Here is a 72,089-nt window from a genome sequence, read left to right as displayed (position 1 = left end):
GCAGGTTTGTATATCGCCCAGTCTCGACTCGTATTGGGGCTACACCACATCTGAATACAGCTAGAGAGCGTCTGTTAGACTTTGACATAGGAATCTGATTAAAATAAGCAACATTATATTCGTTCTTCAGCTAATTATATAGTCGTAGCTTGTTGCCTCCATTACCGTGACTGTTCACTTGACGCACTGAAATTTTCTATTCCTCATTGAAGCGTTGAAATATCTCTCGGTAGCTGCATCTACGGTATCGATACCAAACTACCACATTAACAGTTCGGACAATTCCTGATTTGAGACCAGTTTGTGGCAGAACCGTACGCAACCGCCTGACGGATCCCAACATCTGTCCCCAACGTCCAGTGACGCCCAATTTTGTTTCTACGACAGACACGTTTATCTTGATGTAAACATCATCTGAGGTTCAGAAGACAACATCGGGACAGTTTACTTTTCACATATTCCGGGTTTCGTCTGAACTGCCCGGGTGGTCGTGAAGTCAGGGTAGGGCTAGGGGGTATCAACACAAATCATCTGTGAACACAACATATATGTAAGTGGCAATTGGAATGGCGTACGCTACCGGGACAACGTCATTCGAGATTGTGTTCTACACATTGTGCAAATGCAGGGACGTTACGTCAAGTTGATGTACTGCCATGGCTGGCTGTTTCTCCAGACCTCTGCCCCGTATACCATGTTGAGATAATAATTCTAACTTTGTTGGATCAACATTGATTAACATTTGGTACAACAAGCCCAATGCTATTTTCAATCATCATGTGTCTTCCATGCAGCGCCCCTGGCTCGCCTGTATCAACACCTATGGCGCTCACGACCGAAATTGACATTGTAAAATGAGTTGATCAGATGATCAGACGCATGGCCAAATATTATGTTGTTATTTTCAATAACATAACATTTACACCAATGTTTATGAAGCACGGTTTCTTTTTTTCCGCCTGTATACTTGTTGGTTTCGTCCTAAGCAAAGGCTTACTTTGTCCTTTGTCCTTGGCAGTGATAAGGTATAACACAGAGACATACACAAAGAACATAAACGAGTGAAACTTAATTTAAATGCTACAGCAAATTGATATGTGTCTCTTAATCCCCTATAATCCACCATAACAACATTTGGGGTGAGGGCACAGTGAGATTAAACCCTCCCAAGGTTTTAAAACAATCAATGTCATGTCAAAAGTCATATCTTAGGTTACAGATACACAGGTCGAACTTGATGAAACACACATGCCACAAACTGTACAGAAAGATTTAGCAATATCTCAGATGATCCTACTCGAGATCCATTTTAACCCCCACAGATGTACACTTGAACATGAAATTGAGAAAGAGAAACAGTAGGGGAGTAGGGCCAGGCATTTGGATGTGCCTTCTTCCTTGGAAAAAAATTATTGATGACCGGATTCCTGTTAGGCAGTTTCAAATGTACTTCGACACCATTGTCAACACTATCAAGATATTCATCGAAACGCTGAGTTCCAATAAGTTCGTGTTTTAGTGTGCAGGCACTCTCTATTTCTATACAGTTTCCGATCGTCAATAAGAATATTACTCCATTCCGATTTTAATTGTTTGAATGCAATGAATGCCATTAACCATCCAAACCAACACAACCGTGTAGTAGATTACACCAACACTTTGGTCACGCGACGTAAGAAACAGCTGACCAAATCAACTCGCTACCATTATTTTGAGAGTTGTACATGTAGAGGATGCTTTTTACATCGTTTCCTTCTGGGCTTTTCAAGAGAATTATGAATTTTTGACAAGTGTTTAATATTTTGAATGATTTTAAGATAATGTGATATCATCACCAACTGAGATTTTTAAAGGCGGGTGTTGGTTGGTAGGGTGTTAAAGTGGTGTCCACCTGATAGTAGCACCTGGGTCCATCTAAACTGATGTGGACAATATCAACTAGTGTTTTACTGCCCATATTGTAATATGATTGCTTAATATTGGTTAGCATTTCATACCACTGCAGCTGGTGACCAAAGTGATACGCAATAGTCCTGCAGTGAATCATGTAGGAAACAGAAGCTCTGTAAGTCACCATGATCTCCAGTGAGGTGGTCTTACTTTGTTTGTCAGTGGTCTATAGCTTGGTTTTAATTTATACTAACTAATCTATTGAAAAAGGATTACTTTTGTTTCAGTTCAATTTGGTTTGTTTTGTACCTAACTCTTACAAGCAGAAGCCTGACTTAAAACCCGACAAAAAACTAAATGAGTAAAATCAAGAAAGCCTAATGTGAAGTTATATCTAACATCTCACAATACTCGAGCATCCTTGCCTGAAGAGGGGAGGACTGTTGAAATTGTTACAGGGTATAATCGCTAGGGGATTTTTATGTGGAAAGTTGTGTATTATGGGGAAAATTATAGTTTGAATATACGAAAACAAACCTCGGAATGAAACCGACCATCAGCGATCCTTGAAATCGAACATCTCAACAAATTGGAATATTTCTCAACTGTGGCTTTTGTCACTCTGTCATGGTTGAAAAGAGACACACACATTGTGTTTTCACTGTGTTGGGCCATTAATTATTTCTTATAATGGGAAAATGATTTCTTTGACAACTTGATTGATACTTTTTGAATAAAATAAATGACTTCTAGTTTTATAAATAGCAGAATAAATTTTGATAACTGAGATTGTTAGTGGTTGTACCCTCGAAGGGGTTTGAATTGTCATTTAGAGACCACGTCATTCAAAGTAACATTATCACTGTCACGTTTTTAATTGTAGAATGTCTGTTCGTTTAATATACGAGTAAATTTGTCAATATTCGTCAAAAGCTCAAGAGATGGAGTGAATAATGATGGGGTCCATGCATGTGGCAGAGGTACCGTCAGTACTCATATGCCTAGTATGATGGTCTAACTTTGGTTGCAGGGCGGGCTACATACCGTTTCATGGTGTATGTTTTATGTATGAGGATATCTTTTTACATTGTATCCACTGTGTTCTTAGGCGTATAAATGTGCATTACATGTATGTGTCCACTGTGTTCTCGAGAGTGTAAATGTGCATTACATGTATGTATCCACTGTGTTCTGATGCGTAGAAATATGCATTACATGTGTGTCCACTGTTCTGAAGAGTATAAATGTGCATTACATTTATGTGTCCACTGTGTTCTCGAGAGTGTAATTGTGCATTACACATGTGTATCCACTGTGTTCTGATGCGTAGAAATATGCATTACATGTGTGTCCACTGTGTTCTGATGCGTAGAAATATGCATTACATGTGTGTCCACTGTTCTGAAGAGTATAAATGTGCATTACATGTATGTGTCCACTGTGTTCACGAGAGTGTAAATGTGCATTACACATGTGTATCCACTGTGTTCTGATGCTTTTAAATATGCATTACATGTGTGTGCCCACTGTGTTCAGAAGAGTTACAGCTATCTACCAAATAAAAAGGTTGGTTCGACCCATTACAATCAATGAGACGTAAATAATTCGGAGGTCAGCATCACCAGCATGAAACGGTTGGTTTCCTTTGGCTGTTTTGTTGTTTAACGCCGCACTCAGTGATATTCCAGCTATATGTTGGCGGTCTATAAATAATCAAGTCTGGACCAGACAATCCAGTGATTAATATAATGAGCATCGATCCACGCAATTGGGATCGATGACATGCTTCAACTAAGTAAGCGAGCCTGACCACCCGGTTCCGTTAGACGCCTCTTACGACATGCATAGTCACCTTTTACCGCAAACATAGGTAGCTGGGAACCTATTCTACCCCGGATCTTCACTGGTTTGTGAAATGGGGCGAAGTGATCTTATGTTTCTTGGGTAATATGTTATTGTGTGTGTCCTTACAATGTATTTTATAGAAAGTAAAACTATCATGCCTTCATCCATGGAAATGCTAGACTTGGATACCAAAGGATGCAATGTACCTGGGTACAACCAAATGAAATCATGATGGATGTTGCATCTCAATCAAATTAACACACATGTGTTGCACCAGGAGATTAACCTACCGTATCGTCAGTTAAGTCGTTTCGAGCGTCGACTCATCACACGTAAATTTTATTTGAATCCAAATACTTTACCCTGGTAAAGGTTTCCAATTATAGGTTTCCAATTAATTTTCGTTCGAACCCATTAACTTGTGATAAAGTAAGTGAGTTAAAATTTAACATCCCAGTAATATTGCGATGACACAACAATCATAAATACATTTAGAATACATAAAACCTGTCAACAAAGGACAACTTGATTACCACAGAGTTGTATTTAAAACTAGTATGTATCCATGAAAAGGATATCCTTATACATAAAAATACATAATAAAACGGTCTGTAGACCGCCAGCAACCAAAGTTAGGCCACCATACTTGGCATATGAGGACTGACGGTACCTCTGCTACATGCATGGACCCCATCATGATTTACTCCATCTCTTGAGCTTTTGGCGATTATTGACAAATTTATTCGTATATTAAACAGATTTAGGTATCCACAGGAAGATATGTTGAAGCAAAGTCACATCTATACTGGAATTTGAAATTGACTACCGGTCGGGTACGTGCCATCAACTATTTAATTTGATGAGTGATTCCCAGTGATTCAACACAGTCATTGTCGTACGCTCATGTAAATTCGACGTCGACGGTGGACCAGTCAGGACAGGGGAAATAAATAAAGCGTAGACAAAAATATACATATCTAAGTATGACGATATCCATAGAGAAAGCACTTTAAGCAACATATTCATATAAACAATCATACGAGATTTTTCAACTGTTGGGAGCCACTGATTTGTTGTGATCATATTGCTGTCTTTATTTTTACTGCTATTTCTGACGTTCCTCGCGGGGTTGTACCTTGTTTCATCAACAGGTAGGTCTTATAATCAGGTCTAGTTTTATTTTTGATAAATCAGTTTATATTATGTTTCATCTGTAAGAGAGTGATTAGTTCATGTTCGGGTGAGGGAGAGGAGTGGCCTGGCGTGTTGTGGTTTGGTGAGGGATAAGGAACTGTGGTGTTGGGAAGGTGAGCTGGGTATTAGTTTTAGCGTGCGTGAGTTAAAATGCCACATGACATCGGCAATATTACAGCAATGTTGGGATGATAAGTAAACAGTGAGGTGGGGTGAAATTGGGTTTAACGTCCCGTCCAAGTTTATTGCACTTATATAGCGACGTGCCTGCACGTGTGTGTGTGGCTGCTTGTACTAGTCCGGACTGATGCCGATTTATAGTGCTAGCTCACTGAGATACCATGCCGCAGTTTAACATGAATACCCCACTCAGACACAGTATACCGACTCCGTGCCGACCAGTCCTTGGTTTAGCCCCTTAATGCCGAGCACCAGGCAGGGTAACAACAAGTACCAACTTGTAACGTCTTTTGGTATGACGCGGCCGGGGATCGAACCCTTGACCTTCCGCTCTCCGGGCGGACGCTCTACCACTAAGGACCTACCGGTCGATAAGTAAAGAGAGTTAATTAGTTTTAAATACTTTTTTTCAGTAGATGAGTTAGTATGAATTAAACCCCAGCCAAAGGCGACTTGCAAACAAAGTTAGACCACCTCACTGGAGATCAGCTCTATGGATATCGTCATAAACTTGAATATGTAATGCTGGGAATATAACTGACTCGTGGTTCTTCATTCTGCAAATGTGAAATTTGCAATCAACAGATTTTGTGTGCCTCTGAAAATGCCTTTGAAAATCGACTGTATTCGCACAGTTTGTCATGTTCGTTTCCTGCTCGGAAATTGGACCTGAAAATGGTTGGGCATGTTGCTCATGTGATAATATGGCCCAGTTCACCCTATCTTGGAAAGAAACATTTGGTAAACTTTCGCATGTGTCATTCGGCATAACTTATTGCTATTTTGATATCAACAAGGTTTACATTTCCTTCATATATATGCCTTGACGAAAGTTGACGATCTTCTCAAGCGAAGAATTTTCATTTGTCATATTCCGTTTAATATGACGAGAGCAAAACAATAATAAAGATCGTGAATTCTGACAGCTATGTTTCAGTAAGTGCAAAGTTCACCGGATTTGACGTCAGAGACAGGGGTAGTCTGTTGATAATCTTTCGTTACAAAACAATTACAGTCAAGTTTGAAATATTTCGTCTGTCACATACAGAATAAACTCAAATCAACATCTATTTCCTGTACCTTAACTTATGGATAATCAGCCTTTCCATCTCGAAGCAGAACATGTTTTATTTGTGTTTGCGGTTTCATTCCAGACTGGATATAAGTAGAGTCGTGTTCACCCTTCTCAAGGCGACATTCATAACGGCTGAGCATTATCAGTAAAAAAGGGACGTGAATGGGTTTAGCTTAGCACTCTCCGTTGATGCCATAATACTGTTCGAGTAAACACATAAATTTATCGCTGTGTATTCTATGAGCAAATTGTTTTTGTACCAGCGAGGCATATCACTAGACGAACGTTATTCAAAGAGAGTACAGTCTTGTGGGTAAAACATACTGTGGCGAAAGTACCTGGAGACAGGTCTATTGCAGCTGCGTTGACATGCGTTGAGTCAAACATATTGCATTAGTTATTGCAAATGAAATGACGACAGCATCGTTTATGTCATTAATGCATGTGAACAGTTTTTGCCGTGATATTTTCTTCTGCATTAAATGACACTATCATGGAAGGTGGTTATCGATGGCCGCATGGAGATCCATTTACGTGGTCTTACTTGGGTAGATGCAGCACTTCTCAACAACCCAATGACGCTTCTCGTGCACAGAACTGTCACATGTGTGACATCCGCCCACTAATGAACCAAGTAAATCGTTGGCAGGATCGGAAGGGTTCGGATGCTTACGCCTAGAGGTCGTTTATGGATGTCATTTAGGTTAACATAATATCTGCTGATGTCCCCTGTCACCATCTGTGCAAGCCTAAAACATCTGACTTGATTATATGATAACACAGAACGGTGACACAGATATGTGAGTGATCGAGGTGAGTGTAACGCGGCTGAAGACAATATTTTAGTAAGATCACGTCGTGTTGACGTAGTGTTGCAGGAAAGCCTAATGTAGGTAGGCAGGTTTACCCGTTTGGTGAAACCAACGAGCACAAATATTTTGCCCAATTCAAATGTCTGTGGCGTAATCAAGTTAAGTATTCTTTCGAACACGTGATTCATTATAATTTTTTCCTCCCGAGTCTGATTGTAGGCTCTTCTCCCGGTTCACTCCGATTATGTTTCTAGGTTTATCAGTACCAAACCCGTGCTCGAGGATTTCACCGAATTCGTAAACGTCTGAGATCTGCATCTATCAGGCTGTCCTCCCATATTAAGCTAACACGCCGCGATAAAAATAGAATACTGTTAAAAGCGGCGTTAAACCCAACTCACTCCCTCACACGGTATGAATGTGTGGCTAATCTCCTGCTCCAAACATTTTTAATTATTATATATTCCTTTAAGAATATTTGCTTGAAGGCTGTCATATTATACTAATTTCCTGTTAATATTAATTTCTGAGCAACATGAAAAGTCAATGGTCTTATAAAACCAGTAAGCGTGTGATTTCAACATTGTGTGAAGTTGAAAACAAGTTTGTCTTATCATTGATTTAAGTATAAAGGTAACAAGGTATGTCATGTAATATACTCTTTGTTCGTCTGATGAAATGGCGATGCTGACTAGAAGACGCCAAACGGCTGTTTTCAAATATTGATCAGAGCAAGACATGTACGTGTCGTGTTGAAATAGATGATGTAAAGGGAGATGTACTCAATATGCTTAAGATTTATTGATTATACTGCACAATTATCAAAATTGCATAGCATCTGTATGCATATATGCATGCCTCTTTGATCAATATCTTCCACAGAAAAGCTAAAAGCCTGATAAGAATGGCATGCCAACTATAAGCTGTCATGTTGCTATTATGGATTATGCAAGGCCGGTAGTTTTGTGGATTTATTCGATTATATTGTTTCTTGTTACATTACTCGAGATTGGTCCCATTTCTACTACAGATGAAGACCGTGCCATGCACGCAGGAAACTTCAGGCTGAGAACTGACACCAGTAGTCCCGACAACATGGAGATCACGTCAATCCTTGCATGTTCACATCGTTACCAGTGTGCGGCTGCGTGTCTGCTGGAAGACATATGCGATGGTTTTGCGTTTAACACAGCCTTGTCTAAATGTTTTTTTCTAGAGCTGAAAGAAAACAGTGCCTCAGAAAGAAATTCTGTTCGTTCAGCGATTGGTGTTAGTAAGGTGTTCATTCGCATTGGATTAGAAATTTACACATTGATTGCAATTACGTGCAGCAGTTTATGGGTAATTGTAAGATATAATTCTCGAAGATTATACAATAAATTTCGTTTGAAGATTGTTTTGATCGATGTTGCAATTGATGCAACCTCGATTATCCCGTGTATTATACATGGATCATCATTCTATAATGATTCATTCCATGGAATCATTCGCCACTATACCATTGATCTTGTTGCGTCTTATAAAACACGTCCAATCAAATTACACTGCTCACCAGTCAACAGTACTCAAATCAATTTTAGGGTTCCATGAAGTCTCAAATACAACACGACCTCCTACCCTTTGTCGCACTACCCATGAAAAGATAATTCATATAAAGCTTAAGTTCTGATTATGTTACATATACCGAGGGTTAAGTCAAACGACTGACTTATCTATTTATAAAAACACTAATTCTCAATCCATGAAATTAATTGAATCTATGTATTATGTATTGATATAAAATAGATCATTCATGCCTAGTTCAGTCGATATATAGGTCCAAAGCAAAATGATCAATGAAGTGTAGTTGACCCACAATTGACCCATACGTATCTGTACTGGTGTGTAAACATTTGTTATTCTTCTTCGAATTCCTGTGAACTCCCCGTAGTAATGTAAACATTCTATGTGTTTACATTTGTTATTATCATTCATTCAAGTGAACGCCCTGTATTAGTGAAAACATTCTTTGTGTTTACATTTTGTATTCTAATTCATTCTAATGAACACCCTCTATTAGCGTTAACACTCTATGGGTTAGCACTCGGTATTCTAATTCCTTCTAAAGAATTCCTTGTATTGGTGAAAACGTTCAAGGAGTTAACACTTGCTATTCTTATTCCTTCGAATGACGATCTTGTATTAGAGAAAACATTCTATGTGTTTACTTTGATATTCTAATTCATTCTAATGAACACCCTGTAGTAATGTAAACATTCTACGTGTTAACATTTGGTATTCTAATCCTTTCTAATGAACATCCAGTATTAGTGTTAACATTAAATGTGCTGATGTGCTGTTATTCGCTGTTATATTTTACATTTTGTCGTTGGTGTTTAACTGAAGTATTAACGATGTGGCGTAAAATGGAAGTCATTCAGTCACGAGGAAAGTTTGTATGTCCAGCAACACCTCAAACTGAATTGTTTAGTCACAGCTATATCATACTAATATGTAATACATGTTGGCTTGATGTATCTGATATGCCAATATTTTCTCATTGTTGCGCTTATATTTAATAATCTTACAATCTTACAGAAGTTTAAAACACTCGGTCTGTACATTGTGTACATGGTGACTTTGTACACAAAGACAACATGTTAGTAAGTTTGCTTGACGTCAGAGTCTGCAATATTACAATTACATCACGACGACATGTAAATACAGAGAGAAGAAGAGAATATTGTTTATTAAAGTGTCACATGTTATATACACTTCGTGATAAGATATATACAAAACAGTAAAATATAACATCCGGCCAAATATGGCCTACGAGACACTATAAAACGTATCAATCATAAACTATTCAGTTGAAATAGAATAAAAAATGTAGCACACGGACACAAACCTACGTGAAGCTACTTTTCAGCTACACGGAGGCGCGTACTTATACTTAACATACACCGCACATATACATACATCCATAGACACATATACATTAATACATACCTCATGATGAAGGAGCGGGGCACGGCCGTGGGCGGCTTCAATGAGGAGCGCACCAGTATGTCAGAATACCGGGTAACTGACTTCGTTAAGTCCTCAGTTAAAAAGTGCTTTCCCTCTTGACTCCCCCACCTCGTTGCGCCGCCCCCGCTACCCGAGTGCGTGCGTGCATGCGTGCGCACGCACGCACACACACACACACACACACACACACACACACACACACACACACACACACACACACACACACACACACACACACACACAAATCACGTCATACATACATACATACATACATACATACATACATAACAGTCATACAAGTCATACATACATACTTGGCTTAAAAATGAAATTGCCTTCTTTTAACTATGTTGTAAATTAATTTGGCTAAAAAACATTGAAGCGATTCTTCGTTAATAATAAAAATAAACTTTTCTAAACTACTCATATAATGAAATGCATTATCTACTAAAGTTGCTTCTTTAGCTAAGTTGTATCTTAAATCATTATAAAATGGACATTCTATTAAAAAGTGACATTCATTTTCAACATAATTTAAAATATTTACGATTTTTTTATCCCAGGATTGTGATCGGATTTTGGACCAATTATGAATGATAAGAGGAAGATGATGGGCCTGCATATCCTGAATTCTAAAATATAATCTAAAGCATTCAACATGCTGTGACACTTTATCTGAACACCAGCCCATGTCCCCCCTAATAGCAGTAACTGGAGCATTTTTTCTTACGTCTAAAAACGACAAGCCTTGTTTTGAATTATTTCTACTTCCTTATACTTATTCAAACCCCAAATTCCAGCACCATAAAATAGAACAGGTTCTACAAGAGCTTTATAAAGCTTGTTAAATACTTCGTAGGACATGCCACCCGCGTGTTTAAACTTTGAATACAACGCAGAAGGAGCTCTGCTAGCCAATTTACACAACACCTGGACTGTTTTGTGCATATCTAAATGCTCATTAAAAGTTAAACCAAGATATTTGTAAGAGCTTTCATAATCAATAATAGATTTGCCGCATACAAATACTCGCTCAGATCTAGCCACAGATTTGTTTCTGAAATGCATGATTTTGGTTTTGTCATTTTTGACACCATACATTTAAAACATTTAACATTTTCTGTAACGAGTCTTCGTCTTCGACTAACAAGGCTATATCATCAGCATACAACAAAACTGAAAACACAAAACTTATAATAGGTATGCCACAGTTTAACTTATCAATTTCTAACACCAAATCATTAATATAAACGGAAAATAACGTTGGCGATAACTTGCATCCTTGTTTAACGCCTAAGGGAACATTAAAAGATTCAGTGATAAAACCACTGAGCTTAACTGCACACTTTACGTCCATATATAAGGCTTGTATAGCTTGAAGCATTTTACCATGAATACTAACAGACATAAGCTTGTACCAAAGGCAACTGCGATTACCCCTATCAAACGCCTTCTTAATATCAACAAAACAGACATACGTAGATCGTTTAGAGGCTTTACAGTTATTAACAATTATATTATAAAGTGCATATAAATGATCAGTACAGTTTCTCTTAGGTCTAAAACCATTTTGCTCTTCCACAAGAATATCATTTGACTCCAACCACTTCTGTATCCTACAGTTCAGTATACACGTGTAGACTTTACAGTGTATTGATCATGATATGAGAGTAATGCCCCTGTAAGACAAAGGATCTGACGGGGTACTTTTGTCCTTAGGAATAGGAGTTATTAGTCTTGCTCCCCACTGACACGGCGACACTGAATGTACAAAACAATAATTAATAATATGGTGAAGCAAGTTAATACAATGAGGATTTCGTAGTACTTCTACCGGTATACCATCTACCCCAGCCGCTTTTCCTGTCTTCATCTGCATAACAGCAAGGTCAACTTCCTGGACTGAGACAGAGCGGTTCAAATCCGACAGATCATAATCTGCACACTCCACGGTACGGCTACGCACGCGTTCACACACAATATCATAATGAGCACGTTCAAACGCTGTATTCTCACTACCGTTATAAAGCGTGCTGTAGGAGGTTTTCCAGTGATCCAATACAGTGTCAGTCTCACAGGTCACGGACCCGTCGTGCATCAAAACCTCCATAGGGATAACGGAACTAGACTTTCTTTTTCCAGAGGTCTCTGCCGCTGTTAATGTTCTGTAAACTGATTAGCTCTTCTTGTTTCTGTAGCTGGTATGATCTTCTCGCCTTGCGGTTTGCTTTGTCAAACAGTTTTCTTGCATCTTGAAAAACGCCTTTAAGAACACGTTTACGATGAACACAACCTTTAAAAGACAACCAGCGCTTTTCCTTTACACCAACCCCATCCCATAACACTTGTAATTCATCAGTCCAGTATGGCTTTCGCCTACAATAATGCCTGTTGTTGGTGTTTTTCTCAGTAAATGTCTTCATCTTATTTAGCTTTAAGTCCATTTCTTTTTTAATGAAAGTAGTAAACTTCTCATATGCAGAGTGAGCGTCTTGACCTTGTGTTAGGGCATCGTCTATCTTCTGAACCGTATCTTGTAATTTGCGTGCAGTATGTTCATCATTCAGGAAACTGTCCGGTATATTAGCTACATTGTACCTTGGTATATCCCAGCAACCCGATAACAGCTTCATGTCGCCAGACTGAGAACCTGGTTGAATTGCAAGTAAGTCTAGCGTTACATCCAGCACAGAATGATCAGGAATACAATCACATCCCATCTGAGTAGTAAATTTCTGTCTGATATAAGATGCACGTTAAAATCTGAGGCACAATGATGTAATCTACTACAGCCCGACCCCTATGCGACACAGAAGTGAAGTTGTCGTTTCCTAGTCTACCGTTAACAACACACATATTACAGTCTATAAGAAAGTATAGAAGTAGGTACCCAGCTGCATTAACGCTCTCGTCTATCGCATTCCTTTCCCCCACACTGTCAACACCTTCGATGTAGTCGGAGTTACTACCAATGCGTGCATTAAAGTCGCCAGCGATGACAAGTTTTCCAAGATTTTTATATCCATAAACATGTTGAAGTAAAATATCAAAAAATTCTTCTGCATCATGTGACCTTGTAGAAGCGGCTGTAGGTAGATACGCTCCACACAAACATAGACGCTCGACTGTAGTATTAGAAAACAAACGCAGCCATAACACATCCTCCCGGTCTATGTCCAGTGCTTCAACTTTATATCTAGATAAAAATGATGTCTTTATAAGAACCCCAACACCGCCAGATCCACGTTTAGCCTTTGTATGCAGGTTTGTTCTATCATTACCGAACCATACATATCCATCCAGACTAATGTCCTCTTGATCCCGTAGAAATGTTTCACAGAGACATAGTATATCATAGTCAAAGTACCAAACTGCATTTTCCCTAATATGTCTATTATTTACATTCATTAGAGACCATCCACCGACGTTCCATAGACCAAGCCTGACCCCCTAGGCCCGGGAAGTTGTAGTATTTTTCTTCCTAGAAATAAATCCACTTCTGTTCACAGTATATACATTTTCCTTCCCAATGTCCTTTAGTAATGTTCTCATATTGTTGCTATGCATTCTCTCCTCCAACGTTGTACAATTTTCAATGAAAGTGTTACTTCAGAGATGATTTTGCCTTCATAAGTTCTGTTTTCTGGTCCAAAGTGTCAATAGTTGCTAACACTACTCCAGGGTATTTACCATAGGATTTCTTCCTCTAAGACTCCCGACCGCGTCATACCAAAAGACGTTAAAAGATGGTACTTGTTGTTACCCTGTCTGGCGCTCGGCATTAAGGGGCTAAAACAAGGACTGGTCGGCTAGGAGTCAGTATACTGTGTCTGAGTGGGATATTCATGTTAAACTGCGGCATGGTATCTCTGTGAGCTAGCACTATAAATCGGCCCAGTCCGGTCTAGTACAAGCAGCCACACACACACACACACACACACACACACACACACACACACACACACACACACACACACGTGCATGCACGTCGCAATATAAGTGCAATAATCGTGGATGCTACGTTAAACCCCATTTCACCTCACCTCACCTCCCCTCAGACATTCACGTCTGGTAGGTGTAAACCGTCCCTGATAAGAGCCGTTACCTTGTTAACTGTAACTTGTGGGTCCGTTACTTCGTCTGTGTGAACCTACAGATTCTTGATAACAACCGATCTCTCGATGATCCTGTCTTGAGGTTTGGATTTAGCAGCTTCTGAGAAAGTCTTTTCAAATTGTTGTAGTTTCTTTTCTATGTGGACGCGACGAACAATCATTGATATTATGAAGATTGCGAGGTTGAATTAAGTCGCCAACCCTGACCTATTGGTCACTCTATTCGCCTCTTATGAACAGCATGTGTCATTGCGGACGTATTCCGAGACCCAATTCACTATGGGGTCATACATAACAACATAGTGAACAGATGTCAAATCATGTCGCGGGATGTAAAATCGAACATGACGTCCTCATTTTCAGGAATTGCTTATTAAAGAACCGTATAATCTGGTTTGTTTCACATGACTTCAGGTGCGTGACTTCACAAAACATGTACCGAGTCATAATTAGCCGAGCAGAATGTCTTGGTTTTTGTTCATTCTTGTAATTGATACGAAAAATATACCAATAAAAATACGAATAATACGCAGTGAAATGTTCGAAATATTTTCGAAATCCAGTCCCATCCTTTCATGCCGAAGCTGAGGCTCGTCCCCGACGCATGACACGATGTTCACCTAGATGTCTCAGAATGTACCTAGGTGAGGAGATACAACACGAGTACCGGTTTCCCTCATGCATTGTTTCCATCACTTTACGACCACACGGTTCATAATCCGGTCGAACTAAGGCAGGCGGCAGTGAGACATTCATAACTTAAAAAAAAAAATTGGGAAACCCATACGCTTAGGCTGACTGGTTTGATTTTAAAATGTCAAAACTGTCACGGTCTGTTAGATGTAGGCATTTGCCATCACATTTCATGTTTTGGTTTGTTTTGTTTGTTTGTTGTTTAACGCCGCACTCAGCAATATTCCAGCTATATGACGGAGGTCTGTAAATAATCGAGTCTGGACCAGACATTTAAGTGATTGACATCATGACCATCGATCAACGCCATTGGGATCGATGACATGCATCAACCAAGTCAGCGATCGTGACCACCCGTTCCCGTTAGTCGCCTTTTCCGACAAGCATAGTCGCCTTTTACAGCAAGCATGGGTTGCTGAAGGCCTATTCTAACCCGGACTCTTCACGGGTTTCATGTTTTGGTGTATATGTCTCAGAAATCAAAACCTGTTAAATTTAGATTAATACACTTCCACACCGTTTCATGTAATGACTTTGACGAAGATACAGTTGAAATTGACGCAACAGTTCGCGAGAAGCTTTTAACATTAAATACGTTTTATTAAACCACCAACAAATCATGGACAGCCATTCGAACCCGCATGAACCTGATCAACGTCTATACCTTCCTTCACATTAGAATGTATCAGATATTACATCTATAATGGATGAGTCCTCCTTATGTGAGTATCACGTACAATATCGATAATATGAAGCTTCAGAGAATGTCCAACCAGCTTCGATGATACGAGGAAACAGGTTCCATTGGGGGAAAAAGACAAAACAACTGTGAAAACTGTGGATGTGTCACTAAAAGTCACATGATCATGACAAGCATGCCGCAAGTGATGGAACAAGAGATGTTTTCTTATTGTAAATATATGGTAGGGAAATGGTCACTCCCACAGAGGTTATCATGAACTGACCATTCAAATTCGTTGTAAAGGTTTGAATCTGTGATTGACAGATCCAGTCCTGAATATGTACCTATAGCAGGATATAAATAAGTGTTTGAATCGTCATTAAATATGCAGAGATTGTTGTCAGAAATAAAGTCTTCAAGCACTTTTCCCTTACTGTTTGTATTTGGACTTCCCCATAGAGGGTTATGCCCATTTAAATCGCCCATGATGATACAGGGCTTTGGTAACTGATCATAGAGATTCTGAAGATCAGCTTCCTGAAGAGTATTCGACGGGGTAATAAACAAGGAGCACAAAGTAAGTGCAATGTAAGTCTGACAGCCACAGATTGAAAATTTGTATTGAGTGGAACAGTGCTATGGATGATGCCTTGCTTGGTCAATATAGGGGAACCCCCAGTAGCTTTATTACCTGGAGGTGAAAACGAATGAAGGCAATTATATTAACTTAAATCAAATACATCGTTACTCTTAAGATATGTCTCTTGGAGACACAGTGCTGATGGTTTAAAGTCCTGAACTAGCAATTGTATCTCATTAAAGTGTTTCCTCAGTCCTCTGCAATTCCACTGAATCAAATGATGCGTTTGAGTCATGGCGGCAGAATAGATGACCCCACACGCGAGCATGAAGAAGATGAACTCCTAGCACTGGCCTGTGATGACGGAATTACCTCCATATCCAAAGGTCCAAAGGAGTTATAGACAGGCACCTCTGAAGGAGAGGATGTTATAAGATGTTGTCTATTTAGTTTTTTCTTTATGTCTTTGTCATATGAACATATCCTGGTTTTTAACTGGTAAAGATTGTGAATCAGTCTGTGATTCAGAAGATGATGTATTGGGCTGACAATCGGATTTGATGGGCTGAATGACAGTTGTTGTTTCTACAGGTTGATCAGAGTGAACCCATGTAAACTCAGTCTGACATTCGATTGAAGAAGTGGAAACAGAGCGACACACTACACCAGAATAAGTAATAGTTGATGGTAACTGGTTAGTAACTTGTTTTTTTGGGGCTTCCATATACGAAATATTGTTGTTGTGTTTCAGTTTCAATATCTGTGACTCAGTTTTCCATACAGGACAGAACTTTGACCAGGCTTCATGTTGGCCATCACAGTTTACGCACTTAGCATCTGCCGTACGTCCGTTGATGTCATGTTTACCACCACAACGCTGGCAAACCCCTGGGCGATTACAGGATTTGGAACCATGGCCAAACATTTGGCAAGTATAACATCAGAGTGCACTGGGGACATACATCTCCACTCCGATGTTAACATAACCAGCTTTAATTGAACGAGGAATGGTTATTCGATTAAAAGTGAAAAGGTAGGTGTTCATGGGAGCGATAACACCATCGATCTTTTTTAGTAAACTGTTTTACAGCTGTCACTGCTTGATCCTTCAACTCTATAACAATTTCTTGTTCGGACATGTCAGAAAGGCATCGAGCTCTGTCGCGAACAATGCCTCGACTGGAGTTTAGAGTCTTATGTCCTGAAACAGCAACCTCAACATTTGCTAACTGACTGATGGATAAGAGATTCAAAGATTGCTGCTTCTTCACACATTCAACAAGAATAGAACAACAACGGAGTCGAGTTACATTTTTCACTTCTCCACAAAGTTTTATGTCATGCTTTTATGAACAGAGTTTATTGAAGGCACTGCTAGGAGGTTAAAGTACTACAAAGAGATAGCCCCTTGTGTGACACGTAATTTCTATAATAATCAACGTAACTACCACCAACCAGTGTTTTAAGCCAACTCATGATCATTGCCGAGCATTTTGTAATATTGGGTAATGTTTTGCACAACCACCACCAGCTAATGCGCTGACGTAAATCCTGCTACGGTATCATACAGGAAGCAGAGGCACCGTACGTCCTCACGATCTCCAGTGAGGTGGTTGCTGGTAATTGATGGCCTATAGACGTTTTCAAACACTTTTAAATTCTATAATGCCTAAACATGTTTGACCAAGATGTTTTATATATGACTTTGTATTCCTGGCTCACTTGCATCCATATCAGCTTGTTCTCGTTGCTATATGACTGGAATAATGACGATGCGACGTTGAATTTTAACTCACTCACCGAGGCGTATAAATTGCATTCATGAGTCCACTGTATTCAGAGGAGTTTAAATATGCATAAAAGGCATGTGTCTACTGTGTTCAGAGAAATTTATATATGCATTATACGCATGTGTCTACTGTGTTCAGAGGAGTTTAAATGTTCATCTCATTTGTGTGTCCACTCACTCACTCACTCACGCACTCAAGCACCCACCCACCTCACTCACTCACCAAGCCCACCCACCACTCACTCCCTCACTCACCCAAGCACTCACTCACTCATTCACTCACTCAAGCACCCACTCACTCACTTCTTGTGCCCCCGCCGTAATATTGCTGGAATGTTGTTAATGGCGGCGCAAAGATAAATTCATTCATGTGGAGTCATATACATGTAAATCGAAAAGCTGTTTTTCCATGTGAAAAAGTTCAGGTTACTTTACAAAAATTACAATAAATTATCACCGAGAATTTCCACAGGTACCGAATGCGATTCATGCATAATTTGAAATGCAATGATGTCAAATATAAATGGTGAGGTGAGATGAAATGGGATTTAGCGTCGCGTTCAAGATTATTAATTCAACCTATAGAGCGACGTGTGTGCGTATGTGTGTGTGTGTGTGTGTGTGTGTGTGTGTGTGTGTGTGTGTGTGTGTGTGTGTGTGTGTGTGTGTGTGTGTGTGTGTGTGTGTGTGTGTGTGTGTGTGTGTGTCTGTGTGTAATCTTGTACTTCTTCCGGACTAATGCCGATTTTGTAGTGCTAGCCCACGTTCAGACACAGTTTGCGGACGCCGAGCCGACCAGTCCTTGTTTTAGCCCTGGTGCCTGCTAAAAAGGCCTTTTAGCGGCATGCTTTCCCTTTCAGCGAACACCTGGTGTCATCAGTGATTTTCAGTGATCCATCCACACTGTTTTCACAGTTTTGTCTTTTACCCCCAATGGAACCTGTTTCCTTGCATTATCGAAACTGGGTTGCTTCTCTGAAGCTTCATATTATCGATATCGATACTCACATAAGGAGTCAAACATAATCTTCATTGTCTTTGTCACGCATCACGTTAACTGTCTGACACCTGCATTGGTGGGTGACCTTATTTATAGTGACTATCGGTCATCAAAAATGTATTGTTTGAAAGTGTCAGCAGTTAAAACTTCACAGGCAAATCATTACCGTAGAAGAGAACCTAATACTTCGAATGTGAAGGAAGGGATAGACGTTGATCAGGTTCATGTGGGTTCGATTAGCTGGCCATGAGTTGGTGGTTTAATAAAACGTATTTAATGTTCAAAGTTACTTTCGAACTGTTGCGTCAATTTCAATTGTATCTTCGTCAAAGTCATAATATGAAACAGTGTGGAAGTGTATTAATCTAAATTTAACAGGTTTTAATTTCTGAGACATATACACCAAAACATGAAATGTGATGGAAATACCTACATCTAACAGACCGTGACAGTTTTGACATTTTAAAATCAAACCAGTCAGCCTAAGCGTATGGGTTTCCCAACGTATTTTTTAAGTTATGAATGTCTCACTGCTGCCTGCCTTAGTTCGACCGGATTATGAACCGTGTGGTCGTAAAGTGATGGAAACAATGCATGAGGGAAACCGGTACTCGTGTTGTATCTCCTCACCTAGGTACATTCTGAGACATCTAGGTGAACATCGTGTCATGCGTCGGGGACGAGCCTCAGCTTCGGCATGAAAGGATGGGACTGGATTTCGAAAATATTTCGAACATTTCACTGCGTATTATTCGTATTTTTATTGGTATATTTTTCGTATCAATTACAAGAATGAACAAAAACCAAGACATTCTGCTCGGCTAATTATGACTTGGGTACACAATCAATGCGATATTACCTGAAATATGTTCGACTTACGTTTGTTTCAGATTCTACATACCAAGCGGGTTTAATTACCACGTCCACTGTGTCATGTCGTGTTTTCAGATCAACAGTTGTTATAGAGTATTCGACACCGGAAGGTTTACCTTTCTCCCAAGTGTACTGTCAGCTCCTGTCCAATCATTACAAGTTACTTCGTGATTTCCATTTTACGCCACATCATTAATGCTTCAGTTACACACCAACGACAAAATGTAAATAGTACATAATAATTTGACAGCACATCAGCACATTTAATATTGACACAAATACAGGACGTTCATAAGAAAGAAGTAGAATAAAAATAATTCACACAAAGAATGTTTAAACTAATACATGGTGTTCATTGGAATGAATTAGAATATCAAATTAAACACATAGAATGTTTATACTACTGCAAGGTCTTCATTCGCAGGAATAAGAATATCAAATTAGACACATAGAATGTTTATACTACTACAAGATCTTCATTCGTAGGAATAAGAATATCAAGTGTTTACACATATAATGTTTACACTAATACAAGGTCTTCACTGGAATGAATAATAAGAATATTAAATTAAACACATAGAATGTTTACACTACTACAGGGTCTTCATTCGCAGGAATAAGAATATTCGATACCGGAAGGTTTACCTATCTCCCAAGTGTACTGTCAGCTCCTGTCCAATCATTTCAAGTTACTTCGTGATTTCCATTTTACGCCACATCATTAATGCTTCAGTTACACACCAACGACAAAATGTAAATAGTATATAATAATTTGACAGCACATCAGCACATTTAATATTGACACAAATACAGGACGTTCATAAGAAAGAAGTAGAATAAAAATAATTCACACAAAGAATGTTTAAACTAATACATGGTGTTCATTGGAATGAATTAGAATATCAAATTAAACACATAGAATGTTTATACTACTGCAAGGTCTTCATTCGCAGGAATAAGAATATCAAATTAAACACATAGAATGTTTACACTACTACAGGGTCTTCATTCGCAGGAATAAGAATATCAAGTGTTTACACATATTATGTTTACACTAATACACTAATACAAGGTCTTCACTGGAATAATCGCGATATGGCTGCAATACTGCAGTTTAACTCACTCACTCTTCACTGGAATGAATTAGAATATAAAATTGAACACATAAAATGTTTACACTAATACAAGGTCTTCACTTAAATGAATTAGAATATTAAATTACACACATAGAATGTTTACACTACAATATGGCGTTCATTAGAAGGAATAAGAATATCAAATGTTAACACCCGGAATATTTACACTAACACAAGATCTTCATTGGAATGAATTAGAATACCAAATGTCCCTTGCGCAAGCCAGAAACCTGTTATTGTGGGTTCGAATCCCGGCTCAGCCGATTATTGTTCTAGGTTTGTTAGCACCATACCCGTGCTAGTTGGTTTCACCGAAGTGCTAATCGTCTGGGGCCTGCATATTAGAATAATAAACGTTAACACCTATGATGTAACACCAAAATAAGGTCTTCATCAGAAGTTCATAGAAAGGAATTAGAATAACAAATGTTTACACACCAGTACAGATACGTATGGGTCAATTGTGGGTCAACTACAATTCATTGATCATTTTGCTATGACACTAAATATCGATTGAATTAGGCATGAATGATCTATTTTATATCAATACATAATACATACATTAAATCAATGTCATGGAATGAGAATGAGTGTTTTTATAAATAAATAATTCAGTCGTTTGACTGAACCCTCGATATATGTAACAGAATCAGAACTTAAGCTTTATATGAATTATCTTTTCATGAGTACTGCGACAAAGGGTAGGAGGTCATGTTGTATTTGAGACTTCATGGAACCCTAAAATTGATTCGAGTACTGCTGACTGGTGAGCAGTGTGATTTGATTGGACGTGTTTTATAAAAAATCAGTGGTACAGTGGCGAATGAGTCCATGGAATGTATCATTATAGAATGATGATCCATGTATAATACACGGGATAATCGAGGTTGCATCAATTGCAACATCGATCAAAACAATCTTCAAACGAATTTTTATTGTATAATCTTCGAGAATTATATTTTACAATTACCCATAAACTGCTGCACGTAATTGCAATCAATGTGTAAATTTCTCATCCAATGCGAATGAACACCTTACTAACACCAATCGCTGAACGAACAGAATTTCTTTCTGAGGCACTGTTTTCTTTCAGCTCTAGAAAAAAACATTTAGACAAGGCTGTGTTAAATGCAAAACCATCGCATATGTCTTCCAGCAGACACGCAGCCGCACACTGGTAACGATGTGAACATGCAAGGGTTGACGTGATCTCCATGTTGTCGGGACTACTGGTGTCAGTTCTCAGCCTGAAGTTTCCTGCGTGCATGGCACGGTCTTCATCTGTAGTAGAAATGGGACCAATCTCGAGTAATGTAACAAGAAACAATATAATCGAGTAAATCCACAAAACTACCGGCCTTGCATAATCCATAATAGCAATATGACAGCTTATAGTTGGCATGACGCTTTAAGCTTGATATTGGAAGATATAACAATTACAAAAAAATTGATCAGAGAAACATGCATGCAGATGCTATGTAATTTTGATAATTGTGCAATATAATCAATAAAATTAATATCTCTTAATATAGATAATCTTACATATATTTTGTACATCTCCCTTTACATCATCTATTTCAACACGACACGTACATGTCTTGCTCTGATCAATATTTGAAAACAGCCGTTAGGCGTCTTCTAGTCAGCATCGCCATTTCATCAGATGAACAAAGAGTATATTACATGACATACCTTGTTACCTTTATACTTAAATCAATGATAAGACAACCTTGTTTTCATCTTCACACTATTTTGAAATCACACGCTTACTGGTGTTATAAGACCATTGACTTTTCATGTTGCTCAGAAATTAATATTAACAGGAAATTAGTATAATATGACAGCCTACAACCAAATATTCATAAAGAATGTATAATAATTTAAAAGGAGCAGGAGATCAGCTATACATTCATACCGTGTGTGTATGTGACAACGAGAATATTGCAATCACAACAGATTCTGGAAGAAAATAATACAATGTATCACTTGTTCGAAACAATGCAAACTTAACGTACGCCATAGACATTTGAATTGGGCAAACTATTGGTGACAGGGGACATCAGCAGATATTATGTTAACCTATAGTCTGGAAGTTAATGTAAGGTACCGACGTTTACTTAAATATCTAAAAACCAATTGGACCTACTCCAGTCAAAGTTGGTATGAGATTATTAAACAGTCATACATAACTGGATATTACATTTAAAGACAATCGGTGCATGAATAAAAATCTGTCTATTTAGCTATCACTATATTGCATCAACAACCAGACCTGTTCGTCACGGGTGAAACGAGCATTCATTGTAACAGTCATCTGCATAATGCTACCCCCGGCGTCACAGGGCCATATGGCACAGTTGAACCAATCAACTCAACTCGAAACGTTGCACGGGAATCACGCACGCACGAATACGGTGTTAGCATTAGATTTCATGATGTCTCAGCGCAAGCATCTTTCCGCTGATGCGAAAGGTTTCGTTGTTAAAATATTTGAATACTTTAAGTCTGAAAGAGAAAGACGTTCGCCCTTCCTGGACATTTCAAAGTACATGAAAAGAACAATTCATGCGTTACAGTCTCCCAAACAAACCGTAGTTAAGATTTTGGACTCTCATAAAAACACATGCCCCCCTGCACATCCCTTAGGGGGCATCTCAAAACAGGATAGGAAATTAAAGTTTGATTCCTTTGATAAGAAAGTTGTCAGGGACGTGATTCGGCGGTTAACACGAGAAAATGAATTTATTTCAACACGAAAACTAAAACAAATGGACCATTTGTAAACTCCTTTCCAAATTTGGATGTCAGTACAAAAAGACGAAAGGGTCGAAACTAGCAATGTGTGAACGACCAGACATCATTCGTTTGCGTATCAATTATTTGCGCACTATTAAAAAGAAACGAGAAGAAGGCTATGAGCCTGTCTATTTGGACGAAACCTGGGTTCACGCCTGCCACACAGCGACTTAACAATGGTCACCCAAATACCAGAGAGCCACAGCGCTGGTAAAGAGGAGCACCTGATTGTCCTCCATGCAGGCTCCCACAGAGGTCTCCTCCCTTGGTGTGATCTAGTGTTCAGATTCCGATCTACAGATGGCAGGGACTACCATACCGAGATGAATAGTCAGGTTTTCACTGCTTATGTTGAGGAGCAGCTCTTCTTGGCACTGCCTGATAAATCCTTGGTTGTTATGGACAATGCTCCCCTATCACAGTTGTCGAGATCCTATTAACCGTTGTCCAACCTCAAATTCAACCAAAGGTGAGATATGTCAGTGGTTGGACAACAACTGCATTGCTCGGCCTACGAAAGCCAAGAAAATTCACTGCTACCAACTGGTTCTTCAGAACAAACCCCCGCCCTCTTATTTGATTGACAACATGTTTAGAGAACACGGTCACGAAGTGCTTAGACTTCCTCCTTACCATTGTGACTTGAATCCCATCGAACTAATCTGGGGTGATTTTGAAAAATATGGTCGCACGGCAAAATAAGACCTTCAAGCTTGCCGATGTCAAGCAGATTGTCAATCTATCTTTATTTCACGTACTGAAGAGGCCACAGGCCTATAGTACAATTTGAAGAATATACAATTTTATACAATTTATGTACATATCTCACCAAATCACCTCACGTCATTCCACAACGCATCTCAACACAGTCACATAATTTCACACATACAGTACAATACCATACCCTGTAATTTCATAATTTCTATTTTACCATATAACGACTTGTTATATCATACAACATATTCTACAACATCATATCATATTGTAAAATTATTTTAAGATCATACTATATAGTACTATTTCATATACCATTATCATATCATAACATACCATACATACCATCGTACCATATAGCACACCTATATTATATCACATTTCATCATGTCATATCACACAACACATTCGGAATTTCATAGCTTGTCCCATCATATCCTATCATATCATACCATATAATGCCATGTCATTCCATGCCAATTTATATCATATCAATCAATCAATATTTATTCAACACTGGAAGACCGCAAGCCATATAATATGTACACTAAAAAACAGTATTTACACAATTTCTATACACATAACATATTGCATCATATTCCCTCATGTATCATATCACACCACAACACTTATCATATCATATCACATCATGTCATGTCACATCATATCATTTCATATACATATAACAATACTAAACCATTTGTAATATCACGTCCCACAATATCATATGACAGACTAATAGTTTAATACCATTTCTAACTCTTTTGTTTGTAGTTAATTCAAATGGCAAATATCTATAAAAGTGTACTTAATGTATATACATAAGCAAAAGCAGATTGTCTTGAAAGGGATGGGAGAAATTATATATGTCCGCTGGGCAACATGTTATCAAAGCGGAGGGAGAGTATTGGAAACAAGACTGTATCCGACCAGATACTGTCCAGCCTGTTGTTGTTCATTTAGGTGACAGCACAGACTCCGAATCTGACGACAAGGGCATTTCGTGAGACCAAGAATAGTGCAATACATATACCCCTGTTTCACTACGACATGTATATAATAGCCCAAATTACCACGGATATGAATTCTTACATAGTCGTATATATTCTTAATCATTTCTTAAGAATCTTAAATATATCTTATTTGATTCCCAAACATTCTTGTAGTTCGTGGAAGTCGTGAGAAAAAAATTGTTTATCAAAGAATTTCTAGGAATCGTCTACGAATTTCAGGTTCGTGTTTTCTATTACATGTCGTAATCGGATCTTGTCCACTTCGTGCAATTCTTGGTTCAGAATTTGATTCTCTTTCACCCGAAACAGACCTGAAAGTCTCGAATCATCTACGAAATATTAAATATTTTTTCGAAACCATAAAGCAATGATTTGTCTAAATCAATAATTACGTATGATATATTACACCTGATAACATGATGCATGAAATATAATAATGTGGCAACGAATGATACATCCAAGTCAATAACACTGACCGGAAAAAAGCATGCAAAAATAATTGGATAAATATTATTAAATAACTGCTTGAGACGCCCAACGCTAACACCGTATTCGTGCGTGCGTGATTCCCGTGCAACGTTTCGAGTTGAGTTGATTGGTTCAACTGTGTCATATGGCCCTGTGACGCAGGGGTAGTATTATGCAGATGGCTGTTACAATGAATGCTCGTTCCACCCGTGACGAACAGGTCTGGTTGTTGATGCAATATAGTGATAGCTAAATAGACAGATTTTTATTCATGCACCGATTGTCTTTAAATGTAATATCCAGTTATGTATGACTGTTTAATAATCTCATACCAACTTTGACTGGAGTAGGTCCAATAGTTTTTCAGAAATTGAAGTAAACGTCGGTACCTTAAATTAACTTCCAGACTTTTATAAATGACATCCGAAATTGCGTTTACCTGGAAAGTATTCGCATATGTAGGCGTAATCATCCGAGCACTCCCGATCCTGCCAACTATTTTTTGGGGTCATGTTTAGGCGGATGTCACACATGTGACAGTTCTGTGCACGAGAATCGTCATTGGGTTGTTGATAAGTGCCGTATCTACCCCAGTAAGACCACGTTAATGGATCTCCGTGCGGCCATCGATAATCACCTTCCATGATAATGTCATTCAATCCGATCCAGTAGATCTCATTTCTGCAGAGGAAAATATCACGACAAAAACTGTTCACCTGCATTGATGACATAAACGTCATTTCATTTGAAATAACTATGTCAAAGCAGCAGCAATAGACCTGTCTCCAGGTACTTTTGCCACAGTATGTTTTACCCACAAGCCCGTACTCTCTTTGGATAACGTTCGTCTACTGATATGCCTCGCTGGTACAAAAGAATTTTCTCATAGAATATACAGCGACAAATTTATGTGTTTTACTCGAACAGTATCATGGCATCAACGGAGAGTGCTAAGCTAAACCCATTGACGTTCTTTGATTCCTTCGTTACTGATAAAGCTCATCCGTTATGAATGTCGTCTTGAGAATGGTGAACACGACTTTACTTACATCCAGTCTGGAATGAACCCTCAAACACAAACAAAACATGTTCTGCTTCGAGATGGAAAGGCAGAATATCCATAAGTTAAGGTACAGGAAATAGATGTTTGGTTACCGTAAATGAAAAGTTTACTTACCCTTTCGAAGCCATATTCACGTAGCTGGCATTTACAACGGCCTTAGAAGTAACACGCACAAGTTCCCCACCTCGTCGAACACAGTCATATCGTGCGGAGTACCAGTTCTTCTGTGTATCAGAGAAGAACAGACATGTTCCAGTCTCAGCACGTGTGTCTGTGAAGTCAACTGGGCAGACCCCTTGAAGAAAACAATGAAAATATTCACATTTGCTCTCAGATACCACATGTTTAGTACAACGGCGCCGCTCATGTTAGATGTGGTGGTATGGCGGTTCCATAATGGTCAAGGGCGGCATAACAGTTTCTTGAAGGACACATTTAGACGTTGTTGGGAATGCATGGTCCTTGGGATGTGCTAATTTACACAATTATGGTACCGTTCGTGAGGACGATACGTCGTTTAGAGGTGCCTTGATTCGTCAGGACGAAACTGCCCACCCGCATCGTTGAAATGTTGTAATTTTGTTTACTTAAACCAAGGCGTTTGTCTCCTTTCTCTTCTGACATTGGCTCTATTCAGCATCCTTGGGATAAACAAGTGTGAAATGATCTTGGGATCCAGTAGTTGCCAAAAATGTCCAAATAAGATGGAGTGTGAAGAAGTTAAGGTTTCGCTGTAACAACTAATGATTATTGCATAAATATTCAACGCATTCGAGTGCGGTGCTGCGATTACATCACTTTTGACCACCTGTCTAATGCCGGGACAAGCCGAATGGCGACTTCAAGAAAAGATTTCGATTATACGAATACCGTAGGTGTCACGCGTCGTTTGTTTTGTAATATCAAAGTTATCATATGAACAATCTTTTGTTGTGTTAGAGATCTTTACGTGAGGTATATATTGCGGAATTTGCACTGCTTGCTCTTACGAACAACTGAGGGGAAAAACGCTAACTCAAAGGAAGGGTTTTAATAGGGGTGCCTGTACACGTTCCCCAGTTTCTACAATAATGATGCACTAATGCTTATATTAAATATAATAATTACAGATATCCTCGTCTTGAGAGCAGATATGTTCATGAATTATTCCGAAGAGGGCTCTCTGTTGTAAATTAAGGATTTTTCTTTTCTTTTCCAAAAGCGGTTTTATCGGATTTGCCAGCTTTCTTTGGTTTCCGCAATAAGGAAATATTACAGTGACATTCAAGAAGCATGTAAAATTTAGGCTAGTTTTATTTAACCATAATTGGTCATTCTATTTCTCATTAAATAGCTATATATCATAGAACGCACTTATTGCTTGGAAACTCACACCACTCTTGATATCTTATTAACAAGCACGTACAAACACATTTGTCATCGGTGTCATCGATCTAGCTAGCTAGGTAAAAATAACATTCTATTCCAAAGGCCTAGTCACCGATACGCTAATCACTCATTGCTATTTGATAATATGATAAATTGGCCCAGAAATGCAGCATGGCGTATATAAGGGAGTGTACAGATGACTGTTTGGCATTGTATATTGCGATCCCTGTTAACATAGAACTTGTCTGTAGTCTACGTGAATGCATTGACAATCACCTTATGTTAATTATTGATGTGACTATATTCCAACTATAACCAAACGAAAAATGTTTGATACAAACGTAAAACAACATCAAGCTACCAATCACAATACTGCTCGTGAGACCTGACTAAATAAATTCTTATTTCTTTTGACTGATAAATCTTATTAAAGGCAGTTGACATAGACTGGCCTTAGGTCTTTGCAGAACAAGAATGTCGTGTGTGGGCTTTCCGTAACGAAGGAATTGACGACAGTCAGCTTGTAAATAGCAGATTTCCCTGACAACCTGTTTATAGTATATACGCAAGCAGCAGAGTAGTCTTTCCTTTTCTGCATGGGTTTGCCATAAGAATCATAATAAACAACTCCCTGCATGTGAAAATAGACATATTCTTGTTTGAATTTGCATGATTACTGGTATGTGCTGTTCTGTAAAAGTGATTGAGAACTGTGTGTATTTTATAAGATTGCTACTTAAAACCGCACATGGGTGAACCATGTCCTCAACAAGTGTCCGTAATTATATAAATATCCTTGGCGATTACTGGATAGAATACGCTGACTCGTCAAGATAATGATCACACACCTCTGGATGAAGTGTCCTCGCCCTGAGATACCCTGAGTAATGTACGAATAAGGACATTATGTTCTCACAAGATTTTTTTTTGCTCCCATTTCGACTGAATAAGTGTACTTTTGAAAAGTACATAGAAATATACCATGGACAAGTATCTGAAATCTCTGGGTCGTAAAGAGCCATACCTTGCTGCTATCAACAAAACAGTTCGTAATTTGAATCTTCCTAGTATGAAGTACACCGGTAAGGACTGTTACAGAACACGTTACACTACTCCAATCCTTCAGTATATTATACTTAGTGGATAAACAGAAGTGTGCATTGCTGCCCTGCCTTTTGCCCTTGAATCGAAGGCAATGCCTGTTACGACTATGGATTTATAGAGGGATTTATAGACGGTTTATATACATTGTACATGCATATACAGTCACCATATAGATACATTTAGTCACTTACATTTCCAATATCAGCAAAATGCCAATGTCTGTGACGCATAATCACAATAATGTAACCTCACGGAGAGACTTTTTATCAATAATCACGGTAAAGTACACCAAAAATGGGCTTGAGTAATTGTCCTCATGTTGGGAAACGAAACAGGAACTATGGTATAACGAGGGACCGCTTTAACCACTAGGCTACCCCACAACTGGAGAAGAGGAGGATAAAAAACGAATTTTGGTTAATGATCCAATACAAAATCTGTTCATCAGTTCAGTGAAATTGTGTGACTATATGGAATAATGCAATCATGAAAATGTGATTTGAATTGCTATTGTTATTTAGTTTGTATAACATACCTGAAACAATTTCACCAAGAATAAATTGACAAGTTTTAAAGTGTTGTGACGTTACAGAAAATATATGACAGTTTGCAGACACGCTCAAAGTAAATAAAATGACATGGCAACGGAAACACAGGTAGTTATTAGTACGATCGAACTGGAGTCTCTATACAATGATTCACAAACTGATCGAACACAGACAAAGAAAGCATTGTCGCAGATTCAGGTGCACATGTTTACACTGCGTGTGAATACTGATAGACCTGTGTATATTTGTGTCTGTCTGTCTGTATATGATTATAGCACATTTGCAAATCATGTAAGCCAATATGTAAACCTACGCTTGGTTACATCATTCACAGTATGTTTATCTTTACCACAGTTTTGTCAGTATATTTGTGCATGTTTTGTCTCACCGGCCATTTTTACTATCGATGGCAGAAACTGATGTTAATCGAGGTGGGGTATTATGCAGAGAGTCCCTGAGGTAATCCCGGGTTCTCAATATAATGGCCTTATTTGGCTACTGGTCGTGGATCACTTCTCCCCACATTTTTATTTGAATTGATACTTAATACTGTCTTTGGTTGACAGGTTTGTATGTAAATAGATGTAATTGATTAGGCACTACCGCAGTGACTTCAAATTGTAAATCACACTCACACTGTCAAGTGGATCCTTAGGTTTTAAACCATAACGGAAGCTATCAATTCCTATTTACCTATATACAACTCAAAGTTTGCTAAGGGTCACCTCTTTAAAAGATAATACGTCAGATTGTGTGCATCTGTTAAAATAGCCAAGGACAATATTGCGCGAAGACATGTTTAATGAACGAAAATCAGTTGTCATGTGCCACAAAATACCAACAAAGAGCATGTGACCAATAATCAGTAAGATTACCCATCAAAATGGGAGTATCTGACCAAAACTGAAACGTCAAGAGATCACGAAAACAAATTCAATTACCGAGAAGCAACAGTCATATGTTCCAGGTGATGCCATCCAAAGCTGGCCTGGCACCGTCGTCTCAGACTCTCATGATGATGATTGCCAAGGGAGGGTTGTTTCACTCTTCAGTTGGAATCGTGAAATATGTCTTCGCCACACTCGGGAACGACGATCTGCGAAGTCTCGAATCATCAGTGAAAAGTACTGGAGCTATCCAAATGGCGCGATCTTCTGCCAAATGCAAACTAGCCTGTCTGTCATGTCGGGTCTGTAGCATGCGAATGCATGTCTTCCGTGACCGGAGACCAGCATCAAGGAGACGACTACTCACTGTCTGAGTTAAAAAGTTAACGCAACTGGATTTTCGCAGTGAGGTGGCAGTCAGGAAATGAAGACGTCTTGCTGCAATCATGAGAAGGTTTCTCGCTGTTTGGTGGATGCATGCCGTTCTGTATCTGATCTAAACATCTTACACCAATTCCACACCCTGCTGATCACACTTTGGCTCATACCAACGACGTTTGCAACTTGACGTTCTTCTGTCGTCGAGGGGGCATACGTGCATTCAGATGTTGCTATCCTCAGTAGCAAATGATGTTGTGCTCTCAGATAATGATGTGCAACGATACACCCTACCACTGGTGTTCAAGAGTCTTGTGGGGGCACGGGTGGCCCAGTCGTCTAAGGCGCCGCGATTCGCTGTGCAGAGTTGCGTCCCTTGGGCACGCCAGAAACCTATGATTGTGGGTTCGAATCCCGGTTCGCCCAGATTATGTTTCTAGGTTTGTCAGCACCATACCCGTGGTCATGGATTTCACCGAAGTGGTAAACGTCTGAGACCTGCATCACTTCGGGCATTCCTCCCACATTAAGCTGACACGCCGTGATATAACTGGAATACTGTTAAAAGCGGCGTTAAACCCAACTCACTCACTCACTCACGAGTCTTGTGCATACCGTGTCAACGACTGCATGCCTCTGTCCGTTCATCGTGACATTGAGGCACTGCAGAGGTTACCCATTCAAAAGTTATTTCAATCTTCATTTCTGGGATGATTCATATATAATAAAGATCAAAACTAGATCATTAGCAAACTTTGAGAAGTATATTTTGTAGATTGAAGACTACTCCAATCCTTCCAATAATGATAACTAAAGAAATATAAGTGCGACTACTTACGCGACTCTGACTACACAATGATCATGTTTTTAGGAATCACTTCAAAACAGTGATGACACCAGGTGTTCACGAAAATATCAGCGTATATCCTGACCAACCGCCGATGACACACTCCACACTCATATAACAACCCTTTATACACTTTAGACTATTAAATACAGCAAAAAGTAAAATGACAATAAAATGGTCAGTCTAGAGCAACGATGAGTGAGTGGTGATTTACGGGTTAAGATTCAGGGGTGACGAAGAATGAGCAGGATTCAAACCCGAACCCTCGGTTTGAATAGCGAACGCTTCCACCACTAGTCTCTCCAACCAATCCAAATTAACAGTGAACATTTTGCATTTGGTGATCACCATAGGCTTCCAGTGCTGCCACCGATAGGTAATTCATGTCATATGTGTTGAAGGATCGTATGATCACGTCATTCGCGTTTCTGGATCAGGATCCTCTTATCGAGTTCCAATCCCCTATGCATCGTCTATGGCTTTTTCAGTGGTCATTATCTTACCCGTACCCGTTGGTTTCAGAAAACAATATGTAACTCAGGCCGTTCAATTAAAATTGTATCATACGTTTGTATCATATATGATTACCTTTGCGCTCAATCCGTCCAGATCCGGATTTGAATGGGTCTTCAGCAACCCATGCTTTGTCATAGGAGGCGACAATACTTGTCTTAAGAGGCGACTAAAGGGGATCGGGTGGTCATGCTCGCAGACTTGATTAATGCATGTCATCGTATTCCAATTGCGTCGGTCAATGCTTATGATATCAGTCACTAGATTGTCTGGTCCAGACTCGATTATTTACAGGCCGACGTCATATAGTTGAAATATTGCCGAGTGCTGCGTTTAAACAACAACCAAACAAACCTAAGAGCTCAGCAAATGTAAGTCAGTAACCCAAGTTTGTCATAATTCGGATGTACGAAAACTGAGGAATTATTAGTGTTAAATTTATTTTATTTTCATATTTAATGACGAAAGCCATATTTTCTATGTGAAAATGTATTTATCGTGTTTTCTGTCAAATCCAAAATATATATTCAAGGTATGGAATACTGGAAAGGAAAAGCATTTACCACATCTATAATCATTAACAGTCTGAAATATGTCAAAACCATACACACCTGATGATGATGTGAAACAAGAAGTCGCCATGCCTAGCACCAGGGCTGAATAGGATGCCACAGAAACCATCATCCAAGAGAAGTGCCAACCTAAACTGTGTGGATGTATATTTTGTTGAGCATGTTCACACTTACAAACTGAAATGATGCACAGAGGACTCGGCGATTGTCAGTACAGTTCCAGTACCTGCTTCCTTAAACACGTTTCACATGGTATTGATCTATCTTGTGGTGTTTGTCTGTGAGCAGGGTCACGGCCAATGAAATGCCAGGATTTTACATTGATATCAAAGCCGACTTTCCAATAATGGAACTCACGGTAAAAAGAAATAATTCAATATCCACTGACGCGTATAAATGTGATTGAATGATATTAATGCAGCACGTTATACCACATGACCCACTAACACCAATATACCATTCAGAACTTGATGGGAAAACCCTGTCATCTACATATCGCGTCTTGCATATACTGCTGTGCCGGTGCTGATTTATGTGTATGACTTTTTTCTTTTGTTGAGGAAATCTTTAGCCTGGCAAGATTAGGTGTAGTTAATACATTTGTAACTTAGTTTGCAGTTGAACCTCTGTTGGCACATTTCATATGTGGAAATATCAGTTCGATCAGATCAGATTTGCGTTACGACAGCTGATGCACAGTGTACGATGTAATTGATTAGGAAAGGCAATTTAACAATTCACCCCAAAACAAAGACAAAAGAACATGTTTTGTATCACGCTTGTTGTAGGGGAATACAACTGACTGTCCTTGTTGTCAACAGTTACCATCGATCACTTGATCACCTAAGCCGTTTACCACTTTGTTGGAACCAACGAAAAGGGGTATGGTGCTAACAAACCTAGGAAAATTATCAGGGCGAATCTGGGACTCGAACCCTCGATCATTGCTTCTGGCACGCCTGAAGGACGCAACTTTGCACAACGCCACCTTCGATACACACACCCGTGACTTAAAAGTATTTACCGTCTATATAAATCGTTTCAGAAATTGAAATTGAACTAAAGTGAATCACATTCAAAGGTATTTGTCTCGCTTTTCGTCTCCCACGCTATTTCCAACAGACGTCATTTTTTACACAGTACGTGTTTTCTATAGGATATCCAGTACACTGATCCATATACAGCCTTGGCTACCCTTATCGACAACATGTGTGAACATGTTGTACTTCTATTTATTCTTATTTTTTAGGTGGATATTTACTAGTGCGATATCAGTCACACTGAGCTCGGATTGTGTCTTTTATGCTCAAACAGCACGTACAAACAATTTGGTCACTTCACTTCGGATTTACGTTAAAACACTGCTTGTGGTTTATTTCCTCTGCAACTTCCCGTGATAAACATTCCTCGACAGTTGGGACCAGGACACATCAACTGTATGCCCACGGGCGAAATATCATGTGGGCGATCAGAGACGCCTCATGTTGTGGTGGGAGCAGGGGTGGCCCAGTCGTCTCAAGCGTCGCAATTTTGCGCAGAGTTGCGTTCCTTGGGCACGCCAGGAACCTATGATTGTGTGTTCGAATCCCGGTTCACCCCGATTATGTTTCTAGGTTTGTCAGCACCATACCCGTGGTCATGGGTTTCACCAAAGTGGTAAACGTCTGAGACCTGCATCACTTCGGGCTTTCCTCCCACATTAAGCTGACACGCCGTGATATTACTCGAATACTGTTAAAAGCGGCGTTAAACCCAACTCACTCACTCACTCATGTTGTGGTGTAGGCTCAACAAAATCTGGAACAAAATGATGTGAACATTCCGATGACGGGTTAATCGCCAATATATCTTAGCGAAGCCCCGGCCTTTTGTTCGCAAGTGACCAACGATGTTTCACACCTGCGAGTAATAAGCCCGTGTGCAGAGAACGCATGCGCAAAGCTTGACTGTCACATAATGTACGGTTGCATTTTTGAATGTCTGTGGTGTTGTGTTGCCAACACACTATGGCTCAGTTCTTAATCTCTGAATGTGAACACATACTCTCTATGAGTATAAGAATAATATTCATAGTTGTAACAACTTTGAGAGGAATCTAGAAGTTGGCGTGCTAAGTAAGGATAAGACATATGGATGAACAACTTCTTTATTACAATTAGGAGCGACGTTTCGTTGTAGGTTCTAACACCGTTATCAAGCAAGTAATATACAGGGTATGTTTGACAAGTATATACACAGGATATGAGACAGTGTTTATACTGTTGAGTAGGTTTAAGATGCAGTTACACTGCTGGAGTGGATAAGCATATTATGTTATGTACAAAGGAAGATAAATCATATTCGCTGGGGAAACCTGTAATATAAACAAAAGGATGAAGCCAGTAATATAAACAACGGGATTATGGCTGATTGGGGTCTTTGATGAGTTGGTGGTACGCCGGTGGTATGTAGTAGCCTTGGTTACGGTTGATTGATGGTTGGAGTCTTTGGATGTTGATGGCTTCTTGTAGTTTTGAAGTCTTGGAGGTTGTGGTAACGGCTGCGTAGATCATTCCTACCGTTGACGTTTTGAGTTCACTGGACGTGGCCTATACGTTACAGTACAATTAGTAATTGAGGATATACGCCTTCATGGTTCAAAGTGTTGCTACTTGTTATTCATGTCAACAAAGATCAATCGCAAATCGAATTTAAATTGAAAACGTTTCGCTTTTTTGTAGGGATTAGGTTGGCGTTAATCTCCTTTACATGTCGATGTCCGATATATTGATAAAATACACGGTTCACAAAATAGAACATAAAACCTTCCAAAGCCATGTTAACAGTGGTACGCCCACATACAAGCTAACTTGCACGACACAATCCTCCCTCGGTCGTTGAAGTATGTTTTCGTGATGTCAGGTAAGATAAAACACCATCAGGACATCTGGTGATTTTGTTGTATGCATCTAGCTTTTGTTAGGGGAAATACATGGCCCAAAAACTTCCCTATGAAAAGCACTGATGATAGAGACATAACGAAGACCAAACACCAAAACGAATATTAGAAGAAGATATTGAAAGGGGAAGAATATATTTGAATTTCAAATGTGAATCTATCAAAGTATGAGCAAGGACGTCACTCAATAAGATTTTTTAGCATTTGTTTGTTCTGTTGTTATCTACATATCCCCTGAAAATTCCCCTTTGTCAAAGACTTGCCAATGTCAATATTAGAAAACGCTGCCTATAAACCTCAGTCTTTTTGACACATGATATCTCTTTCTGTGCATTTTGTATTGTCATAAGTCCCAACTATGCATATATTAAAATAAATACATTGCAAGCGAAGTAGTGGACACGAGTGACCCAGTCGTCTAAGACGCCGCAATTCGCCATGGCGTGCAATAAACCGATGATCGTTGGTTCAGATCTCGGTTCGCACTAATCATATTTCTAGGTTTTCAGCACCATGCCCGTGGGTTTCATCAAAGTAGTAAACGTCTACGACCTGACAAAACGTGATATAACTGAAATAGGCTTCAAGGCGGCGTTAAATCAACACACGTACAATACATGTTGTACGCAATGCAGACTGAGTTGCCCATTACATGCAGTTTTACCAGAGGCATTGTAATTATTTTTTCGACTGATGTATTGATATGTCGCACTCATTTTGCTCTGAGCAATACAACATGACACATACAATAAGCAGGAGATAAAAGTGGTGTTTTAATCGCATTGGTCGTTTCGATAGACTGAACGTGGCCCTTCATTGCTGTTGCATTACCTTCCATAGAGGTCCATCTGAACCAGTTATTGTAAGTACACAGTCTATCATGCATGCACTTCAAAATACAATATCTGAAAGTTCTAGTACGTACATGGTCTTTATTTTAAGATCACATAGATGCGGGGTTCTAAGTCGGCTGATTTAAATAGATCGAAGCCTTTCGTTTTTGTGGCCGTCAGCAAAGGTCGCAGCAGCTATATTAAACGACCTCACTTCGATAATATAAACAGCCTGATAGAGACAGACAACGATACGTTCTAAATAAGATTGTTGCAACTGTATTCAGAAAGTTTCCAATTTGTTTTTATTGAAACTTTTTACAGGTGATTTTCGCAGGTTAAATAATTTGCATGAAAACGACAATGGCTACGTATACGTCGCTTAAAATACATAAAGGATTTGGCTTGATAATAGTGTTTGCCCTGATAGCCGTGTTCATGAACAATTTACAAGACAGGAGGATCTCGATGTTCACAAGGGAAAGAATGTCAGGCATAGGTTACGTGAAGACACAGCCAAATGACCACAATGTAAATATGTTCGTTGATGCCACAAACAAAGATCAAGCCAGAGACACATCACTCATGTACCATGGTGAACACAAGACAGGTGTTAGATCCACAAATACAAATGAAGACGGTTCCAACACAGAAGACGAAAAATATGAAAAATGGAGACAGTTTAAACAAGTAACGGCCGATGGTGGGTTACAAATACATTCTGCTATCTACATGTACAGTGCTGAAGAAGGTCCAATGATCGACGTCCTCGTGGCTGCAATGGATGGTTACCTGACAAGTACATACACATGTGTTGTTACTTTCATGACAGGAGAGATTGTCCACACAGGTGGAGTGTTCTCGCCAATGAAGATGCTACTTAACGTAGTGGGGTATGTTTATCAACTATTTTCTCCACATGCTTCTTATATAAACGAGGTCTGTATTTACCATTGACGTATACATAGTGAACACGATTACCAAAGGGAAGTCATGTGTGTTGTGTAGAAGCATCATACTGTACCTGTGCTCTAACTATCACTTCAAATATTTAAGATCATGCTCTTCAGTTTACACCAATGGATTGCCGGTTAAATATGGTCCGCAGGTAACGATGCTGTCGTGAGTAGTGACAACATGCATGAATTTATCGTACACCAGTGGCTTGTGTGATCATGACGCATTATTTACAGACCACGGTGATGTAGCGAGGATATTGTTAAGCTGTGTACAACACATCAAGTAAAACACATAATTAAACATTATAAAATGCTTAGTAGACAACCCGACATGGGTACAATGTGTGAAGCTCATTACTGGTGTCCCCCGCCGTGATACAGTTGGGATATTGCTAAAAGCGGCGTAAAATCAAACTCACTCTCACTTGGTAGATACAAATCGCAAGAAGAAGTTAACAACAAAGGGGAATAAGTCATGGACATGTATAGTAACGAACAGGCATTTCAACTTAGAGGGTTCTACTCCGCAGACATAAAGTAAATATATTGTAAGCCTGTCGGGACCAAAGGAAAGTATCTACATAAGCGGTATTTCCACTTAATATGATTCTACTTAGCTACAATTCATTTACATATACACATCGTCTCAATTACTCGGGATTGGACATCCTTGAGATTAAATTACATGTCGCAAATATTCGCAAATCGTTATAGATATTGGAACATATACACCGTATACATAATCACGAACACCACATACAATTAAAGACGTATTAGTAAATTCATGCTACATATCTTCGTGCCGTCACATTATATTTTAAATCTAACCTATTTTAATCTTTGTTTTCGTCTTGTTTGAGCAGCTTGTTCTGCCAGTCTGTTTTCTCGAATGAACTCAATGCATGTACATTTAATATCGGTATATCGATATATTCTCGTCAAAAATACAAACTGATTTCCTGTTCATATCGATTTATTTTCTAATGATACTCGACTTATCTTGAGCATTCCTATTTTATTTTATTTTATTTGTGTAAATGGAAATATTTGTCATAGGTATTCTGCTTCATTACTACCAAAATATCTTTCAATCATTGGATCAATATTTATCTTGTGGAGGAGTTAAACACTTCGGGTTTACGACACTTCATAGTACTTCAGCTACATCAGGGCTTTGCAAGGCCGTGGATCTTGTATACTTTGTGTGAAATTGGAGAACGGACTGGTACAGACAAACCAAGGATCAGAATAGGGTCAACATGAGATTCGAACCTGGGATCAGCTGATCCTAACAGCTGTGTTCTGGTGGGGTTATGGCGTTCCCCTTTAGAAAATATAAGATATCATACTCAGTAATCAAGTACTATTTTGTACTCTGTGAAAGGCATTTGGAGCCACGGGTGACGCCAATTCGCATAGTTGCGTCCCTTAGGGGTGCCAGAAGCCTGTGATTGTCCATTCAAATCTTCAGATTCACCCTGATCACGTCTCGAGGATTGTCAGCATCATACCCGTGCTGCTGGGTTTCACCCGCATCACTACTTGCTTGACTCCCACATCATGCCGAGATGCTGAAAAAGTGGCTTTAAACCAAAGTCAGTCACTCTCTCACTACATGACATTTAATCAAATCGTTTCATGTTTCAGGCACCAGACGGGTTTTGTGAAGTGTCCTCTGTCGATACAGTATCCCGAATTGAAATCTGTGTCCCTCAGAGTAGATGACATGCCCACTCTCCCTCACAACCTGGAGGTCAGGTACCCGACACACAGTCAATAGTTTCTCACTGTGATGAAGTCGTTCTACCTTTTTAGGGTTACAATCGCTCCCGCTTTTGTATGACATATATTGCTAAAGAATCTATTAAACTATTTCATAACTGCCTCCTCTCCGTCTGTCTGCAATATTGAATATGCAACGTGATACCAACCTTTACACCCTAATTTAATGATTTGGATTTAACACGGATTAAACCGCTCAGGTTTAAGAACCTACACCATCACCATCATGGCGCTGACCTTTGGACAATGTAGGATTCGAACCAAATACCCCTGGTGCTTTGTAGCTAAGGAGCTCTGCATCACACCTAATGGTGTGTTTGCTGTTGGGTAAATAATTAGTCTCGCCACTTTTGTCTTGAATTCAATTATCCACAGAAAAGCAGGGATAAAAAACAAACAAGTTGAGAACATGTAGCATAGTACAAGTGCTTGAATCTGTACCGGCCATTTGATATCTCGAGGGCCGGTTGAGGTGTGGGCAGTGTTTTTTTGTTTTTTTTGCTCACTTCTGGAATATTTGTGAAATAACTGTTTTTCCTATTTATGCTGACAAAACATTTTTCCCAAATAAAACTGTTGATGTAAATGGTGGATGTCCTGAAGGTATGATGTGAGCAAATTCATTTCAGATATTAAAATCGTGGCAGTAACAACAAACTATCCTGTTTCTAACAACCACTCCCACCTAGTATCGGTCGGTCCCTCGGCGGCATATCACTGGAAACAATCAAACTGATGTAGGACGCATATCCGACTGATTTCTATCTTTACAATCGGTATATGACACGACATAATTTTACGCTTCGGGCACGATCGCTGCCGTGTTGTTCAGAACAAAATTATTAAGCTTACTGGTCATATTGTGTACACCCTTAGGGTGCTAGCGGAAACACAAATAACACAAGCAGAAGATGAAGTTTGGCAGTCAAAGTTTGTAATGGCGTTTACAAACTTTATGTTTAATTTTGGTTTTAATTTTAACAATGTGGACATAAATTATTAACAATGTGATGAAAAAATGATGCCAATATATACCCCCAGTTTGGATCAACTACTATTAAGTCTATTAGATTTATTAACAGGGCTCAGTCTCCAAAGACGTACTAATATCAAGTTATATTAACTTTATTGTCTTGAGAAAATGTTATTATAAGTAATGCAATGTCAGGAGATTACTTCTAAATTTGGCCTAAAAATGTATCAAAATATGTACCTTGTGGTAGTGAATGATAAGTAGAAGTGTCCTTGACCTTGACCCGTGATCGTATTTATAGGCAGCATTAACAGGTCAAGTGACCTTTCTTAGCCAATCAGAACACAAGTTGGATGGCTTTCATACCACACGCATGGCATAGGTAATGTCATTTCCAACACACGTAAGTGCTTACAAAATGTCCTTGTTTTGTCCTGTTTGTCCGAATACAATTAGGACACAGTAGAAATAATCAGGACATCGAGACAATTTATTATAATTCAATGGACAATAATTTTTTAATTTGACGTTTACACGATATGCGACTTTTCCATTGGACGAGAGGTCGGTCACATGGCCGCGAAATTGACGTTCATAAGTGTATGAACGACACAATTTGACGTTCATACGTTTTTCACGAGACCGTGTTCTTGAAATGACGTAAACACTGACGGACTACTTCCACATTCCTGGGGAAACCCCTGGGAATTCCCTACCACGAAAACATACATTAGCATTATTTCTGATCATTTAGAACCTTTTATCTTGGTCACAGCATTTCAGTATACATTGAGAAACGTAAGAGAGCTTGACTGCATGATTGTTCACGAATTTCCTCGCTACAGCCCATCCTAATGAGCAAACGGAAAAATGCACATTTAAACTATCGTCAGTATCGACTCGATCTGTGTCTAGGCTGACAGTGACCGCCTCCAGCAATCTACGAATTTACCTTGGTGTCTGTTTGACGCATCTTTAATCACCTTTCAATAATCGGTCAGTTGATCAATTATGACTAACACATGTAACCGCCACAGGTTCATTAACAACTTCGGAAATCCTCCCGTTACGTTTATCGTGTCGGCCATTTTGACGTCTTGTACTTGATGTAATTTATGTATTACGACGCGCTGTCATTGTGACTGACTTACTGAGGTAGTTCATTACAGACCTTTCTCATCAAATGGGGATATTATATGAAGACATGTGTTGCGTAAGATGTTTCTGAAGAGCAAGTTCTGCATCCATACGCTCATGTCACCTCTCTTTGGGGGGATCTATTTTATTCCGCGATATAGCTGGTTGTTGTTTGGCTGTCAGTGTAAACATGAAGTCACACGTACTAAATAAAATTGTGTTTAGATCTTGGCCTACGTCCTTTGAGGAAAGAAATTGTGATAAAAAATTATAAGAATTGACTTTCACTTTGTGTGAGTTCATTGGAGTATGAACCTGCATAGAGTGAGGGCCAAACATTGTATGAACGTCGTCGCAAGCTTCGACGTTCATACAGTTTGGCCCTCACTCTATGCAGGTTCATACTCCAATGAACTCACACAAAGTGAAGGTCAATTCTTAAATATCTTTACGACAACGCAGCGTCAATGGCCGCCATCTTGGTTGGTGGTGAACTACATTACAAGTTAAATTGACAAAACAATCAGTTTCTTTTATCAATTGGTATTGTCCTTATACTGTACAAAGTGTCCGAATAGATCGAACATGTTAAACAAACAGAATGTGTGCTAATATCTGATAGAATGATATTAAGGACAAGGATAGATTCAGACCAAGCGACTGGGGGGACAGTTTGTCAGACGTCTAAGACCATTGGCAAATATAGGCCTATAGGAGAAAATATGCCCTTATTCCAAGTATTTATCTTGTCCTATATGTCCTTTAATAATTCGGACAGTAACACGATTCATTAAAATACTTGGCAAATAAAAACAGAGAAACGGACAGGTACAAATGAAAGAAATATGGGAACGTATATGTAGTCCTCTGTGTGTCTGGATATTGCAAATCTGGATTAGACTGCAGGAAAATACTTTATCGTGAATCTATGGCTTTGAAGTGAGGACGGACATTCAAACTATAAGCAGTCACTATGCCAAGCGTAAACATAATTGACAGGTCACCGTAACCTCAGAAATGTCAAACAGATCAAATTAGTTATTCAGTGCGATCAAGTGTAATTATCATTAATGTCCAAAGTGAAATATACTTTGAAACATTTTAGAAGAAGAAAGTTATAGGAATATCTTCAATAACCAGTGTATTAGGTCATTGTTTATCTAGATCAAATGTCAACTTACTGTCTAAAATTAGCCACGATGCAAGAGTGTATACAAGAAATAGTCCCTGACAAACACAGTTCTTATCACTCAAAATACGTCATGAATCCACACAGTGAACAAATATAATCACAAGGTAACATGGAATGCATCAACCTGTACAATAATAGAGCATAATGATAACAGTACATTGTTCATGGATGTAAATAGCGAAGTGATACACAGTGGTAATCAAGTCATGCCTGACACGTGCTGCTCGCGCAAATGTTCAGTGATAGATACATAGCTATCAACAGTGAACATTACCCACAAAGTTGATTCAGATAGATGAAGTTCATTCCCAGGTAACTATCTAGGATACCATAATCTTATTATTTGTTTCAATGTGAAAATTGTGAATAGACATTTGCAGATAGATCGTGATATAACGAGGTGAGGTGAGGTGAAATTGGGTTTAACGTCGCGTCCAAGATTATTGCACTTATATAGCGACGTGCATGTACGTGTGTGTGTTTGTGTGGCTGCTTGTACTAGTCCGGACTGATGCCGATTTATAGTGCTAGCTCACTGAGATACCATGCCGCAGTTTAACATGAATACCCCACTCAGACACAGTATACTGACTCCGAGCCGACCAGTCCTTATTTTAGCCCCTTAATGCCGAGCGCCAGACAGGGTAACAACAAGTACCATCTTTTAACGTCTTTTGGTATGACGCGGCCGGGGATCGAACCCCGGACCTTCCGCTCTCCGGGCGGACGCTCTACCACAAGACCACGGAGGCGGTCGTGATATAACGAGAATAGGTGACACTTATGAAGGACAAGGTTTACTAAATGTACTCTGATTACAATTACTGCTTATATTGGACTTCTATAAAAATATCAAAGCAATCCTATATGTATACGTAAAAAATTGCCTATCACAAATATCGGATATACAGCACCAAGCAAATGATTGCCAACTCAGGGACCGGTCCAGCTGCACGAGAGGCAATCATGTTCCACCAATAGCGTAGCGTCAGTTCCTTACTATAGGTTTCCAATTGTCGCTGTGCAACACTCGCTTGCGTCAGCTCAGATGTTGTTGTGAGTGTTCTATCTCATTCGTTTGAAGATATTTATGGATTTGAAAAACATGACATTTTATTGATCTTAAGTCCGCATTCAAACTGAGGCAAATGGAACAAATGAGAGCTGTTGTCCATGACCACACAGCCTCAACAAAATAACTTTATCTGATTGAGTCATACCCCAGGGCGGGCGGAAATCAGCCAAACCTTTATACCTAAGATAATAATCTTGCTTCTTGAGACAATACATATGTCTGCAGGCCTGTATGCGTAATTACAGAAGAAATTCTATTGTTCGCTGTTTAGGTACATGTAAGCTTTTCACGGCAATCATCTCCAAACGTTTGCAGGTATTCTCTGATTTTTCACACTGATAGGGGAAATCCAAGCTTGGTTTCGTGTTACTCTACGATAGACATTATATATGTATTAAAGACTGAAACTGATATTTTTCAACATTATCAAGGGAACTGTGATATATGATTATTGTAAAGCTTTCGATACAGTTTGGAGAAATGGCCTTTCACTTAAAATGCTGAAAGATAATATTGGTGGTAAATATTGTCGAATTATTCATAGTACGTATTTATTAAAATAGTCAATCTTGTGTTGTACATAATGGCACTTTATCGCCGTTTTTCTCTGAGAATGTTGGAGTACGACAAGATAAAAACTTATCACCCTTTTTATTTGCACTTTATCTAACCGAACTGGAGTCTCTTTATTTATTTATAGTGAGTGAGTGAGTATAGTTTTACGCCGCCTTTAGCAATATTCCAGCAAAATCATGGCGGGGGACACCTGAAATGGGCTTCACACATTGTACCAATGTCGGGAATCGAACCAGGGTCTTCGGCGTGACGAGCGAACGCTTTAACCACTAGGCTACCAGACCGCCCCCTGTATTTATAGGACATAATTTTGGTGGCCTTAATTCTGTAGAAAATATTTCTTTTGCTGTAATCGGAATATATATGGTACTTCTTATCCTATTACTTGCTGATCATGATCATACTGTCACATTTGCTGAGTCAGCAGACGATGTTCAAGATGAACTACTCTCTCTGAATATTGTAGAATGTGGAAGCTTAAGGTAAATATCTCCAAATCTAACTGGTATTCTTGTCAAGGGTAAATAGTAAACATTCCTTTTAAATTTATAGATACATGTATTGACGTGATGATAGAGTATTTATAAATCGGTACACTGTTCAGCAATAATGGTCGATTTTGTAAAGACAGAAAGCGGATTTTTGACCAAGCATCTACAGTAGTAGTACCCACTGATTGCCAGTTACAGCTGTTTGATCAGCTTGTAGGACAGGTGTTACTGTATGGCTCGGAAGTGTAGGGGGTTGAAGAGACAGAACTGATAGAACGCTTGCACATTAAATTGTGTACTAAATATATACTCGGTGGCTGAGTGGGTTAGATCGCTGACTTTGTGTGCTGGCGATTAGGTGCCTCACTCTTGCAGTGTGGGTTCGAATCTCGGATGGGACTCATCCTACAAAAGTACGATTATCTGTACATTATTAAGAAAGTGTTATCCCTAATATAACATTTGTATAAATATATACTGAAAGTTAAACGGCCCACCCCTGATTACTTTGTTTACGGTGAACTTGGCAGATACCCCATAAGCATTATTGTTAAAGTTAAAATCATATCTTTCTTGGGCAAAATGCTGCTGAAGCCTAAACATTAGTCATACAAGTTCCCTTGTGTTTCACTTTCAAGCCTCATCACATTGCGACTTAAAAATAGTTTCGTGTTTGGAAAATCCTTTTAAAAAATACATCAAATATCATACATTTGGATGTAATTATATACAAATTCAACTTTAACAAAAAATATTGGTGCCGCTTTTGGAAGCGAAAGAATACACGCTGGTCAAGTAACAAAAATGGCGCTTTGCGAAACGAACTTTCTTGATTGACGAGCTAAATGAGCTATTTACCGTTAATAACGAAACATTTTCGAGAGAACAACAAACGGCAAGAGGTGATATTAGCTCCATAAATAACCATCTATCATGACTTTGCCTTGTCAATGTGGAACTAACGTAAAAAGGACGTCAACAGTTTGTGTTCGGGCTAGACACCTACGATAAAGGGAGACAAGTTAAGGGGAAGTAACTTGCATGACAGTAGTACCGTCAAAGTTTCATGTTCACAGCAGTGAAATATCAAGTGTTGTGCTCACTGCAATGAAAATATCACTTTTCTCAAACTCAATCTTTCACACTGAAATATATAATAAAGACAAATAAAGTTCACGGCAAAATGATATATGAACGTGCTAAAAATAACCATTCAACTGTAAACCTGCAAAAGCACAAAGGTTATTGCAGCCACTCTGCTGTCCTTTAAACATTGTTCACCTCTAGTTGCGGTATTGTTATCGGTTCCTTTTCGATTAATGGTTTAGCTAATCTACACTGACCAGATACATTTTTGCATTTTCAGTTGGACAATTACCCAACAAAAACATGACCATATCGTATGCTGTTTAAAAGTTGTATTGACAGGAGAGCTACTTTCACAACTTTTTTATCAAAGATAAGAAATAAGGTGTATTGGGGCAACTGGTGATAAAGTCGGTAAACTATGGGAATCTACCCACACAGAAAATCTCTTGAATTCTAAGTTGTATAATCTTACAGTAGTGACTAGACTAACATTTAGTCAATTTAATCTTGTATTACACAATACCCTTCTCGCCTTTAAAATTAAGCAAATGCTTTAAGAGCTGGCTAGACTTGCTTTTATATACATATCGAGATGGTTTGGGTTTTTTCATACAATAAATATACTCCACAGTCATGGTGCAGGACTAAGAAGTGGCTGATCTAGTTTCATTTAATACTAGTAATATACTCAAACCCTGCATTTCCGGTTTAATCTGTCTGGGAGAGTACATATTTCATCATGATATTAATGTTGCAGGGGTGGTTCATTACGAAAAATGACAACTGCGGTTGTGCTTGTTAAGGTAACATTTATTCCATTATGAATCACTTCCTCAATCAATCACACCTGTGGGTGACACCGGGCTGTGTCTATAAACCCACATCATATAGGATTATGGCATTCCTGAACTATATGTAGTCCATGTCCTGTCTGTGCAGATCTAGAGTTATAAGCAGAGTGAATAAAAAGTGTGCAAATGTTAGGGAAGAAAGCTGTAGTTAGATAATGTTAATCAGCTAGGACGCTGAAAGCTATTGTATTGACAAGCTAGAGAGTTTGTGACAAAGGGACAGGAATAGACTAACCTGTCCACCCTTCAATAAAATGTACCAACCGCTTGGACTCTTAACCCAAGCATATACATTTTGTACTACAACTAATTAACTACTGGAAATGGAAAAGCTAAAACTATATTCCTAAAAACTATATATACAATATCCTGTCACATACATGAAGTCTCACATATCTGAAACAGACAAAAACACATTTTAAACACTGAAATCGATTTTCAAAGCTAACATTTAAAATTCCCTGATTCACCAAAGAGACCTCCGCAAATTCGACTGGGAACATAAACTTCTTTGTTTGCCCAGCAATCGCCAGAAAATTGCCAAATGCCACTGAGGTACAACAAAAATGCCCTTTGCCCTGTATTTGCGCATATTGTGCAACACGTGAGACCCCAGAGACCACTAAAAAGACGTCCTTGAGATTGTCTGGATGGATAGTCGACCCGCCCCTAACTGTAGCATGTGCAACAAACGCTCTTGGGGCATATCTTGACGATTTTTAAGTCTTTTCTTCCAGTTTCCCTGGTTTCCGCTCTAGAAATTGGCCGATCATCGTTGTTTCTTAACTTTGTTTCCAATTTGGCGGACCGTCCCCCAATCAGCTTATTCCTACGTGAGATCTCAGCACAAAGTAGATTTTGCAAAAAAAACAATTTTGAGAAGAAAACAGCAAATTCCATATCCAACAATTGTTCAAGGGTCTGTAAATTGAAATTGAAGACGGTGCTCTTCCCCTAACCATACGAATTTTTTTCAATTTTGAGTTTCTATGTCTCTGCCGCTGTTCGAGCCACGTTATATTGTGAATCTACAAGTTTAGCATAAACACATCTGTCAATTTCTTCCCGCGCCTTGGATAGCTGTTAAAGAATATTATCAAATATCTTGTTAATGCCTTCCGATGGTTCCATAATAAAATTGTGCTAGAAACAAGTAGCAAAGTTAATCAACTAAAATATACAGACCGCACTGTAACGGTGACACCACAGAGAAAGTGAACTATTTTTCAATTCCTATGTATACCCTTCCCGGTAGCGCCCTCTACATTGAATTTACCTTCAAGAGAAATCCTTTTCATTCTAATTCACTCTGTTCAAACGAAAGAAATTATATTTTCTCTCCGAATGTCCCAGTCTTTGGTACTTAAGAATTGTTACATATTACCTTAATACTAGTATTTCTGTAAATACCCAACTCAAGAAAAAATTCGTAATGCAGTCCATTTACAGTGAAGGTATATGTATTTATTACATTTAACGGCCCTGTTCATCATGTATTTTATAAACAACTTTTCAAACATCAATTCCATGTAAGTACAGTATGACTTCATGTGATTCTATAATACTTCTTCTTCTTCTTCTTCTACAAGACCCGACTGGTACATTTGCTAGGTCCTATAGACACATATGACACATGACTGCACATCTGTTACTCTCGGATAATATAGGATGGCTTCAATTATACCACATCGTTCTCGGTAGGGCTTATTAGATTGGAAATATGAATCGTTCTTTAACATTACCATTAATACAAGAGAACCAAACAGTGCACATATGCAAAAGGTTGCGACGAAATTAAAACATATATTTGGAGGGTTATTTGGAAACTTCTTTGTGCAACAATATGTAGTTTTTAATCGTTACTGTGAACTAATCAAGACTAAGAGTATTCATATCTTGAACTTTAGTTTAATTGTTACATTTTCGGAATATTCAAAGACTGCGGGCCTTTCTATGCATGTGCAATTACGCGGTACAAGAGAGTGCTGTTTTTAAAGCGCTCTTGCCGTCATGGTAGATTGGAGATAAACGTACTGTGTTTTGAAATTTGATGTAATCTTTCCAGGACATATGTTCTGAGAGAATTCTTTTCTGATCAATATCGATGACATCAACAACATTCCCCACTTCACCTCCAGACCCAATTTAGTGCAACTCTGAGTGGTATACATTCACTTAAGGATTGACTGTGTATTTCTTTCGGTTCATTGAGGTATGAATCGAAAAGCCGATGTGCAAACTGTATGAATCCGCACATCAGCTTTTAGTCAATCCTTATAATAATTAAATTCGACAACGAAAACATGTGTTATCTACAATAGGTTTACAAAAAACAGCTGCACATATCAATACAAAAGTGACGAGATTGATAAACATTCCAGGGTACCGTTTCACAAAGCAGTCGTAAGTCTTACGTGCGTGTAAAACTGGCGTAACTCGGAAATACTGAACTAGGGGCGTTTCACAAATCTAGTGTGATATTAGGTCCGTGTATAATTGGCGTAAACTCTACGTGTGGTCTTGGGGTGGTGTAAATATTTATACGCAAGCGATAAAGATGGCGATCAATCCAAACACGGACGAGATTGCCAAAAAAGTATGTAAGCGAGAACGTGTTTTCCGCGACAGGTCGAACCCCCTCGACGATTTGGATGATCATGACATCATCGAGAGGTACCGTCTATCACGACACATGATATTTTCTATCATTGGTAAAGTGAGTGACAGACCTGAACATCAAATCCAGCGTACCACCTTACCTTAATGTTTTAATTGCTCTGAGATACTTCTCCAAGGGTGGGTTTTACAGTGAGATTGCCGCTATCCACGGTGTGAATAAATCCTCCGTCTGCAGAGCAATCCACGCAACAACAGACGCATTATGTGCAACCATGGATGATTTTGTATTTCCCACAATGCCTTCCACTCAGAAGAGTACCAAAGAATCATTCTTCGACATAGCTGGATTCCCTAAAGTACTCGGTGCAACTGACTGCACACTCGTACCCATAATGGCGCCGAAACGTGACGAAGTAGCCTACGTTTGTCGGAAGGGTTACCATGCACTGAACATACAGGCAGTATGTGATGCCAACATGAGGTGAGATACATACACACACGGTAGATATGTCTTTTAATGAATCAATTATTCCTATTCCTCTTGAACAAGGCACGACAAAATGCAAACATTACAACAGGAAATAGATGTCCTTGACATTGACGCATGCTGTGCCCCCTAGGTGACGTTTTGGGCGAGATAAGTCATGATGCATACCAGTAAAAATGAATCCATTGTGATAATGTTTTCAAATTTCCATTGTTTCCGTGCAGTATAACTGTTCCATAATTAAAATGTGAATTAATAGTGTTTATTTGTAGGCAGATGTAGATCTCTCTATATATACATTAAATAACTAAATACGTAAATGAGCTTTATAAAATTATGCATGTGCATTTTAAATACTGGATTTCTGTTGGATTTATATGGATACAAATTGTTATATTTTTCTCTCAGATTTACAAACTGTGTCTTCAAGTGGCCTGGCTCTGTTTATGACAGTTACATATGGAATAACTCTGCCCTTGGTCAGTACTTTGAAAAAAAGAATATTGATGGATGGCTACTTGGAGACTCTGGGTAAATAAAACTACAACATATATACCTGAACTTCACTTACATTTGGTAAATACAGTTGAATTTTACAATGTGTGATAAACAAATCTGACAAAACTGCACTTAGTAAAATATTGATAATATGTTGATGACCTGTCTGGATATAGTGTTATCCTTATAACACAAGTTTTATTACCTGTCCATGTCAGTATTTAGCATATCATCAAACAAATGGGTTTGTTTGAAATTTGTTTGATCTATATATATCTTTCAGGAAATCAATGTTACTATGAATATCTGAGTTGAGTATCTGTTTTGATAGGACCAAATAACTAAAACTTCAACTGGTCTAATAATGACTTTTTTATGTTTGCAATAGTTATTATTATGCTTTATCTCAACTTATTCAATACATAAGGTCACAGACATTCCAAAAAATTATATTTGTGTATTATTTTTAATTAATGCCTACCATTAAAGTCACCGGTTAATGAAGATGTAGCCATTTCTGCTGTGCTCATATCAGGATCAGCCTCCAGAAAAGACCCATCAACTTGAAATATAAATGGTTCAACACATGAATGATGACTTATGTCAATTTGCTTATCTGGGAGCATATAAATGAGTTGACTATGCCATGAAGATAATGAAAAAAAACATTTATATGGTTTGTGAACCACAGTCACTATTCTTAAATGAGCACTGTAAAGAGGAATGGTGTGGAAATATTTACCTCCCAAATCAAATCCTCCAGCAATTCCTTCAATCTGGCAAGGAGAGATCAAACTCACAATCTATAATTAAAGAAATGAAGAACACAGTTACTTCATGAAATATGAAACAAGTAAATAACTAAATGGTATCAGTATTTTGCATACATATTTCCCCTTTGCCAGTAGAAATAAAGTCAATTTAAGCTTTTTATAAGTCTGTTATATTATTATATATAACACAAATAACTAAGAGAGGTAACATTTGTTTGTCTAGGTATCATATCACAATTTCTGGCCCAATCCATATGTTCATGCATAATCCAGATGTCATGCATTTAGGCAATTAGACTATTACATATGATCTGACATATTCTTCCTGTTGTGTTTCATACCTTCTGTTCAACAGTAGTGACTTGTGTAGGAGGGCAACCTCCACCAGTTCTCACACTCTCCTCCCTCCTTGTCACCTCCTTCTTCTTGGCTGCAGCCCTGAGGTCCTGCCATTTCTTTTTCAGCTGAGGCACAGTCCTTATATATATATATTACCTCCGTGTTATTGGCGTTGATCCTGTAAACAAAAAATATTTCAAAATTATAAAATATGTTTTGCTCGATGTCACCCATGTTTGACAATTGCCTTGTTGTTGTCTACCATTAAATATGCAGATGCTGAAAAATATGTGATTCTGGTGTTTTTTGTTCCTAATCACTGAGCCGGACATTTAGGAAATTTACGTTTAGTCTATATGCAACTTGTTTCATAATGTGAGAATAGTGATACTTCCGCGACCTGTTATATGTGTGCATACATGTATATGAACTTATGCACAATATTTCAGATCTGTATCCCTAGCAATAACAATAATTCCCACCTTTTCCAATATCGCACTATCAAAGAAATATAGGCCTCTTGCAAGTTCAAGTAGATCTACAGTCACCTTTTATCGCTATTCGTTTACTGCCACATAACAACAAGCGCGATAACTCTAAATGACATAGGTCTATCACTTCCAAATAAAACACATTCTTCAAATGACGAGGCGGGTTCCAAGCCGGAGAAACGCACTCACTTTGTCAGGATGTCATCCCATATCTTCTTCTTCCGATTGTTGGTGATGCAAGAAGAAAACGATGAAAACAACACATCGAATTGCTGCCAACTTCTTCTTTCTGTGGCCGAAAAGTTTCTCTTTCTCGATTTCTTGTCGCAAATGTCCTCCATTTTACTGCGCTTCGTCGTCTGCTCAGAGCACCTGCCACGGTAGACAACTCTAGTGCGGATTTTCCTACCTCACAAAGGGAAAGAGTTCCAATCGTATTTTTTACGTGCGTGTAAGTTGGCCGAGGTTACGCCAGTTTTAGTGTAGCTTTGTGAAACAGTCTTAGACTATGGCGTAAACATTGCGCAAATATGGCGTAAAATCTACGAGCGTGTAAATTTACGACTGCTTTGTGAAACGGTACCCAGGTGTAGAAATACATATTATATATTATAGCCTGACAAGAATCAGCTGATTGTTTAATTTACTGCACAACAGTTGACACGCCCACAAGTCAGTAGCTTATCAACGGAGAGGGTGGTGGGGGGTGGGTTGGGTCAAAACAAAGTTAATAGGACCTGTCAATCATGGCAAGATGCAAGAAGAACTGCAACAGTCAGACTGCAACGAGCCGGAATAAATATGTCCGGGAGAAGGCGGCTGTTTCAAATTACACGCTCAGTTACCGTAAGATTCAGACATTAGTTCCCCGAGAATTCGAAGACATAGTTGAAAAAATGCGTGTTAGAAATGAAAGCCAAAGAAAATACAGATTTGACAAAAATAGGCGAGCGAGCCCTCACGTTTGCTGTTTCGTTCCGTCCCGACCTTCAGTCTCAAAGGGTAGTTTGGACAATGAATATGCATGAATTACACTAAATGTCCTGTGCATAGTGATACACGTGAGCAGAAAGGGAATTCAATTGACTGTGATATTGGGATTCCCCGACATTCCGTAGTAATAAAAGTAGTACGCCTCGGTGGGCGTCACAAATCAGCTAATCAGAATGCAGGAATTACAATGAACGCAACGACAGTCTTGTTATTGTAACGTATCATGCATGGATTGAATAAAACAAGGGGAATGAAAAATAACCTGGAAAACATATTTTCCCCTGTTACCTATTTTGATACGAATCGACTGAGAACACAGAAACGTCTGTCACTGTTCAGTCAATAGGGCATGGGAAAAATTCGCAGGATTGCGAATGCCACCAGTGATCTATATTGTTACATCCGATAAAAAGTCACCGTTGTGACCCGATGGGTGATATGGCATTCTGCTGCACGCATGGACTAGTGCCTATTAATTGAACAGCTTTTCTTTGTGTTGTGTCATCTTGTCCTGGCGTGACATTTCTCTCAGTGTCGACTACGTAATAAACCGGGTGATCGATGTATTATAAAGTTCCGTCAGTGCAAAGCATAAATAGTTCCATGGACACACAGGATGTGCATGTCATGAAGTCGCGTTTGCAGTACAGAAAACGACCATGACGATCGATGTTTTAAATCAACAGAAGATTGTAATTCGTTATTTGCTCACCAAATACACTCCACTCCCATGCTTTAAGCAGTTTTAATGCATTTAAATACACCATCAAATGTCAAGTAAAATAATGTTTCAGAAGGTTTTGACATTGTAATCCAGTTGCCCGCTTCTTTGAAGATAGGTCAAACCTGGGACAAGGAGACTCGAACCAATGTATAAAACAAACACCCAATCTGCAGCTTGCGGCTTGACGTGTGAATGTTCATACTCAAGACCCTTACCCGAACGAACGAGTGATTGAGTGAGTGAGTGTGTGGGGTTTAACGCCGCTTTTAACAGTATAGACACAATTTTTTATGGATAACAACTTCTTTAATACTGTAAAAGGCGACGTTTCGGTATAGATCCTTATACCGTTGTCAAGCAAGACTGAATGAGGGACTGACTGATATAGAAGATTTAACGTGCGCTTTCCGACTACAGCGAATTTCGCACACGGGCCTGGCCGGACCGTTTAGTGTATTCCGAGAAGGGTGAAAGTGGTGTGTGCAACCCAAGGGGGGGCTTTTAGGGGTTGCTTATATTGATTTTTTGAAATTTTTAAATTTGGAATAAATGCCGAGGTGGGTGGAGGAGGGAACTAAGGGAGCCGGGTGAGGTGGGTGTTTGTATGTTTATTGGATTTTGGATTAGTAGATTAATTAATTTTTAGATGCGCTTAATTAGATCTGTTTTGATTAGGAATACGCCTAGGGCCTTGAAGTTTTCTAGTTTATTTTGAGGGTTTAGTATTTCATCTAGAGTAGGAACCTTATTTAGATTGAGGGTGGTTTGTAGTGTGGTTCTGTGTGTTTGATAGTGGGTGCAGTGAATGAGTGAATGCCTGTGGTGTGTCTTTTAAGTTGTTTTAGGTGGTTATTTAGGTTAGTGTGTCCTGTTTGGAGTTTTGTAATTAATCTGTCGATTTTTTTAGAGGGGTGTAGGATTTTAGGTTTGGCTAGTGGTTTTCTGAGCACTTTTTTGATTTGGCTATTTGAGTTTTGATATTGATTATGCCATTTTTTGGTTATTTTTTGTTTGTTTACACTTTTAATTTCTGATTTTGAGATGGGTAGGTTTAGGCTTATTTCTGGTATTTTGAGAGATAATTTAGCTGCTTTATCGGCGCTTTCGTTGCCGTAAATTCCTACGTGGGCGGGGATCCACAAGAAGGTTATTTGTTTGCCTGCTTTTGTTAGGTCGTTGGAGCTTTTAAGTATTTGGTTTATTAATTTAGGTCGTTTTTTGGTATTTTTGTTTTGGAGGGATTGTAGTCCACTAAGGGAGTCAGTGAGAATTAGGATTTTTTTGTTGTTTTTAGATTGTTGGTTATGCAGGGCTGAGGCCATGCCCATAAGTTCGGCCGTGAATATAGATTGGTTGTTAGGGAGTCGGTAAGATTGTGTGGATATAACTGGTTGTGTGGTATGGACTCCGAAGCCTGTGTGGTTGGAGATCGGGTCTGAAGATCCGTCAGTGTATATGTGACACCAATTTGGCCAATTTTCGTGTATGTATGCAAGTGTGGTGGTTTTAGCTATGTTTGGGTCGGTTTGTTTATTTATTTGGTTAGCTAGCGTTGTGTCTATTTGGGGTATTTTCAGTTTAGGGGTGAAGATATTTGATTTTTTGCAGTTTTGTTTAAGATTTTGAGTTTGGTGTTCATTGAGGTAGTTAGTTATTCTTTGGGATATTGGGGTGATTAAGGGGTGTTTGCGAGCTAGAGCTTGGTTTCTTGGGCTAATGTTTTGGTTAATTAGGTTTTGGATGAGAGGGTTTGTTTGGGACGCGGCCCAGAAATTAAGGCTTAGATGTTCCCTGCGTAGATTTAGTGGCATTTCTCCTGTAAGGGCCTGAAGTGAGGTGTAGGAGGTGCCATGTTGGGTGCGTGTAATTAGTTTGAGAGCCTGATATTGTATTGAGTCAAGTTTTTTAGAAAGAGAGTTGTTTAGGGTATTGTATATGGCACAGCCGTAGTCTAGTTTTGATCTAATTAGTGTTGTATATAGTGAGAGGAGGGTATCTTTGGAGGCTCCCCAGTTAGAGCCGGTGAGACATCTTAATGTGTTAAGGTCTTTGCTGCATCTAGTTTTTAGGTTTTGGACGTGAGCCTCCCAGGTGAGGTGTTGATCGAAAATAAGTCCTAAGAATTTTGTTTGTTTTTGGAATTTGATTGTTTGGTTGTTTAGCTGGAGGATTGGGTAGGCAGGTTTCATGTTTTTATGTTTGAATACTACTCCTGTTGTTTTATCTGAGTTAAGGGAGAAGCCCCATTTGTCTGCCCATTGTTGTATTTTATTTAGAGATTTTTTGATTAAGTTTTCTGCCATTTTAATGCTTTTAGTGCGGATCCATAGGGCTCCATCATCCGCAAATTTTGAAGTGTTTAGTTTAGGGGATAAGCCCTCAAATAGATCATTTATCATTATATTGAAGAGGGTTGGGCTGAGGATGCTGCCCTGGGGAGTGCCATTTTCTAGGGGACACTGGTCCGATAGTGTATGGTCTATACCCACGGTAATTTTGCGATTGTTTAGGAAATCTTGGATGAAGTTTATTATTTGACCTTTTAGTCCTATTTTTTTTAGTTTTTGTATTAGCCCGTGGTGCGATACCATATCGAAAGCTTTAGAGAAGTCGAGGAATATGCCTATGGTGTATTGCTTGTTTAGCTGTCCTGTTTTTATATCCTGTTCTAGTCGGGCAAGGTTATCGAGAGTTGATCGGCCAGGAGTGAAGCCGCTTTGGTCAGGATTTATGATGTTGTTTTGGTCTAGGTAGTGCTGTAGCCTATTTTTAGTCATAAGTTCCATCATTTTGCAGAGATTTGAGGTTAGGGAGATGGGCCTATAGGAGTTTGCCTGATCTGCTGGTTTATTTGGTTTAGGTATTGGGATTACTAGAGCTTCCTTCCATAAGGATGGGACCTGTCCGTTTAGGTAGACTAGGTTGTATAGTTTAAGTAAAGTTTGGAGTAGTTTGGTAGGTAAGTGTTTGATTATTTGGTAAGAGGTGAGGTCTAGGCCAGGGGCTGTTCCTTTTTTTCTATTGTTTAGTACGTGATTTAGTTCTTCTATGGTGTAAGGTTGATTTATTTCTAGGTTGTCTTGTCTGTTTTCTTTGGAGAATTTGGTTTCTTTATTTAGTTTATCTTGGAATTTCTTACTGAAGTTACTGTTGCTGCTAACTTTAGAGAAGTGTTTGGCTAGGTTGTTGGCCTTTTGGGTGGGGTTGGTTGAGTTGTTTATATTAGGGCTTTTTTTGTGCCGTTTGATGCCTCGGATGGCGTGAATTTTGCGCCACACCTTCCTAGCGTCGGTGTGGTGGTTTAGCTCCTCACAGAATTTTTTCCAGTTTTTGGTTTTAGCAGTTTTAACTAGGTATTGCACTTGGTGGTTAAGTTCATGAGCTGTTTTGAGATGAGAGGGGTCTCGTTTAGCTCTGTTGAAAGCTGATTTGCGTTTTAGTCTAGTTAGCTCTATTTCCTCATTCCACCAAGGGACAGTGGGTTTTCCTGGGTTGGATGATTTGAAGGGGATTGCGGATTTGGCTGCGTTGATTATGAAGTTAGTTAGGTTTTGACAGAATGTTTCGGGGTCTGTTGTTTCTAAATCGTTTAGATTAGCTTCGTTGCATAATTCTTGGAATTGGTCCCAGTTGGCGTTTTTGTACTGAAATTTAGGTTCCTGTTTAGGGGTTTGATTTGGTATTTTTATATTTCCTAGGGTTATATTTATGGGAAAGTGGTCGCTGCCTAGAGGTACTGGGTGGACGTCCCACATCAGACTTTGTGCTAAGTCTGGCGTACATATTTTTAAGTCGATAGCCGACATGGTGTGGTGGGTTTTGTCATATCTAGTTGGTTGGTTATTGTTTAATAGTATTAGGTCATTTTTTTCTATCCACTCTGATATCAGTTGTCCATGGTTGTCTAGTTTATCTGCAATGCCCCAGGTAGGATGATGGGCATTGAAGTCTCCTAGGAAGATGGTTGATTTATTTCCTAATTGGTAAAGGATATCTAGGTCTGTATCTTTAATTGGTTTTAGTGTTGAGTGATAGATGTTAATGATTTTTATTTTTTGGTTATTGATGGTGACTTGGATTCCATTAGCTTCTAGATTAGGAGTGTTTACTTTAACTTCCTCGTAGTTAATATCCTCTCTAACGTAGATGATTAGACCTCCCCCTGTTCTGCCTGGCATGGTTTTGGACCTGTCGGTTCTCACTGCGTTATAATTTGGTAGGTTGAATTTAGTTTTATGTGAGAATTTGGTTTCTTGAATACAAGCTACATGGGGACCTTTATCTATTTTGAATTTAGCTTTGAGTTCAGAACCATGGCCGGCGAGGCCATTGGCATTCCATTGAAAAATGTTTAGGCCTTCCATTGGGAAACTGGGTGGATTTATGTTTGGTTTAGGCTTGGTTTAGGTATTTACTTTAGTAGGTTATTAAGGTTGCTGCTGAAACGGTCGAAAGAGGTGGTGACGAGTTTTAGTTTATGTGCTACGCCAAAGAAGGCTTTGGAGCTGGCTTCTGGATTAGACTGCTTTAACACGTAAGCTAGTAGGAGGACTAAGTTGTTTAGATTTTTGCTTGCTACGTTTTGGGTGAGTTTTTTTCTATAGCTTTTGGTTTTTGGGGCTGACAAGGTAAGATCGTTTATTTCCTCTGAGGATGTGTACTCGTCCTCTTCGGTTAAGTTGTCTTTAGTTTGGTCAATCTGTTCGGTGGTGGGTTGCATGCTGGGTTTGGGTGCGAGAGTCTGAGTGGTTTCTGTAGTTTCCCTGTTGACTTGGTGTTCGGGGGTTGCCTGTAGGTTTGGGAGTGTTGTTGCCCTTGTGGCTGTGATGGCTTGTGTTGGTGCTGGTTGTGTGGTGGTCGTTGTGCGTTGGGTTTTGCTTGCGGGTGTAGATGTGGTAATTGTAGGGTGAGAGGCGGGGAGGGTGAGAGTGTGAGTTTGTGGGATGTGTGGGGTGTTTGTTTCATTTGCGATGTATGCGTCTCGCTGATTTTGGTCCCATACGGAGACTGGGTATACTGTTTTGCGTGCGTGAGTGTTGTTGTTTGGGGGTGGTGTTGGTAGTAGTGGTTTGTATGCTTGCGGTGTGGGTTTTTTGGTTTGGATTTTGGCCGTGTTTATGTCTATATGTCTGTTGGCCTGTTGGGTGAGTGATAGTCTGTGGGGGCATTGGTTCGAGAGTGATGAGTGTTTTATGGATTTGCAGTGGATGCACCAGGGTGTGCATATGCCTGGGCAGTCCGTTTGAGCACAGTTTTTGCATTTAGTTTTTTTGAAAGTACATTGGTTAGCGGTGTGATTATATTGTAGGCAATTAGAACATTGCTTTACTTGCTTGATGTATGGTTTGACCTCTAAGTTATGGTTAGCGCCGAAAGTGATATGTTTGGGGGCTTCAGGGTGTTTAGCTGTTTTTTTGAAGTTTATTATTACAATAGGTGTGGGGGTGGTTTTCCCGTTTCTGTTTGATTTAATCCTGCGGAGGCTAGTTATTTGTGGTTGGGTTTGGATAGTGTTAGCTTCTTTGGCGTATATGTCGAGGTCCTCATCGGTTTCCCTTGGGTGCACTCGAATAACTCCCCTAGTGTATATTTGCCAGTTAGGTTTAGAGCTATTTACGGTGAATTGGAATATTTGTTTAATTTTAGTTGCTGCTATGTAGGATTCTTGATTTGGGAAGATTATCTGATATCCTTTGAAACTACGTTTGATGTTTAGGTAATTGATTTTTTGTTGCCTTAGCCACATGCCTATTTTATTTATGGTCAGTGTTGGAGCTAGTTGTACTGAGGGGGTGGCCGAAAAAAAGTAGAGGGCCCATGTGGTGATGAGGGCTGCGGGTGAGAGGGTGTGTGAGGTAGGTGATGCCGATGCGTCTAGTTTGCGTTTTTTTGAGTTGCATGCTTGGGGAGGTGGGGTGCTGGGTTGAGTTTCCATGTAGGAGGCTTGAGGGTCTTCATCGCCGTAGCCTGCGGGAATGAGTGAGGGTGTTGCCCTGTCGGAGGTGCTGTGCGCCTCCGCAGGTGTAGGGGATGTAATGCCAGAGATTTCGCATATCTCGATTTGTCTTTGGTCTGTCATGCTGGGATTGGGTGTATAGGATGTGTGTGTGAGTTTTGGTGTTTGAGGTGAGGGGTTGTGGATGGAGTGTTTTGGAAGGGGTGAGTAGTGTTTGCGGTGTTTTGGTTGTTTTGGGTTTGTGAGTTGTTTAAAGCTTTAAGAGATTAATTGGAGGGCTTGTGTTTTAATTTGAAGTGTTTGAGTTTGTTTAGGTGGGCGTTTGTTTATGTGTTTTCTGTCCATCGTGTTGTGATAGCATAATCCCTTTGTTGTCACACCTACCTATGTTATCCCACCTATGTATGCCCTTGTTGTTACTGTTAATCCTCTATTGTTATCATCCACTTGCTATATATATTCTGCACTATGTCCCTCATTCATAAGCAACCTACATGCATAAGCAAAACTCACCAAATGCTAGTATTAAAGCTTTTCACTCAGTAGCACAAAAACTAAAACTCACAACTCTCTCCTTTGAGTTATTTCTCTCTCAACTTAGGGAAGCTACCAATTAAACAAAACCTAAAACTCAAAACAAACTAATAACCTCTCATCCCCCAAAATGGAAGGACTAAATATATTTCAGTGGAACGCCAACGGATTAGCCTCCCACGGCCAGGAATTAAAAGCCAAATTCAAACGAGACAAAGGTCCACACATAGTCTGTATACAGGAAACTAAATTCTCTACCAGATCTAAATTCACCCTACCAAACTATAACTCAATAAGAACTGACCGAGCCAAAACAAACCCAGGTAGAGCCGGAGGCGGCCTAATCATATACGTCAGGGAAGATTTAAGCTACAAAGAACTAAAAATAAACACACCGAACCTAGAAGCAAACGGTATCCAAATAACAAATAACAACCAAAAAATTAATATCATAAATATATACCACTGGGTAGAAAAACAGGTCAAACCTGAGGATTTAAACACCCTCCTCCAAATAGGCAATAAATCTACAATCTTCCTAGGAGACTTTAATGCCCACCACCCTACCTGGGGTATAGAAGATAAAATAGATAAACACGGAAAACTCATCTCAGAATGGATAGAACAAAATGACCTAATACTACTAAATAACAACCAACCTACTAGATACGACAAAATACACCACAAAATGTCGGCTATCGACTTAACCATATGCACCCCAGATTTAGCCCAAAGTATTCAATGGGAAGTACACGGGGTACCACTAGGTAGTGACCACTTCCCCATAAATATAACTATAGGAGACGTAAACATCCCATCACCAGCCCCAAACCAGGAACCTAAATTCCACTACAACAAAGCCGACTGGGACAAATTTCAGGACATTTGCAACCAGGCTAACCTAGCTGACCTAGAAAGTAACGACCCCGAAATTTACTGTAAAAACCTCACTGACTATATAATAAACGCAGCTAAAAACTCCATTCCTTTCAAAACAACCAGCATAGGCAAACCCTCGGTTCCTTGGTGGAACGAGGAGATAGAACAAACGAGGCGTAAACGCAAATCCGCATTCAATAAAGCCAAACGTGACTTCAAACACCTTAAGATAGCACATGAACTAAATCACAAAGTACAAAGCTTAGTTAAAACAGCTAAAACAAGAGACTGGAAAAAATTTTGCGAAGAAATTAACCATCATACAGACGCCAGAACAGTTTGGCGCAAAATCCACGCCATTAGGGGCATTAAACGTCATAAAAAAACTCCCAACGTAAACAATTCAACAAACCCCACTGAAAAAGCTAATAACCTAGCAAATCACTTCTCGGCCGTCAGTAGCAATAGCAACTTCAACCAAAAATTCCAGGAACAACTAAAAGCAGAAACCAAATTTACCAAAGAGCCAAAAGATAATAACCTAGAAATTAATCTCCATTTCACAATGGAAGAACTACTCCACGTCCTACAAAATAGGAAAAAGGGCACAGCCCCAGGCTAAGACCTTACTTCATACCAGATAATTAAACAACTACCACCCAAACTACTCCAAACTCTTCTGAAACTCTATAACCTCATATATCTAAACGGACAGGTCCCATCACCTTGGAAACAAGCCCTGGTCATACCAATCCCCAAACCCAATAAACCAGCTGACCAGGCTAATTCATACAGACCAATCTCCCTAACTTCTAACTTATGCAAAGTAATGGAATCAATGGCCAAAAACAGGTTACAACACTACTTAGAACAAAACAACATAATAAATCCAGACCAAAGCGGTTTCACTCCTGGACGCTCAACCTTAGATAACCTCGCCCGACTAGAGCAGGACATTAAAACAGGCCAACTTAACAAACAATATACTACAGGCATCTTTCTAGACTTCTCCAAAGCACTCGACATGGTTTGGCATAACGGACTAATACAAAAACTACAAAAAATAGGACTTAAAGGTCAAATAATTAACTACATCCAAAGTTTCCTAACAAACCGCAAAATCACCGTGGGCATAGACCAAACGCTATCGGACCAATGTCCCCTAGAAAATGGCACTCCCCAGGGCAGCATCCTAAGCCCAACACTCTTCAATATTATGATTAACGATTTATTCGAGGGACTATCCCCCAAAGTAAACACATCAAAATTCGCGGATGATGGAGCCCTCTGGATCCGCACTAAAAGCATTAAAATGGCCCAAAACTTACTACAAAAATCTCTAAATAAAATACAAAAATGGGCTGACAAATGGGGCTTCTCCCTAAACTCAGAAAAAACCACAGGAATAGTATTTAAACACAAAAATATGCAACCCGCCACCCTAAACCTCCAACTAAACAACAAACCAATCAAATTCCAAAAACAAACCAAATTCTTAGGATTAATCTTCGATGAACATCTCACCTGGGATGCTCACATTAAAAACCTTGTAACCAGATGCAGCAAAGACCTTAACACGTTAAGATGCCTAACCGGCTCCAACTGGGGGGCCTCTAAAAACACCCTCCTCTCACTCTATATATCACTAATTAGGTCCAAACTAGACTATGGCAGTGCCATTTACGACACCTTAAACAACTCTCTCATTAAAAAACTAGACTCAATCCAGTATCAGGCCCTAAAACTAATCACACGAACTCAACATGGCACCTCTTCCACCTCACTCCAGGCCTTAACAGGAGAAATGCCACTTAAACTACGTAGGGAACAACTTACCCTAAACTTCTGGGCCGCGTCCCAATCAAACCCACTAATCGAAAACTTAATAAAACAAAATATTAGCCCTAGAAACCAAGCCCTAGCCCGGAAACATCCACTACTTACTCCAATTTCCCAAAGAATAACCAATTACCTAAACGAACACAAAATAAATAATCTTAAACAAAACAATAAATCATCCAATATCTTCACTCCAAAACTTAAAATACCAAAAATAGACACAACACTAGCCGATACACTAAATAAACAGACCGATCCTAACATCGCTAAAACCACCACACTAGCATACATACATGAACATTGGCCAAATTGGTGTCACATATACACAGACGGATCCTCAGATCCGATCTCAAAACACACAGGTTTCGGAGTCCACATCGCACAACCAACCAAAGACACACAATCTTACCGACTCCCAAACAACCAATCCATATTCACGGCCGAACTAATGGGCATGGCCTCAGCACTACACAATCAGCAATCTAAAAAACACCAAAAAATCCTCATCCTAACCGACTCTCTCAGTGGACTACAAGCCCTCAAAAATAAAAACACTAAAAACCGCCCCAAACTAATAAATCAAATACTCAATAGCTCAAACAACTTAACTAAGGTAGGTAAACAAATAGAGTTCATTTGGATCCCCGCCCACGTAGGAATCTTTGGAAATGAAAAGGCAGATAAAGCAGCAAAATTATCCCTTAAACTCCCAGAAATAAGCTTAAACTTACCCAGCTCAAAATCAGAAATCAAAAGTGTCACTAAACAAAATATTAACAAAAAATGGCAAAATATATACCAAAACTCAAATAGCCAAATCAGGAAAGTACTCAAAAAACCCTTAAATAAACCCAAAATACTACACCCATCCAAAAAAATCGACAGAATAATTACCAAACTACAAACAGGCCACACCAAACTAAATAATCACCGTAAAATAGCTAAACTACACACAACAGGAAACTGCCCACATCGCAAACAACAAGAAACACCAGAACACGTACTCATTCACTGCACACACTACCAAACACACCGAACAACACTACAGACCACCCTAAATCTTAAAACCGGACTTACACTAGAATCAATCCTAAACCCACAAAATAAATTAGAAAAATTCAAAGCCTTAGGCATATACCTAATAAAAACAGGACTAATTAGTCGCATTTAAACCCCAAATAAAATATTAAAAACAAAACTACCTTATTTGATAACCACCCAACACACACAGCTCCCTTAGTTCGTCCCCCACCCACTCTTGGCATTCTTTCCAAATCTCCAAATTTCAAAATTACTATATAAGTAACCCCTAAAGCCCCCTCCTGGGTTGCACAAACTCACTTTTCCCCTTTTTGGAAACACATTAAATGGCCTGGCCGGGCCCGTGTGCGACATACGCTTGCAGTCGGAAAGCGCACGTTAAATCTCCAATATAAGTAAGTAAGTAAGTAACCCTCATTCAGTCTTGCTTGACAACGGTATAAGGATCTATACCGAAACGTCGCCTTTTACAGTATTAAAGAAGTTGTTATCCATAAAAAATTGTGTCTATCTTGTCATCCGTCAACTTCTAAGTAATGCCTATGGAACAATTTAGCTTTTAACAGTATTCCAGTTATATCGCGGCGTGTCAGTTTAATGTGGGAGGAAAGCCAGAAGTGATGCAGGTCTTAGCTGTTTACCAGTTCGGTGAAAACCACGAGCACGGGCATGGTGCTGACAAACCTGGAAACATAATCGGGGCGGACCGGGATTCGAACCCACAATGATAGGTTTCTGGCGTGCCCAAGGGACGCAACTCTGCACAGCGATTCGCGGCCCTTTAGACGACTGGGCCACCCGTGCCCCCTTCGAACGAACGAACGAACGGAGGTATAAACATTTAACCATTTGGTGTAATTTAAAGGATTCGAACTCACGGTTCAAGATGATTGTTTTGGCCCTCCTAAGGTTAGGAACTCTTCAGAGAAAAATTGTTCAGTTAAAGCCCCGAATATAGACATAAAACTAAAATAACATATCCATATAAAAATGACACATCAGAAATACGCTGTGCCTCTATGAAACCTTCGGTCGTCTTTGGGGTTCAGACCACAGTTCAGGAGGCTATGGGAACAGTTACAATTAGTTGACGTATATAATCGCTGCTGAGCGTGAATAATATTTGGGGCAGTTCACCGGGGAGGTTGTTCACCATGGACACCGAACATCAACTGAGATGATGCGTGTAAGTCGCAAGAGTGAAGTAATGGATAAGTGCATCGATTGACAAAGGGAACATGGCTCTACAGTAGAATATGGAGACACCAGGGTGAATCCTGGATTCGAACTCAAGAACAGCAACATGTGAGTTACGATTCTGTAAATTAGGCAATTTCGTAGATGTATTTTCTATTTATATGTGTATGGAAGTGCAGTTATTTGTTCGAGCAAATCCAAATAATAATGTTAATGTATATACCAAACCCTTTGAGAAAAAGCCAGACTAGTTTGGATGGATGGCAAAAGTTAAATGACTAACAGATGCCGGATAAACAATAATATTGACAGTTTATAACCTTGGCCACTCTGTTCAATCAGCAGAGGCATTGTACGACAAATACAAGCATTGGGTTGTCAACATACATGTATTAGAGATCATAATTATGTGGCTGAACAACGATGTACGAGACTTTTAATAATAAACCAATACTCTCGATATATCGTTCATTCTGCCGACGTCCACTCACAAACTAGATCTAGACCTGAGCTTGTTTAAAAATGTGTTTAAATCCTAAACGGAATACACATTTTGTGTGTTCCATTTGAATGATCTATCGTCTCACATCTTCAACACAATTCCCATAATTCAAGCATGTTAAATTCTAAATATGTTTAAACATGTTTCGAATAAAAACATAAGTATAATTGTGTATTATCCTAACAATCTGAACATGTTTAGAATTTAAGGAAAAACTAGAATTACGTTGCATGATTGCATTCCGCCGAGATTTTAAGTGTTGTGATACAAATGTGTCGTTGCTGTATGCATAATAATAATTCTATCATATGGAAACGGAAGATGACAATGAAAATAAATCTGATTATTTCGATAGACCTCCAATTTTGTTAAGTTACCCCAGATACTACATATTTATTAAATCATCAAAATAACCAAACATATAGAAAGCACCCCTTTCGTAGATTACCTACACTAACTTTTAAGGGGATGCAGATCTTTCACATATTCAGACCCTGCACATGGTTAGCTGTTAAACACAATTATCACGATGTTTCGATCTTTAACATGTTTAGACCCAAAGGGCGTCAATAGTATAGAACAGGGAATGCGCTTAGTTTTGTGTAGAGTGTACTCACAGACCACAACATGCTTGTACTTTCGCTTTACTTCAAATACGGAAATTCATGGGGTCTGGGTAATAACGGAGTTTATACATACAATAACGTTTAGATAGTTGTCATACCTCAATTTCACAAATACAAAATGAATTGTTTTAGTATGGACGATTAAGTTATTGGAAGTATTTTCGGTCTTAACATTTTTTCGATGACAGGATTGTGCATGTTGAAATGATGTTTGAAAGGTTAGTTTGACCTCCACAAATGAAATACCATAATCCAGACGAGACTGGTAGTCGAACCGATGATTCACATATTCTAGTACTCCTGAAAGACACAACTGTGCAAATGGCAGATTGTTTCGCGTCTGAAGACTTGCCTGTCTGAAGACATCACACGCGCTTTGATTATAAAAAAAGATTAGACAAGAAAACGAAAAGCCTAACACGAAGGTGTTCTTTTAGTTTTGGAAACAGGGGGAATTTACTTTCAGGTGGAATGGACAGCAGCCTTTGCAAGTCGAGAAGTGTGAGAAGAGGTCATGAAGTAGTACAACTCCAGCAGTCAGCATTCCCCGCCTTTTCCTTTTCTTTGCTCGAATCTCTCAGGCGAGGAAGCAAATCAGCTTAGTAGGCATCGATAATCGTCTTTCGACTTTTTAAGTTATCAAAAAGGATCACACCCTTTGCATCCTAGAATACAATGGCCATAACTGTCTTCACTGATCTTGAAGACTTGAATTTCTTTGGTGCCAGAGAAGTGGAATGATGCCATTCGATGGATTGAATTTTAGACTCGGGATCATAGTGATAGAACGTACAGCCACGTTTTAACAGTGTCGGAAATGCCAATAATGTTGAGTTTGGTTTGGAGGCGTCATGTGTTTTTGAAACGTATAAACATAAATCTGTGAGACCTTTGATAAATTCTGCTATAGTTCATTAAATGACGTTTTGTCATACGATCCGGAACAATCTAATGTTTACAGTTATTTTTATAAACAGTAACGGGCAAATGAGTCTTACATGACAGCCACAAGTTTTTAACATCTTCTGTACTTCTCTTGATATCATGCCAAAGAAGTTTAACAATTCCGCCATATACGTGATCCGTCAATGTTACGAGTGAAATATATAGTCTTGACTCCACGTTCATGTACTTAGTTAGTACAGCACCAAACATAATTATTTGAACCGTACTGTGTCGACAAAACAAAGTGATCTATCAAAAGTTCATGTTAAAATATACATTGCTGACTGAAGTGAGTGGTTGGTTTGACGGGTATTGTAAACGAAGGTAAATACAGTTGTTCAAGGACAAATTTCGGGTGAAGTATGTCAAGTCATGATAAGTTATATGTTTATCCCCGCAGCGTACGTCATGCATATTCTTTCAGTTACATTACGTATATTATTTTAGATATTGTTTGAATTCGGGAGAAAACATAAACACCTTTTTTCAGTATGAAGTAAAAACATACAATATTAATAGATCCACTGGGCTGCTGAAGTATATTGTTTCGGCATCAACAAAATAGTATCCATTAACCATACAAAAGTTAAATTGTTTATTATAATTCTCTTAAATTGACATGTAAAGCCATCATGGATGAAGGACGTGCTATTATTGGTTTTGTGCATTGGCAAAGTCGTATATGATAGGAACATTAAGTGTTTGAGGTTAAGAAGCATATAATTATCTACAAAGCCTCGACTCATATGACAGGACGCTCAGCATTTAAATCAAAATTTGTATCAATAGATAAATAACCAATCGTTATATCACAAATATGTCTACTTCTACATGCTAAGTTTATTATTCTTGTATTTGCTGTCATAACGTGATGTTTTACGTCAAATTTCAGACACTATGTGTTTTGTGATCCTGCAAATATCTGTATGTATATTAGACTATAGTGAAGTGCTGCATATATGTTGAATAACGCTTTGATAAAACATTTTACAAGACAATATACACGTTATTGGCAACGTTCTTGATTTCCGTTTAGAAAACATTGTAATAAACAATTTATCAATGTATCGGCTATATAACATCAGGCAAAAACCTATAAAAGTTTAATAGTTTTGGATGGATACATTCGTTTTTGAATAAGATTAAGATCCGATGTAGATAGACTGCATATCTGCGACGTTACTTTCCACAACAAAGCTAAAAGCGCTAATTTATTGTTTCCCCGTCCAATGGATCAGTGTACACTCGATTTTCATTCTCAGATCCTTGGAGAGTATACAACCCTAGCTGCTTGTTAGGCGCTGGAAGGTTCACAGTCACAGTACCACCTCATCCAATGGCTACCGCGTACTCGAGCTCACTGCTAGGTTAACACAGGTATATATATACAACAAGCAGATTTAAGATTTTGCAGTGAACAAATGGACAGATTGTAGGATTCTTATAATGATATCCACAAGAGCAGGTAGTAGAATCATGAATATGTCTGTGACATTTGTGTGCATATAAATCACTGCATCCTAATGTTCGTTGTTTTCCCATAAGTAATATTTTTCTGAGACATTACTTAAGGTTGTCCCCCATCTTACATATCTTAACCAAACTCATAATCATCCAGCTCCTTGGGGCGTTAGGGCAGCCTAGTACATATTTAAGCGTTCGTCACGCCGAAAGCTATCCTTGATCGACGCAAAACGTCTACGACACTGAATGACTATTTTATAGGGGTAATGTTCTGTTGGAGATTTTCGAAGTGTAAGGGTACATGTCTTCATATAAACTGGCAATCATATGTTAATCAGTAAACCGCACCATTAGCGTGACTGATAGTTCTGGACTCAGTGTCACACTGTAACAACTTCCACAGGGACATATGTACGATCCGCTACAAGAATCTTCAATATCATCAAATTAGATATCAGCCTTCGGTTCATTCAGATTGTTGTAGAGTACGTCCTCGCAGAGTGTCAGAGAGAAGATACTAACGTAAGGTTCAGGGGATGGTGTGTCTCGTTCAGCAATGTGCGTCCATGGTAAGTATTATATTTGACATCGACATGAAACTTTTACGACATAGATTTTGTATGCTATGTGATGATTAATCTGCTTGTGTTTGTGTATGTCAACATGCAAAACATAACAAAAGTACATGCATAACGTTTATAAACAACGTACATTCAAAACGTCGATAAACAACGTACATTCATATCCTTCTATATGTCTATTGCACAACATGGTTTTCGATTCTTGACTGTATCCTTGACAGCAGAGAATTTGTCTGTTCTCTGTTCTCTACTACATTCAACCTACAACATTGACACATTATGTGAGTTTGCGAGCTGGAGTTTAAAACCGTCTTCAACGCGGTATTTCAGTCATATACCAGCATGTCAGCTCAACGTGAGAGGTATCTGACACGTCATACGCACACGCACACGCACACGCACACACACACACGCACACACACACGCACACACACACACACACACACACACACACACACACACGTCGTGTGGACTACCTGTTGTGTTTGTTTCAAATATCATTATCTGAGATAACAAAGTGTCTGAGTAGCTAGTTGGCAGAGGATCAATACCGTCACCTACCAGCAAATAGTACGTTGTGTGGACAATACATTCATTACATATTTCTCAGTAAATTCTTAAACATATATATGTATAATGCTCGGATCGGATTTATTAGATTCTACTCGTATGATAAATACACCATAATAATGAAATTCAATACGTAATGACAAAAGTTGTATTTGAGAGACACTGAGTACATCACGATGTTTCGGCGTGATGTGTGAGGACACTTCTGACAAACCGAACATCATTATCAGACCGGATCTGATAGTCGATAGCTGCATTTGCTTAGTAATGCATACACGTCTTGTCAGTCGGAGGTCAGTGAGAAACACAGATACTAAACAGAACTAAACTGTGCAAGTATCCTGGTGGATAAGGTAATTACGATCAATTTACAATGGTTACTAGTGTTGTTAGTATGACCAACTTCGGTTATTAATTACGATGTTTATTAACAATATTTTTACCAAACCATAAATTCCTGTAATTCCTAATACACGTAATACTGTACACTATAACTGCTCGTTTCCATTTTTAAATAATTACCCCTCTGAGCCAGAGTCTTGGAAAAGAAGAAATATTTACATTTGTAAAGTGCGATATTAAAAATATCTGATGGTAAAAAAGTCAAGACAATTTTTTCATCACATGTAGACAACTAATAAACAACATTAATACAATAGAATAGAACGACCTGAAGTTATTTATAAATGATAAAAAAGCCGGTAGATCGCCGGTTGTTTGTATAATTACCCGCATTATGTAATGTCAGTGAAAGGTATCGGCATGGTGTGAAACGGTTAGTTGTAGTATGTGTGCAGAATGTCTAACATTTGTGTATACACGTACGAACATACTCAACGCCCTTGGCACAGTCCTTGGCTACATTTGTATATATATAGGAACATACTCCACACCCCTGTCACAGTCCTTGGCTACATTTTTGTATTTATAGGAACATACTCCACACCCCTGTCACAGTCCTTGGCTATATTTTTGTATATATAGGAACATACTCCACACCCTGCCACAGTCCTTGGCTACATTTGTGTATATATAGGAACATACTCCACACCCCTGTCAGAGTCCTTGGCTACATTTTTGTATATATAGGAACATACTCCACACCCCTGTCAGAGTCCTTGGCTACATTTGTGTCTGTATGTAGGAACATACTCCACAACCCTGTCACAGTCCGTGGCTACATTTGTGTATATATATAGGAACATACTCCATACCCCTGTCACAGTCGGTGGCTACATTTGTGTATACTTTCAGGAACATACTCCACACCCGTGTCACAGTCCATGACTACATTCGTGTATACGTCATACAGGAACATACTACACAGCCCTGTCACAGTCCTTGGCTACATTTGTGTATACATGTAAGAAGATACTCGCACAATGAAAAGGATTACGCAAAAATGTGACTACATTAAAGAAGAATTTATTTATAACACACTTATAATATTTCATTAGAAACAATACTGATTTACATTTAAAACAACTAAGGGCACCCTAGCCATAATGACGACAAAGCAATATGACATTTGAAGATAATCGATAGGATCTCAGTTGTCTCAGACCCGACATGAGTGCAAATACGTGTAGCCGGGCGTGGTATGGTGTGTCCTGCCACTGGGCTGCTAGTTATAACATGAGGCAGTTCGATTCTTGGATGATGATGTTTATTCACATTATCAGATGACAGGAGGGAAGCTGGAAAGAAGAGTCCTCCCTCCATAAAGGGTTCATGCAAAATTTTATAATTTATTTTAAGCCGAAAGGAAAAAAGGCTATAGTTCATATGGGTAAGTGGGGTAGCATATGGTTGCAGCACATGGTTGAAGTACATGGTTTAAGACCATGTGCTCAATAAATGTAACAGAAATGCGTTAACTGGCAAATATTTAGATATAATAAATTAAATAATAATGTAATTATGAAAAGCTGTGATACCCTTTCTATGAATATATTTCTTTCCAGAGCAGGATGGAAAGAGATAAGAATATT

General features: G+C 39.0%; 2 protein-coding genes and 1 pseudogene across 2 annotated transcripts; 1 reads left to right on the top strand and 2 right to left on the bottom strand.

Moving 5' to 3' along the window:
* Positions 1-21,619: 21,619 nt before the first annotated feature.
* LOC139475137 (lectin BRA-3-like) lies at positions 21,620-33,253 on the bottom strand. The gene is made up of 4 exons (XM_071258396.1): positions 33,184-33,253; positions 27,042-27,222; positions 26,304-26,545; positions 21,620-22,154 (listed from the first exon to the last, which is right to left on the bottom strand). The coding sequence occupies exons 1-4, from the start codon at positions 33,251-33,253 to the stop codon at positions 21,886-21,888; spliced, it is 762 nt and encodes a 253-aa protein (XP_071114497.1). The 3' UTR covers positions 21,620-21,885.
* A 4,013-nt stretch (positions 33,254-37,266) lies between these two features.
* LOC139474793 (uncharacterized) lies at positions 37,267-39,654 on the top strand. Its single transcript, XM_071257918.1, has 2 exons — positions 37,267-37,808; positions 39,522-39,654. The coding sequence occupies exons 1-2, from the start codon at positions 37,267-37,269 to the stop codon at positions 39,652-39,654; spliced, it is 675 nt and encodes a 224-aa protein (XP_071114019.1).
* A 7,774-nt stretch (positions 39,655-47,428) lies between these two features.
* LOC139475370 (nuclear apoptosis-inducing factor 1-like) lies at positions 47,429-52,588 on the bottom strand (annotated as a pseudogene).
* Between the last annotated feature and the right edge of the window lie 19,501 nt (positions 52,589-72,089).

The sequence above is a fragment of the Haliotis cracherodii genome, unplaced genomic scaffold (genome assembly GCF_022045235.1).
Source record: "Haliotis cracherodii isolate W230 unplaced genomic scaffold, xgHalCrac1.p SCAF_3, whole genome shotgun sequence".
NCBI lineage: Eukaryota > Metazoa > Mollusca > Gastropoda > Lepetellida > Haliotidae > Haliotis > Haliotis cracherodii.
The sequence above is the reverse complement of the archived record's forward strand: the minus strand, read 5'-3'. Positions and strand labels throughout refer to the sequence as shown.

Coding starts and splice junctions, on each gene's coding strand:
- LOC139475137 (XM_071258396.1), bottom strand. CDS start 33,253: ATGGTTTCTGTGGCATCCTATTCAGCCCTGGTGCTAGGCATGGCGACT. Junction 27,223..33,183: donor TTGTTTCACATCATCATCAG/GTGTGTATGGTT, acceptor GTTTTCTTCAAG/GGGTCTGCCCAGTTGACTTC. Junction 22,155..26,303: donor CATATGCGAATACTTTCCAG/GTAAACGCAATT, acceptor TTTCTACTACAG/ATGAAGACCGTGCCATGCAC.
- LOC139474793 (XM_071257918.1), top strand. CDS start 37,267: ATGAAAACGACAATGGCTACGTATACGTCGCTTAAAATACATAAAGGA. Junction 37,809..39,521: donor ATGCTACTTAACGTAGTGGG/GTATGTTTATCA, acceptor TTCATGTTTCAG/GCACCAGACGGGTTTTGTGA.